This window comes from Hibiscus syriacus, unplaced genomic scaffold (genome assembly GCF_006381635.1).
Source record: "Hibiscus syriacus cultivar Baekdansim isolate YM2019G1 unplaced genomic scaffold, ASM638163v2 tig00112281_pilon, whole genome shotgun sequence".
NCBI lineage: Eukaryota > Viridiplantae > Streptophyta > Magnoliopsida > Malvales > Malvaceae > Hibiscus > Hibiscus syriacus.
In genome coordinates this window covers 432,974-505,062 of record NW_024063292.1, presented here as the reverse complement: position 1 = coordinate 505,062, position 72,089 = coordinate 432,974, and the positions used below count along the sequence as shown (strand labels likewise).

The 72,089-nt window shown below is 34.0% G+C and overlaps 1 protein-coding gene and 2 long non-coding RNA genes across 3 annotated transcripts; 2 read left to right on the top strand and 1 right to left on the bottom strand.

Moving 5' to 3' along the window:
* Window positions 1-7,199: 7,199 nt before the first annotated feature.
* LOC120177107 lies at window positions 7,200-7,637 on the bottom strand. Its single transcript, XR_005521376.1, has 3 exons — window positions 7,586-7,637; window positions 7,324-7,436; window positions 7,200-7,240 (listed from the first exon to the last, which is right to left on the bottom strand). It is a non-coding gene; the product is annotated as an uncharacterized LOC120177107 (long non-coding RNA).
* A 15,945-nt stretch (window positions 7,638-23,582) lies between these two features.
* Window positions 23,583-38,811, top strand: LOC120177111. Its single transcript, XR_005521378.1, has 3 exons — window positions 23,583-23,592; window positions 34,926-34,928; window positions 38,674-38,811. It is a non-coding gene; the product is annotated as an uncharacterized LOC120177111 (long non-coding RNA).
* Window positions 38,812-39,779: 968 nt separating this feature from the next.
* Window positions 39,780-40,355, top strand: LOC120177110. Its single transcript, XM_039183347.1, has one exon. It carries the CDS (start codon window positions 40,025-40,027, stop codon window positions 40,346-40,348), a length of 324 nt encoding a protein of 107 aa, XP_039039278.1. The 5' UTR covers window positions 39,780-40,024; the 3' UTR covers window positions 40,349-40,355.
* Window positions 40,356-72,089: the final 31,734 nt, after the last annotated feature.

Here is a 72,089-nt window from a genome sequence, read left to right as displayed (position 1 = left end):
TTACTTTCAACCAAAAGACAAAACAAAGACAAATACTATTTCACAGTGTTAAAGAATACCAGTTTAGCAGAATTGGCAGCAACCGAATAAATTACTAAGCAATCTAAGTGAAATGGCTAATCTAAGTGAAATTACGAGTAAATTATCATTAAGTTAAATATGGAAAATCTTAAACTTACCTCGTTGCGTAGAGTATGAACCTCATTCTGCAACGATACTATCATCTCAGTAGAGTGGCAACCTCACACGTAAGTTGACACCTCACACGCCATGCACCATCGTTATCGCGAGAGTACCGATCTCCTCACGCAGGCATTGACCTCATCACGTAACTCCCTTGACTCATCCCGTTGAGGTGGAGGTGGAGAACAGGGAGATAGGAGTCGTGGCACTTTGCCGGTCGCCTATCATGAGGTGATGGTGGAGAAGAGGCTCGATGATGTGACGGGATAGGTGATGGCTCTCGTTCTAGAGGTGTATAGTCGTCACGATCGGGTGATGGCTCTAGGTGAGGTGATGGCTCTCGAATTGGAGGAAGTGGATGCTGCTCATCATCCGTGCCATCAAAAAACTCTGACTAGCTTGCCACCAATCAGTGGCAAGCTCTTCCTCCGTGGGTGACAGTCTTGTAATGGAATGTTGGCCTCCTAAAATATAAAAACTCAAACAAAGTTAAACGTCTACTATTAATAACTTGTTTATATATTATATGAAAGTATTTGTGTTAACTTACATTATTTATTGTGGCATATGGTATTAAGTCTTCCCAATCCAACAGAGTTTTCCTCTTCCAGGAAATAGCCCTGGGAATATCATTTGACGTTTTTATTGCATATGTACGCATGCTGGGGAAAGCCTCGAATATCCAAATCTACAAACAATATAATAACAAAAATTAGTAATTGTTAAATAATTAATTATAATTTTAGAAACATATATAGAAATTCTTACCTTAAAGGCCCAAACAAAGCCTGACAAAGTGTATTTGGACCCATCGCCCCGCAAACTTTGCGGTCATCAAAGGCAGACGACAACTTAGTCCAGGTAGCTTTCCATATATACGAACCCCACGGAACAGATTCCATGCATTCAGGTCCTCTACCAATATTATTAGCTCCCGATGAATAGGTTGTCTGGCCTCTCTGCCTAAAAAGCCGGCATACACAAGTAGTAGAAGGCATACTCGGACAACATCGACGTCTTCCATCCGAGTGAAACCAGCTTTCTTATTAAATAATTTCTTCAGGTCGTCGACATGTAGGTTCGGCTTCTCCATTGACTCATCCGGAAAAACCCGGGATAACCATGATGGGCGGGCGATATGACGAGTGTACCGGCCTACATCATCGTGTCCGAATCGTAGACCAGTGATTAAGCAGAAACTCCTTCCGCCCAAAGCAAGTATACGCTGGTGGAAAATGAAACCATATCTCTTCCTCACCACGTTGTATACTGTCGGGTAGATTTGATGTCATGGTCTGAAGCCACAAATGGGTCAAATTAGCATCTCCACCCGGATGTACTCTCAGCCATGGCCCGAAGCAGGTTTCCTCAAACATTGTCTTTGAGCAGGTGAAAGCTTCTTTGCAATTGTAGTGGCCAGGCTGACTTATTTCTCAAGGTCAATTGAGCCGAAAAAAATTTCTACAAAACAATAAACATACCAAGTTAGATATACCAAAAACTACACTGTGAAGATATACCAAAACAATAAACATAAAAAGTAGTAGTTTATTCTTGAAACTAAAATTTGCAACACTGTTTTGTCTTTTGGTTGAAATGAAAATCGCAACGAGAGAATCGCAACGCGAGATGACAATCGCAACGAGAGAATAGCAACGCGAAAGGAAAATCGCAACGAGAGAATCGCAACGCGAAATGAAAATCGCAATGCGATTTTGGTTTCGCGTTGCGATTCTCTCGTTGCGATTTTCATTTCGCGTTGCGATTCTCTCGTTGCGACAGTCATCTCTCGTTGCGATTTTCATTTATCTCGTTGCGACTCTTCTGCAAATTGAAACTTGAATGGATTGCATTACTTCAACCAAAAGACAGAACAAAGACAAAGACAAATACTAACTTGAAAATCGCAACGAGAGAATAGCAACGCGAAATGAAAATCGCAACGACAGAATCGAACGCGAATGAAATCTAAGTGAAATGGTTAATCTATTATTGAAATGACCAGTAAACTTATCATCAGTTTCAATATGAAAAACCTACAATAATGCAAACATTTCAAAATAAAAATAATTAAAAAAACTAACCCTCGGAGGTTGATTTTCCATTTCTGAATATTGTGAGGGATTTCTGACCGTGAATGGTTGTGAGGGATTTCGCCGGAGATGGGGACGGAATCTTCGGAGAGGGGACGGATTTCTTCGCCGTAGAGAGTGAGAGATGGAGATGGGACTGAGTTGTGATTTTAGGTTTTAGGTTAGAGTTGCGATTACGGGATTTTGTCTTAATATTCTTTTTGTAATTTGAAAATAAAATACGCGAGCGATTATAATGGCGCTTTAAATATCGCGTTGCGATTTACGGATACGCGTTGCGATTTTATGTATTATCGTTGCGATTTACGGATACGCGTTGCGATACGGATACGCATTGCGATTTACCCATACGCGTTGCGATTACGGATACACGTTGCGATTTACGATACGCGTTGCGATTTATGTGTTCGCGTTGCGATTTTCATATTCGCGTTGCGATTATTGAAAATCGCAATGCGAATTTGTACTATCGCATCGCGATTTTCAAGAATCGCGTTGCGATTTTGGAAACTGATTTGCGATTCTGGGGATCGCGTTGCGATTTTTATTTCGCGTTGCGATTTTGTTGGTCATTTTGGCAAATCCAAAAAAAGTTGGTTAAAATCGTATATTATAACTTTTTTTTGGTCACTGAGGCGATTTTCTCTTTTTTATATCGATACTCATGTGAGCATCGATACCAAGGAAAGAGTATCGATACTCCCCAAAAGAAGTGTCGATACTTAGGCATTTTTAAAACATCGAAGCCAAATTTAGTATCAATACTCAGGGAAGTATCGATACTCAAGAAAGAGTATCGATACCAACCCTTTGTTATCAGCCTTTAATAAGTTAATAATATCAATACCTAGAGGCCAATACCTATACTGTAGAGCGTAGAATCGGTACCTACAAATAATTTTGGGTAAAAAACCTAAGGGTTTTAAGGGTTGGAATTGAGGGACCCAATAACACCATAACGTCATGAAATAAAACTATAAGTGAGAACAGAAATAAACTCAAAATAGTTAGAAACAAAAACAACTAGGATAACATAAAACTAGTCTTGTTTAATGCTCAAGACGTAGTTAAGACACTCGATTTACTTTAGCAGATACGATCGTACAGTTCAGATATCCCCGTTGATGCCAAGATACTTAAGACGTTAAGACACTCGATTTACTTTAGCAGATACGATCGTACAGTTCAGATATCCCCGTTGATGCCAAGATACTTAGCCGCCAGTTGGGCGCAGATGCCCCAAGACTCGATGAAGTAAGTTGGCCAGGTGTACATTTCCGATGCAACTCGGATCTCACCCTAAATACCTAAGGATATGTAGGAAGTTTAGAGGGGTGTGAGAGCTCTAAGATACAGAACCCTCAACCGCACCATGATACCTACCTCAACATATTAAATAAGTATTTCATGGCTTCATACCTATGCCTCTAGCATGCACATTTAGTGAAAGCAGAGCGTTATCTTCAGTAGATATTCCAGCATAGTCGAGGCACCAGAGTACGTCTTGATTTAGTTTAGAGGGTATGCACTATTGTAAACCCTTTGTATTCAGATGTAACTCTATTTCGATTTTAAACTCAGTGTATTTATTCTGAATTATTTGGGAGCTTCCCATATTTTTTAAACTTTGAATTATCACATTTTATTTTATTTTACATGGGATGGATTTTATATGTTATTTTACAATTGTTTTAAAGAAATATTTTGGGTTAGCCACTTTGTTGGTCCCTCGTGACATCATGATCCATTGATTTTGGGTCGGACTAGAATAGGGTATTACACATATTTCTTTAGATCTATGTTTGCATGATTGTTTTAGAAGATTTTGAGACTAGAAACGAGTTTAGGACTAAGAGACGGTTCGAATAGGGTATGGTTGGTGGTCGGAGTGGAGCTCGGAGTAGGTTTCCTGGTGGAAAGCCACAGAATCTGGATTGAGGCTCACCGGCGAGGGTTTTATTTATTTTACATGGGATGGATTTTATATGTTATTTTACAATTGTTTTAAAGAAATATTTTGGGTTAGCCACTTTGTTGGTCCCTCGTGACATCATGATCCATTGATTTTGGGTCGGACTAGAATAGGGTATTACACATATTTCTTTAGATCTATGTTTGCATGATTGTTTTAGAAGATTTTGAGACTAGAAACGAGTTTAGGACTAAGAGACGGTTCAAATAGGGTATGGTTGGTGGTCGGAGTGGAGCTCAGAGTAGGTTTCCTGGTGGAAAGCACAGAATCTGGATTGAGGCTCACCGGCAAGGGGATAGGTAGAGAGGATTTTAGAGGAGTTTTTTTGTAGGAAAAGTTATAAATGAAAAAAAAAAGGAAAAAAAAAGTATGGCTATTTAAAAGAGGGGCACGGGTGTAACTAGTTAATAGTTTAACTATTTCTGCAGTCTCTATTATTTTGATGTGTAATTCATTTTAGTCACTAAAAACCTCGAATTAGCCCCTGTAATTTTTTAATACAATTAAACTCTTGATTTTATGTTTATTATCTCTTATGATTAATTATTAATTCATTTTAAGTATATTATGAGTTTTTACGTTTATTTTTAGGAGTAATTATTAATTACAAGTTAATTGTAAATGACATTTGTCCACAAAGTTTTTTTAAAATTTTTACATGATTAATTAATTTGATAATTTGGACATGGTTAGTTTAAATAAATTGTTCTCAAATTGATTGTTGGCATGACAATGTTTGTAAGCGTGGTTACTTTTTATTGATTGGTTTATTCTATCTTATGATTTCATGTCGTGATTTTAATGCAAGTATGATAGCCCCATCCGCATCACTTAACCATATTCATAATAAATTAAAAGATAATACATGTTTAGTTTAAATTATCGAAGCGAGCTATCCTAATTTACCTTGGTGGTTAAATTCGGTAATTTAAAGTGAATGAGTACCCTCTAGTAAAATGAATAAAAAATCACTACAGCAAAATAAAGTTTTAGCGGCGTTTTTTAGTCTTATAGCGGCGTTTTTAAGCGCTGCTAAAAGTATTTGCGGCGATAGGAAAAACGCCGCAAGAAGCGCCGACAATACCAGCGTCGCTAAAGTTAGCGGCGTTTGAGAACAAAAAACGCCGCAATAGGTCAATATCTATTACGGCATTTTTTGAACAAACGCCGCAAAAGGTCGATATCTATAGCGGCGTTTTTGGAACAAACGCCGCAAAAAGTTATGATATATAGCGACGTTTCTAGAAAAAACGCCAAAATGTCAAATCTATAGTGGCGTTTTTGGATACAAACGCCGCAAAAGAGCAGACCTATACTGGCGTTTTTAGAACAAACGATGCAAAAGGTCAGACCTATAACGGCGTTTTTGAACACAAACGCCGCAAAAAGTCAGACCTATAGCGGCGTTTTTGGATATAAACGCCGCTAATTACCTTTCTTTAGCTAATATTAATTGATTTTGCATATTTCATTTCTGCTATACATCACCTAAATTTATATCTAGGTTTATCTAATTAACAACAACCATACATTTTAATTAAGACACAAAACATAAAGAAAAATACTTAACAACAAAATAAATTAAGGTTTTTTTTATGGAGAGAGAACCTTAAAAGACATTAAAGTACAAATGAGTTACAACTAAACCTCAAAGTGTAGATATACATGGATTTGTTGTTCGATACATCCTCAATTTCACTAGCGTCATCATCATAACCTCCAAATATGCCTTCTAAAGCTACTTTGTTTCCCACTTCATTGGAATTTGTCATATATCTTGACATATTATTTGAAAGTATCATTTGACAGTGAATGATCTCTCCTCAATAGATTAAAAACAAATGGGAAACGTTGTGCCAGTCTATTGAAGAAGCCGCTTTTGTTGAAGTTTGTTCTTCAAGATACTGCAATTACAATAATTAGATGAGACTAAGAAGAGAAGGAAACAACCAGCAGAACTTCCATTCATAACCTACATGTGAGTGATTGAGAACTGAAAAAGATGTTGCAACAAACAACAAAACAACAGGAACCATGAAAACTAAAATATATTCTACATAAGAATGTAAAAAATGTCATCATAAAGAAAAAATTTAATAATGTATTGGTTGCCATCTTACTTTTAGAAGTTAGAATTCTTACCCCAAGATAACAACTGTTGTGACTAGAAGGTTGGGCTCCAGCTTAGGATCATGAAATAGATATAAATGTCCTTTATGTACTGTAGTTTGACGGAATGTACGTAAAAAGGCTTGCAAATCGTCATCGCTGATAACATTAGAACTTGCAACACACATATAACTATGCCATCGAGTTCCTACGTCCAAAAATGAAATGGTCAAAACTTTAATGTGACACATGCAACAAATAAAAGGAGTAGGTTGCCCCATACAAAGTAAATCGGAAAAACATTTATGTTTGAAGTTTGAACCGACAAGGAAATAGGGTGAAGGAGCACTTAAACAACATAAAGTAAAAAGTCATGCATGCACATATATCTCAACATTTCAAATGAAACTTATGTCACATCTGCATTAAAATTTTCTTAATAATACCTTTACCCCTGCACCAATAAAAGGGCAGTCATGCATAGCTTGCGAAATTTAAGTTCTGATGCTGTAACCAGCTCCAAATCTAAGTTTTACATCTTTGTACTTCCCAATAATCTGAGCAAGTTTGTATTCTTAGATAAGTTAAGGAAATACAAAAGAGGGATAAGCAATGAAATCTTATAATTTTGGATCAAGAAAACATGCATGTCTAAGTCCCTCAAATTTCAACCGATGTCGAGAAAAAAAGTGTCAGTAGCAGATCCAAAGGATAATGAAAAAAGGTAGTTTAGGAACAGAATATAAATGGTTGAGTAATAATAAACTCATGGGTAGTAACTAGAACAAAATGCAATGTCAGGTCAACTCACATTTATAACTTCTGAAACTCCAAACACCTTAATATTATCACGAACTGCATCAATGAGTTTTCTTTGCATCTCCTGGAGAATTCCCAGAGCTTACCAATGATATAAGCATGGCATAAAATTCAGAGCCAACCCAACAAGGCAAAAGAAATGCTGACACTTATGACAACTGATATGGCATTTATGGCAAGTATAACAACATTATTGGCAGTTCTCAAAGTCTCATCTAGAGTTGCCAACTCATTTTTTAGCAAGGAGTCGGTGTCAATTTCTGCGAATAAGAAAACCTGTGAGAACTCCCGATATTATAATGGGAGGCTTTTAGAGATCAATATCATAAATGATATACATAGATTATTAATAAATTTTTTAAAAGAGATGATAAATACTCAACTAACAAAATCTTTATGTCATGCTTACCAATACAAAAATTTGTCATTTCTTGAAGTTTTCCCGTCAAATCCTTGACCTACAAATTGTGTTACAAAAACTGAGTTAAGAATCAGCTTGAATTGTTGTCATAGTTATAAGCCAATAACCTCAAATTTCAAACTTCCCCCTACCGGTACACCAAAAAAACGACTTGTTACAGGTGGCAGAGAAGTTAATGATTATGCACGAAGAATGTTAGGAAGGTAATTATCAATCTGTTGAGAAATTGAGGACTACAAATCCTCCACCAGTCGCTCATGTCAAACCGGTAATTTCTAGTTATTCAAACCCTTTTGCTTATGTGTTTTGTAGAATAAAATATACTACATGATACTGTCTCTATTGATTTTTGCTTCTGTTATTCTTGCTTATTTCCTAGGCTTTGATTCAATGATCAGTATAGCTGTGTTGGTATGTTGAAGGTAACATATTATATTCTACTCAAAATAGAAATAATTCATAGATAAAGAGTAGACTAACACCCCGTGTTTTCTAGATTTCAATCACAGAAAAATCAATTCTTTGTCGCAACCAAATTTACCAAATCCAATACGGAAAATCTTTGCATATTGATATGTATAGCTTTGAATTGACGTTTGAGCTACAAATTACAACTTCAAATTCTTAAACAAAGTAAACAATCAAATTATCCCTGATTATCAAATCAAAATTAATCATAATAATAAAAGAAAAATACCATTCTTTCTTCGATTTCAGTTAGTCGACGAATCACAATCCAAAACAGTGACATCAGTGTTCTACCTTCACTCCCATTTGATTTTTCAAACCTTTAAAAATACGCAGAACTTTCACATTTAGTAAACAAAATAAACCCCTAAGCTTGCAGAAATTAGGAAAAGAAAATACCTTGGAAAGATAGATTCAGAAATAACATAGAATTTCAAGGATTATATCTTTATATGAAAATAGAAAAGAGACTATAACCGACGCCTCCACCTTTTGAAAAATATTTCTGAAAAGCCCGAGTTTCAGGTTAAAAGAGAAGAAAAAAAATTGTATTCTATTTCCCTGAATAATAGCACATACATCCAGACAGCACATTTCAACCGAATCTAATTCCCTTAATCCAAGAACAAGCATTAGAATAAGCCAATTTAATCGAGAAATCACCAAAACAACCCTAAGAGCAGAAGAAAAACATGATTCTTTCGACTGAACAATGTAGATTTGATAGAAATTTTAAACATACACAGATAAGGATCCTTCGACATGATCAATCACACAAAAAAATCCTAGAAGGAATTACTGAAATAAAAAAATTGAAAAAGACAGAACGAAAAGGAAGAAATGAAAGAGGGGAATGAAAAGAATGGAGATATTTGGGTTGAATGTAAGGGGAAAATGGATCGAACAATGGAGGTCGAAGGATCAAAGGATGAGAGTGGATGCGAAGAGATAAAAGGGAGGGGAGATGTATTTCGATGCCCAGACTGAATCTATGGAATTAGAGTTTTGTTTCGATATGTTAAAGTAGTGTTCAGTAGCAGCGTTTTTTTACGTAAATGCCACTAGGTTATATGACAATTACGGCGTTTGGTATTAAAACGCCACTAAAGTACGAGTCTATAGCGGCGTTTGTATAAAAACGCCACTAAAGAACGAGTCTATAGTGGCATTTGGTATTAAAACGCCACAAAAGTACGTGTCTATAGCGGCGTTTGTGTAAAAACGCCACTAAAGTACGAATCTATAGCGGCGTTTGGTATTAAAACGCCACAAAAGTACGTGTCTATAGCGGCGTTTATGTAAAAATGCCACTAAAGTATGAGTCTATAGAGGCGTTTGGTATTAAAACGCCACAAAAGTACGTGTCTATAGCGGCGTTCATATAAAAACGCCACTAAAATACTAGTTTATAGTGGCGTTTGTATAAAAATGTCACTACATTTCGATTCTTTAGCGGCGTTTTTATACAAACGCCACTAAAATATAGTATTTTGCGGCGTTTGTTCAAAAACACCGCTATATGTAAACAATTACCGGCGTTTGCAGTAAAAACGGCGCTACATCCGCCGCTAAAAACCATTTTTGCTGTAGTGAATAATAACTTTTAAAATCAATCAAGAGGGGAGAAAAGGAAATGTTCTTATATTTATATTTATTAAAAATGAGTATATTGACCTTATTCGGAGGTTTAATTTCGATACTTATAAATATTTCTATATTTTCTTTTTATCTTAAAGGCCCGGTAATCTTCCGTTAATAAAATTATTGTTTATCGCACAACTTTAGATAAATAAATGCAATGATTATTGTCGCAACAGACCTTTCGGGGAAAAGTCGACTAGTTACAACGATGAGGTTTTTGAAATGAATTTTAAATGAAATGTTAGGAGTTGCCACCAATCATTTTTTATGGTGCGATTGGAATATCAAAACAATATTTTAGTTTTAATAAAACATTTTATATTATCAAAATACCAAATTTGGGTTTGCAAAGCCTAGAAAACAGGTTCGAGAATCGGTTACGCTAGGGAAGAGTTAGCTCCCCTACAACGCCTCGAAATTGGTACTAGTCGATTACCCTATGTCACGACCGTCTTCCGAGTGGGCCTAGAATTGGGCTTCAACTTAAAAAATGGATTAGAGTCACCATCGATCATTTTAAAAATATATTTAGGCTGATTGAACACCATCTTACCTGATCTGCGTTTTACCAGAAATGTGTCGGATTCGGGAGTCAGTTACAGTCAAAGAATGATTAATACCCTTGAACTGCCCTTTCGGTACCATTTAATTTGTCGGTTTTATTAATTGCGAAAATTCAAATTTAAATTTAAATACTCGAATCAAATTATTTACCTTTGATTAGTTAAAATTGTCCCTAAAAAAGTAAAAAATGTTAGATTAAAAAAATAAATACTAAATAAATTAAAGAGGCTATAACATGGCTCAATAATATAATAACTTGAAAATTTATGAACACCTACATATATATATCCACACATCAACATATTGCTCAAAAGAATACTAAAATACAAACTTATATTATACATGCGCGCAGTCTTCTGATATAGGCTATAATATGAAGCAAATGTAGTTCAAAAAAAATCTTTAACTAGAAGAAGTTGGAGCATCATACATTACTTGTTACTACAACAATTCTGATCTATGAGACGACATCAGAATGTAGAGTGGATGAGCAAGTGAATCAACATTTGAAGCCATGGCAAACGGAAAGTACGATGATGAGAATCAAAGCAATCAGGATTCCAAGATCTATCAGTTTTATCTTCATGTCCTGTAACCACATCCTTTTTTTCATCTGGGTTCCTTACTGCTGAAAATTTAGCGCCTGGGAGCGGAGATTTTCTGTTTAATGGAGAAGTTGTTCCAAGTCTTCAATCTACATGGTTGCAGCAGTTGGTTGAGCATTGAAACCTCTTTCCGTTGTTGCTCCTGGAGCCTGGGATGGTGCTGTCGCATTTGAAGCGCATCCGGTGTTTGAGTGAAGGAATCATGGCCGAAGCACCATGAAAAAATGAACATCAATCTTTGTGTTCCTTAGCATATCTTTCAGAGTAGCCACCAATTCTTGCAGCAAATCATTCCGCCTCTCCGTGGAAATGGCCATTCCCCCGTTTTTGCTTTCTCCCTAATTTATTTACGGCTGTATGCATGTGGTAGTGGTGGATCCAGGGTTGTTTTGACTTTACGTACTTGCCCTTCATCTTGCCAACAATTTTCTTAGGTTCTGGGGCAGCTGCCTCATTGGTAAGCTCGAAAGAACGTTTTTCCATTAGTTTCTCATCTGATTTTTACAAAACTTGTTGTAATCCAAAAGTATCTCGTAAAAGAGCAAATTCATTTTCATGAAACGTAGGAGCTTCCATCAATCCCTTGCCCAAGCATGCAGGCAAAGCCGAACACATGCATCATAGGCAATTATTGCATGCCAAGGTCCAAGAGCACTTGCATGAAATATTTGGATACGAGCTTCTTATGTTTGGAACGCTTTCGTGGCAGAAATCGAAGTAGGAGGCATTCAAGTTACTGGTGAAGGTGAATGGAAAGAGCTACCTGGTCTAATGATTTGTTTATTAGCACCATGAGTACGGGCATCTTGCTTTTTGGAGAGAGCACGGAGTAAGGAAAAAATGTAAATTTTTTAAGAATAAGTGAAGGAAAAAAAATGGAGGTTTGGGAAGTTTTGAGCAAAAAAAAAATGGCAGAGAGAAGAAAAATTACGGGGATAGTGGACTCCAACTGCAAGTAAAATTATACTACAAACTATGAACCATCTCCCTTTTCCCCGAGCATTCAGAGACTCCCCTTAAAGGTTTAGAAATAACGTAAATATATAGGAAACATTGGAAACTGGTTAAAGGAACGTGGATAAGTTGGATGAAAATTGGCCTCCACTTACCCCGGACTTGATGGCCCACTCCTGATATGTTGTTGTACCATCCACGTACGACCTCGTGTTACCACACATTCAAGATTGAGGCCTGTAAAATAATTATAATATATAAATTAATAATAATAATATAATATAAAATTTTTGTAGGCCCGGATAAAAACGGGTGTCTATAGCTGCCCCTCTTTGCATATTTTTATGTTAACAAGAATAGGGCAAAGATGAAAAAGAAAACAAGTTTTTGTCTGGTTCTCTTTGATTTGAGACTTGATAGTGTTTGTTGTGACACTAAGTTGATCCATTGAGCACAATATCCTTCTTCATGAAGTTGAAATCGTGGGTGACTTCTTCGTTGTAAAGTGGAGTTGAATTGTAAAATCCTGAGCACGATATCCTTCGTCGTGAAGTTAAAATCGTGGACCTCTTCAACGCGATAACCCTCGTTGTGATGTTGAAACCGAGCTCAAAGCATTGGGAAGTTGCTCATGGATTGTCTTCTAGCCCAATATACTTTGTTGTGAAGCTAAAATTTGACCTGAATAAAATAGGTTTTTCATTGCTATGTCATAGATGACTCATTCATCGTGAAGTTGGGTCAATCTTTTGGGTATGATATCCTTCTTTGTGAAGTTGAAATCGTAGGAAAATCGGAAACTGTCTTGTTACCATTCTTGACCTTGGTCTTTTTCTCGGCTTAAAGACATTGGTGTGAAAATTTTGACCGGAAAGTAGCTCCTTGAGGTGAATATGTCCTCGAGCTGAATGGTATCGAACTCGACAATGTTTTTTGGCAGATAACACTTCTCGCCTTTGAGTTATGATGTACTTGGCTGGGGAGTAAACCCCTGTTGCTTTAGATGACTTATTCGTCGTGAAATTAAGTCGATCTGTTGCGCACGATATAATTCGTTGTGAAGTTAAAATCGTGGATAGCTCATCCGTTGTGAAATTGAGCTCTGAATTGGATATCCTTCACTGTGAAGTTGAAATCCCATCTTGTAAATTGATTACTTCGAGTTTACTATCCTTCGCTGTGAAGTTGAAATTGACTCTAGCAAGAATCTGCAAAGTTATGTATATATGCAATGTCATGGATGCAATGCTCTTAGGTATGCCTAAAATGCATACACGAAACATGTTATTTTGGGCTCTGGAGAGAAAACTCGATCTCCGGTTGCCTGTTTTGATGACTCTTGAATATGATTCTTGATCTTAGATTCTCCAACATGCTTAAATCCGATGTACATAATATTGATATGTGAAGGGAATGGTTGTGTGAGCAGTCTTCATTCTATCTTTGACTCAGTTTGTCTTCATTTCCACCAGAGTGTACTCTTGGAAACCTCAACCTCAAGTATGGCTACCATGTGTTTGATATGCCCTCGAGTTGAATGGGATAGAACTCAAAGGTTTTTGTTGACAGATAAGCCTTGTCGCCTTGAGCTATGTTGTAAATTTGACTAAGAGATAGTTCTTTGTTGCTAAATCACATCCAACCTAGGTCTTCTTCTTGACTTAAAGACCTCGGTTTAAAATTTAACCGGAAGGTAGTTCCTCGCTGCTACCATACGGTTGATATATCTTCAAGCTTAATGAAATCGAACTCGACAGTTTTTGTTGATAGATATCCCTTCTCGCCTTGAGCTATGCTTTAAATTTGATATGCCCTTGAGCTGAATGTAATCGAACTCAAAGGTCTTGGTTGAAAGATAACCCTTCTCGCCTTGGCTATGATATAAATTTGGTGTGCCTTTGAGTTGAATGTAATTGAACTCGAAGGTCTTTGTTGACAGATAGCCCTTCTCGCTTTGAGTTATGATGTAAATTTGATGTGCCTTTGAGCTGAATGTAATAAAACTCAAAGGTCTTTGTTGACAGATAGCCCTTCTTTCCTTGAGCTATGTTGTAATAGGATGAGAGATAACCCCCTATTGTTGTCGATGGCTCATTTATTGTGAAACTAAGTCAGTCCACTTGGGCACGATATCCTTCGTCGTGAAGTTGAAATCATGGATGGCTCATTCGCTGTGAAATTGAGCTTTGAATTGGATATCCTTCGTTGTGAAGTTGAAATACAATCTCGAGTTGTATTGCTTCACCAAATTGGCTTTGAGTTGGATATCCTTCGTTGTGAAGTTGAAATCCAATAATGTGTAAGTTGTGTTGTTCCGAGTCCAATATCCTTCGTTGTGAATTTGAAATTGACTCCGAATGAAACTGAAAGTTGTTTGTTGACAGACAGTTTTTCTCAATTTAAGCTATGCTGTAAATTTCCTCTAAATGAATGATGGCCCCCTTTTACGGGTCTAAGCCGATCGTAAATCTCTAGAAGACTCCCATTCGCAGGAAAGTCCACTGATAAATTCTATTAGCCAGATATCATCAGTCGTGGAATTGAAATCTGGCTTGAAAACATTAACTGGAAATTAGCTACTCATTGTTGAGTTAAGCTGAACTGGATCCGTTCTGAATTGGTTCTCAAACTCGTCTAAATTTGATTCTTAGATCCGTTGGTCTTTCAACAAGTCAAATTGGTTGAGGAGTAGCTCCTCGCTGCTGAGTTAAACAACCACCATCAATTTCTGAAGGTGTTTTTGAATCGAGTATCTTTCTTCTTGAAGTTGAAACTTGACTTTAAAGCTGTAAAAAAATTATGTATGCGAACAAAATGATAAATGTGATGCTCTTAAGTATGTCTAAGATGTATGCAACATGAATTAGTTCTTGTTTTATCTCTTAGATAGAGCCTCATTCTTTGTCTGCTTGTTCCTGCATGTGGAGGAAATGCCTTCAAAAGATCTGATAATTCATATCAGGATGTTGATTCTCCAAAGATGCCCCAATATTCGATGTTGAATCTCCAAAAATGCCCCAATATTTAATGTTGAATCTTGAAAGATGCCCTCATTGTTCCTCATTTCTTGTTTCAGCATTGATTCTAAACATGAGCTTTGTGTCTGAGAGCCACATGTCATTTACCAAGATCCACTCTAGAGAGATTGTCTTGTTTGAAAAATGTTTTTCTTTCTCTTTTATTTTTAAAGTTATGAAAATATCAATTAAAAAAGGTTTCGAAAAAATGTTTAATCAAAAGTTTTGAAAACATTACCCCTTTCTCGGTTTTACAATTGAGACGAATCATAAAACTAGAGTTCATTGGATATCAAAGGATTAATTACATTGTTAATCGTTCAATAAATTATAGCTATTTGACAAGTGTCAAGATCAAATCTATCTTTGGGAAATGGTTAAGTAAGGAAAGGATAAAAAAGTCTCAGGTTATTGTGTTTGGTCAAAGTTTTGGTATTTTTGTTTATTTGATGCTCAATGGTTTGATGGGGTAGCTTGTATGCTCCTGTACTGGAAGTGTTCTCCAACTCCCAGCTTTCATGGTCATACTCGGATTGTGCGATGCCTTATTAAGGAATTTGTGTGATCACCTCTGCTGCATAATTTTTATATTCGAGCATCATTTTTCAGGTTTTCAACTCGAATCTTCATTTGGTTTCAAGGTGTAATCAGAATTTACGTCTTGAACCCCTTTTTTTATTTTTCTCTATCATACATTAAAGATTTTAGAAAACTTTTTGCAAATAAAGATTAATCCTTATGGGCGGGATGAAATCTGAAGATAGTGTATTCATCCATGATCTTCGAGTGAAGTGATTCTAGAATGATTGTTCTTGATCAATCTCATAATTTGAATCTCGATGCGTCATTTGAATCGAGAGAATCTTTACATATGCATCTTGTCTTTTTTTTCTTCACTTTCCTTTGTTTTTTTTCTTCACTTTTCCTTTGTTTTTGTTTCTCTTTTTTATTTTCTCTTTGTTTTCTCTTTATTTTTTTCTTTTTTGCTTCTTTTCTCTTTTTGTTCTGATTGGATCTTCGCACTTGGCATTTGGTTCACCTTTTGGTATCTCCTCTGGATTGATGTCTTCGCTCATGTGAGCAAATTTCTTCCACCTTACCCCCCAATGTGAAGGGTGATCATTGGTTAGGGTTGAATCAGAAGAAAAATACCATAGGCTCAAAAGAGGACAACAAGGTATATATATATATATATATATATATATATGCATATATAGATAAATGAAATAAAGTCATTCATCATCTCATACACAAAATTCCTCATAGAAAAGGTATCCCCAGGGGGATAGATTCACACGAAAATAATGTAATTAATGCATGATAGAATTATTTCGAATGAATTCTTATTTCTGCTTCTTGCTCCCAACATGTCTCAATGTTCAGGCTTCCTATGAGATGCCACAGTTATATCTTATAAGAAAGCTCATGTTCAAATGAACAACTCAGTGTCTTAGGTTTTATTGGTATAAACATGTCAATTTTGCGTCTAAAAAGACAATGGTGTGACTTTCTTGACCCAAAGAAAGGTATGGGTATGACTCTTTGTATATTGAAAAGATAAAGGCAATGTTCAAAAGTTTCAAAGGGAGGTAATGTCAAAATCTGGTCTTTTGGTAATAACCATGAGTTATTTTGGGTAAATAATCAAGGTATTTTTATTTTGGGGTTTTAGACAGGATAAGAGAGGTATAATCTTGTCATATGTCAAAAATCTATAATTTTGAAGAATTAAAAGAATCCTTAATTCATTTAATATTCAAAGAACTAAAGATTAATACTCGTTTAATCATTCCACCTTAAAAGATAGCATAAATTCAGTCGTTTAAAAGATTAAGCAAACATGAAAGATAAAAAACGTATTCAAACAAAACAATGCTCTCAATACAAATGTTAGATGTTATGCCCCCTTTCTCGATTTTACATAACCCTGAATCCATCAGGTTTTGGATCTTGCGATTCAGTGCCTTACAGTTCTCAGAGGAATGTCTGGAGCTTCCTATGTGGTAACTACACACAGCTTCAACATCGTAGCCCTTAGGATATGGGGACTCTTTTCTTAGATCATCCTAGGAGGCTCAATCCTACAACCTGCTAAACAAACTTTCACCGTACTGATTTCAGTTTTTTCTTTAATTGTTCAAATCTTGCTTCCATTTGGTGTCATGTGATTAGGACCAATTCATCGAATCCTCCATGACATAATTTCATGTTTATGAAAATGCTTAAAGATGAAATTAGATGCAAAATGCAAAAATGCATGAAATGTTCGAAGGATTGATCCGAAAACATGTATGTTATTATAAATAATCTTTATTGGGACAAAAGTGTTATTTCTTAAAAGACAAAAACATCCTAACAGGTTAACTAGTCTTCTTCCTTTGTCTGTCACCGGTTGAATACCCTGCCGAACCGCTCCGGCTTCTCTGGCTAAATCGTGCAAGTGTTGAGCTGCTCGAATGACTGTATTTCTAGCTTTCACCCTTTGTTGAACCTTTTCTCTAACAGAAATGCTATTGGAGCCCTCCATCGATAGGAACTATCTGAAGTTCACTTGCTTCTATCTTGAATTCGTCAACAATGGCCTTCAATTTCAGTTATCGTTTTGCCATCCTGCTCTTGTTGTCTTTGAAGGAACTCTCCAGGTCAGTAGCCTTTTTCTCGTCTTGACCTTGTGAATTTTGCCAACTCAAAAGGTTGACTTTTGATGTACTCGATGTAAATCCGGTCTGTTCTGAGTCCTTTACAATGCAACAGAGTGGCATATTTTTCGATTGCGGGTACCACACCTTCTTGGTTGAATTGTCTTGCAAATTGTCTCCTGACCATAACCGGACCTCTGTATTTTTCACCTCTTGTATTACAACCCCTTTGTCCATTAATGCAAATTATTTAGGTTTAACGAACACGTTTTAGGGGATCAACACCTCTTTTGAATGATGTAAATGATAAAAATAAGATGAAAGAAAACAAAAAATGAAAGGAAAAAGTTAGTGAGATAAGGATAATAATCAAACCAATAATGAAAATAAAAAATCATACCCCACATGCTTATTATTCGTACCGGACATGATCTTTATCCCACATGTTAATTTCAAACAAGTCATAACCACATAAATTTCTAGTTCACATGCTTTGAACAGAAAATAAAGCAGGAAATAATCTCAAAACAACCTAGGGTTTGAAATGAGATTTTGGGGTAGGCTCTAACTCCTTGTAGTCTCCCGGTTTAGGTTCTAAAGAAAGATACCCGAGTTCTACTTGTTGGTGCCCATTGGGCTTGCCAGACCCTTAATCCTAAGCTCATTATAAGCTTATGTGGACTAAGTTAAACTCGAGAGGATACATTCCCTTATGTCTGCACGCAGAATAAATTCACACGAAAACATAAGGTATATGAATCCCGAAGGTTACATACTAGGCCCGCACGGAGAATAAATTCTCATGAAGGCATCGCTTTCACCCCACTTAAAAAGGGTTCGGAGCTTGGGTATAGAGCCTTAGATGGAAAAAAGTTTAATAAGCTGAAATCATTGAAAGAAAACGTTAGTACAACTATTTATTTGAAAAAACAATCAAAGATAAATAATAAGAATCGAATAAATAAATTAAAATTTAAACTTGTTATTTTCTCTTAAAAAGACAATTGAAAATTAATTCTGGCCTGACTCACTTACCTGTCCCCAGTGGAGTCGCCAAGCTGTCGCGACCGTCTTTCGGGTGGGCCCGGAAATGGGATTCAACTTAAAAAAATGGATTAGAGTTGCCACCGATCATTTAAAAAAATATTTAGGCTGATCAGACACCATCTTACATGTTATGCGTTTTACCAGAAATGTGTCGGATTCGGGAGTCGGTTTAGTCAAGGAAGGATTAGAACCCTTGAACTGACCTTTCGGTACCATTTAGTTTGTCGGTTGTCTTAATTGCGAAAATTCAAATTTAAATTTAAATACTCGATTCAAATCATTTACCTTTGATTAGTTAAAATTGTCCCTAAAAAAGAAAGTAACAAATGTTAGATTAAAAAAATACTAAATAAATTAAAGAGGCTATAACATGGCTCAATCATATAATAACTTGAAAATTTATGAACACCTACATATATATCCACACATCAACATACTGCTCAAAAGAATACTAAAATACAAACTTATATTTATGGCTGTTTGCATGTGGTAGTAGTGGATCCAGGGTTGTTTTGACTTTACATACTTGCACCTTAGGTTCTGGGGCAGCTGCCTCATTGGTAAGCTCAGAAGAACGTTTTTCCATTAGTTCCTCATCTGATTGCAACAGAACTTGTTGTAATCCAAAAGTACCTCGTAAAAGAGCACATTCATTTTCAAGAAACATAGGAGCTTTCATGCAATCCCTTGCTCAAGCATGAAAGCAAAGCCGAACACATGCATCATAGTCAATTACTGCATGCCAAGGTCCAAGAGCACTTGCATGAAATATTGGGATGCGAGCTTCTTATGTTTGGAACGCTTTCGTGGTAAAAACCGAAGTAGGAGGCATTCAGGTTACTGGTGAAGGTGAATGGAAAGAGCTACCTGGTCTAATGATTTGTTTATTAGCACCATGAGTACGGGCATCTTGCTTTTTGGAGAGAGCACAGAGCGAGGAAAACATGTAAATTTTTGAAGAATAAGTGAAGGGAAAAAAATGGAGGTTTGGGAAGTTTTGAGCAAATAAAAATTGCAGAGAGAAGAAAATTTATGGGGATAGTGGACTCCAACTGCAAGTAAAATTATACTACAAACTAGGAACCATCTCCCTTTTTCCCGAGCATTCAGAGACCCCCTAAAGGTTTAGAATTAACGTAAATATATAGGAAACATTGGAAATTGGTTAAAGAAACGTGGATAAGTTGGATGAAAATTGGCCTCCACTTACCCCGGACTTGATGGCTCATTCCTGATATGTTGTTGTACCATCCACACGACCTCGGGTTGCCACACATTCAAAGATACCGAGGCCGGTAAAATAATTGTAATATATAAATTAATAAAATAATAATAATAATAATATAATATTTTTGTAAACCCAAAGAAAAAACGGTGTCTACACCTATATTTAAAATTTAAAAAATTTGAGTTCGAGGTTTTATTTAATTTAAAAATCATATGGATGTCAAATTTGGAAAAAAAAGATATTAATTTATTGAGTCCAATAATATTCACCTTAAAGCATTTAATCGAAAGCTCAATTATTGACCTCAACAAATGAACATTGCCTTAAAGGTTAAGAAATCATGACATGTGATTTTGAAAAAGGATGTCAATTTATTTCGGGAATTACCATGTCACCCTAGAGCATAACGCGGAGGATACACCATTAATTCCTTGATAAATGAACATTGCCTTGTTTTTTAAATCGAAGTGCAATCAGACAACCTGTTAAAGACCTAATTATACTATGTGAGATAATTAAGGCTTTCCTAACTTAAAGTGTCAAATTATGAAAATTAAAGAATCTATCGGACTAAACCTAATAATGAAATCTCTATTATTAATCATAATTTATTTTAATCAATTATTGAATTGAATAATCGATTTAAACAATTGGGCATTTAAATGTGAAATACCAAATCAAATTATTTCCTAAATTAAAGGACTAAGGTGAAGTTAGATCTATAATGGAGGCACTAATTATTAACTTGATCAATTATGTTTAGATAATATCTAATTAGAGATCTAAAAGACTAGATTGCAAAGAATCTAAAGTTAAGGATCTAATTATTAATCTTAATTAATTAACCAATTATGAATCGAACAATCAGTTGGATTGTTCAAACCGATTAAAAAACTATGTGCGAGAAGTATAAGTCTAAGGTTCAAACCTAAAGTTTAAGGCTCTAATTAGTGACCAGATTAAAAAGATTTAAAACTAAAGAATTTGTCCTAGATTTTATAAATTAAAAAAGAAATAAATTTAAATAAAATAAATTAAAAGTATCAACCTAAAAATAAAAAAAACATGCAAAATAATAAAAAATAAAATATACCAATAAAACCTAATAATAAAAATTCAATTAAAATACTAATTAATAAATTTACAAATTATAAAACAAATTTATTAAACCAAATTAATATTAAAGTGAATTAATAAAAAAAACCTAGGGACTAAATTGAAATATAGTAAAACAATTCATCAAAGTGACCAAATTCAAAATAAGAAAAAATTAACGGGAAAAATTCGAAATAAAATCACCTGAAGGAGCAGTGACTAATATGCAAAAACACTGCAAATATTGGAGGATCTAAAAGAAAATAACCCAAAAGATAATATGAAAACATAAAAACTAAAAATAGCAAAATGAGGACATTTAATTTGAAAATAAAAGAAATAAACAAAAATTAAGGACTAAACTGAAATAGAAGAAACATACGCATACGATGACCACGAGAGAGATTATACCCCTGACTCGAAAAACGAGCGCATAAGACTAAAATTGCGTCTTTCGGTCCGGCTATAAATACCCTTTTTTCAATTTATGCTTCTCTCTCTCTCCTCCCTTATAACCCTCTCATCTCTCTAAATTTCCCAGAATCCAATGGAGCACTACCGAGTTGACCGTCGTCTCTGGTGGTCGTTAAAATCCAATGTACACCAGGAAACTCATTTTGACGTCGGAAACGACGATCTAGACTCAGTTTCGTGAGAATCAACCCATAACTCTTCAGAACACACGAAAAACCTCCGACTTTCACTTCACCGATCTCCTCCATCAACCGTCGGATCGAGTCGGTTTTGAGATATGTTTCTCTCGGGGGTATGATTTGCCTTCTCACCTTTCGGATTAAACAAAGGATGTCCCCAACGCCGGTGGGAGGTTTCGGCCGAAATGTAAAGTTCCCTTTCCTCTTTTTTTTTTGTTTGATTCAGATATGCTTTGAGTTGAAAATCCTTGTTGATGGTTGATAATCGAAAATAGAAAAAAGTTTTATTGCTTGCTTTTCGATTACTGTAAAAAACTGGGAAAATCTGTTACGTACTGCTTCGAATTAAAAACGGGAAGAAGACCCCTTACAATCGGTTTTCGTTGGATTTATATAACCACAAATTACAGAAAAAAATCACAAAACAAAATCTAATCCTCATTTCTAAAATCTCTCTTTTTTTCCTTGCCTGGTGACGAGGCATGGAAACGGTTGAGGAAGGGGCCACTGCTCGCTCGGTATCTTCTAGAATGGGCTAGCGTGGAGCATGGACAGCTGGAGGCAGCAGTTGTTTGCTGGAGGGCCCTGCCGGAGAGGAACGTTGATGCTGGAGAAACATTCGGAAGCTGCTCACGTGGAGAAGAGCAAACCCACAGTCAAAACAATTATATTATGTGTTTTATGTTCATTTTTAGGAATAGTTATTAATTACTAGTTATTTTTAAATGACATTTTCCCCCAGAGTTTTTTAAAAATTTTGACATGATTAATTAATTTAATAATTTGGACATGGCTAGTTTAAATAAATTGTTCTGAAATTGATTGTTGGCATGACACTGTTTGTAAGCATGGTTACTTTTTATTGAATGGTTTATTCTATCCTAGGATTTCATGCCATGATTTTAATAAAAGTATGATATCTCATCTCCATCACTTAACCCACTTAACCCTATTCATAATAAATTAAAAAGTAATATACGTTTAATTTAAATTACCGAAGCGATTTATCCTAATTCATTTTGGGTAGTTCAATTTGATCATTTAAAGTTAACGGGTACCCTCCAGTGAAACAAATAAAAAATAATAACTTTTAAATCAATCAGGAGGGTAGAAAGGGAATAATTCTTATATTTGGAATTATCGAAAATGAGTCTCTCGACTTTATTCGGAGGTTTAGTTTTGATACTTATAAATATTCGAACATTATTTGTCTAACATAAAGGCCTAGTAATCTCCTATTAATAAAATTGTTGTTTGTTGCACAACTTTAGGTAAATAAATACAATGATTACAATACTTCTTGTTTCTTTCTAAATATGGGAAAATCACTCTACCTTATATTAGGTGGTGTTTCTTCTTGGTTTGAAACGTTAACATGTCGATTGTTTACTTTCAAATTTTTGAGAAGAAGATCAGTGATTCACCGCTTTGGTTGGAAATGGGAGGGATGTAATTATATCATATTGTAACACCCTAATCTGATCCGACCCGAAGTCTAGATGATTAGTATATCACACATAACCACTTAAGTGGCTAACTATTTTGTAAAGTGTTTGACCAATTTAACATTCAACCTTAATTTAAAATACCCAAAGTATAATATGTTTATAAGTTATAAGCATTTAAAAATATAGGGGGCACCCAACAATAGTCTCCAAAATCCATAAGTACAAAAATAGAGTTTATGACTCAAATATTAATTATCTAGGGTTTATGACAATACATGCCCGCTAAATACTCGAGATGTACTAGGATAGAAGATCAAGTCTGTAAATCCTGAAACTTGGCGATGAACTCCTCATATGACACCTAAGAACCTATGCATAGAAACACATTTCATACATTGAGCTCACAAGCTCAATGCACACAAATAACCCAACTATACTACATGCACCCTACATATGAGCATGCTACAAGTATTGTTATGAACAATTGGATACAATAACACAACAACTATAGTAAGCATCATGGTGTAGCTCGGGATCATTTAACTTCACGAAACTATCACACTTATTTGCTTACTAAAACAACTTAGACTAGAATTGGGTCACATAGCATCAACGTCTCCCTACAATTCCAGTTAAGTCCGAGTCACATAGCATCAGAAACTCACTCGGCTAGTCTACTCTTCTAGAGCGCTTGGGATTTTCCTGGATCACTTAGCATCGGCACAACATCCAACTAGCATTTAAAGTGCACTTGCACTAGATTGGCATATATCCAGATAATCCTTAACTCAACTATATCGACATCGACACAAGTAACTCTGGCGTCGTTAATGTTTCTCGAGCATCAAGCAAGGCATAAGTCTTATGGAATCTTACCTCATTAAGATTTCCCTCATTGAACCCCTTGGTTTCATCTTTCGATTCTAAGATAAGCTTATAGTCTAAACATTCACAATGATATCGACACTCCTCCTTGGGTATCGGTACTCCCCTCTTGTGGTATCGATACTTCCCCGAGTACCGACAGGAAATTTACATTCGATGTTTTGGAAAATATCTTAGTACTCCTTTGAGCACCGATACCAAAATTGTTTTCGATGTTTTTAAAAATACCTCAATATCTATACCCCCTATGGTGAGTATCGATACTCTACCCTCGGTATCAATACACCTATACTTACTGATACCAAAATTGCTTTCGATGTTTTTAATCAAGACCCTGAGTATTTATACCACTTGATAAGTATCGATACTCCTTGATGGAGTATCGATACTCTCCTCACAGCCCTTTTGAAAATTTAACCTTACACGACTGGCAATATTGGTATGTTCTTACAGTATCGATACCCTTTGCCTATAAAACTCTGTTTCACTCGTCTGAAATCCTCCATTTCGTTCCTAAAGTGTCCTCAAGGACCTAAAATAATATTTAAAGCTTATTTAGTGCTTAAGGGACATGAAAGGTCGCTACTTTACACATAAATAACAATAATTCATGTTTCCATGCATTAAACCCCTAAGTGCACAAAAATGACTAATACACTAAAACATGCATCAAAACTACACATGATGATCTACATGCAGTAGAGGGAGGTTAGGAATGTGTTGCCTTGCACATATAGATTGATGTAACAACTCAAGGCTCACCCAAGCACTTCTTTCTCCTTGCCCTTCACATTTGAGCTTTTACCCACCTCTTTTACTAACCACAAGCAAATGAAATGAATACTAACTTGCTTTTCAAAAGAGTAAAAATGTGATTCTAAACTCTTTGGAAAAAATTTGGAACACCCAGAGTCTTATAATGTAACACCCATTTCTTGCATATTTTTCCGTAAACGAGTCACATATGTCACATGACTTTTGAAACATTCTCGATACTTGAAAATCAGTAAAAGTTTTGTTTTCTTTAGATAAAACCATTTAATAATATAGATTATAAGACATTCTTCAATTATACATATATTAAACACATCTACTCTAATTATCAATACTAGTTTATTTTATCCATATTTAAAATCAATATAAGATGATCCAGTTAATCTATTACAAACCAATTTCCAAAATATTTAAATAGAGCTAATAGGACATTCATAAGTAATACCACTAAACTAAGTAAAAAATTTCATCATAGGATGTCTTACTGATATTACATTATATTCCTTGATGCTAGGAGTTGCACAATACTCTTTACTTCTATTCTCGGCTTTTACCTAAGCGTGAAACCAACACACGCTAAGTATTTACTTAGTGAGGCATAGTAATACAAAATAAATTATACTTAAATATAAGCATATCCCAAATTATCAAAATACAAATGAAAATTGTATAATTCATATCAATATAACAAATAGGCTTGGCGAACCAATCTTCAATCAAATAACATGATAACTATCTTTAGTATGCCCAGCATACCTGTCAATCAGTATTTTCTAATTTATCCTTTGTTTGCCCAATATATGTTGAATGAACATGCATGGTATATGAGTTGCACCTAAATGTCGTAATTAATACATAAATATATCATTACTATCAAAATACGAATTTATTTTTTCATAACATTATAAATTCGTTGAGGCACACACGTAGTGCCAATACGGCCGTTCATAAACATATTATGAATTATGTGGGTTGCACACTTAATGTTGATACGGTCGTTCATAAACATATTATGAATTTCGTGGGTTGCACACTTAGTGTCGATACGTTAATTCATAAACATATTATGAATTCACTGGGTTACACACTTAGTGCTGATACGTCGTTCATAAACATATTATGAATTCCCTGTTGCACACTTAGTGTCGATACGGTCGTTCATAAACATATAATGAATTATGTGGGTTACACTTAGTGCTGATACGGTCGTTCATAAACATATTATGAATTCCATGGGTTGCACACTTAGTGCTGATACGGTCGTTCATAAATATATTATGAATTCCGTGGGTTGCACACTTAGTGTCGATACGATCGTTCATAAACATATTATGAATTCTGTGGGTTGAACACTTAGTGTCGATACGATCGTTCATAAACATATTATGAATTATTTGGGTTGCACTCTTATTGCCGATACGGTCGTTAATAAATATTTTATGAATTCCGTGGGTTTCACACTTAGTGCCGATGTATACATAATACTGATATAAAAAGGCAACATATGCATTTAACAACATGCATCTATAACTTTTAATGTACATAATAAATGCACTCACCTAGTATGCCTCACTAGAATGTTGTAATGATGTCCGACTACTCACAACTTTATCCTTGCCATTTTTCTTGCTTGACTCTGGAGCTTGGTTACAATCTACACAAGCATTCATTATTACTCATACCATACAAATGTTAGTATATTATCTAATATTTATACTTTAATAATACTCAATAGTACTATTATATTCAATTTCTATTAAAATTCATCCTATCTACAACATTCCAGACTCAATAATATCGGTACCTCGAATATGATATCGATACTTCTATACTATGGTACCGATACTCCCTTGCATATCCAGTAGTACCTTCCTTTTAGATACCACAGCTCGATCCATTTTATTGTTTGTCCTATTTTCCCAAATTTAAACCTATAGTATTTGTACTATTCTTCCAGTACCGATACCCTTACCCATATTTTCCATTTTCAGCTCGATTTTTACCCAAATTTCGTTTAAATCTCTTACTTTTACCAGCAACAATACCATTAAACTCGTCATTACTTAGACCAACTTTCCTTCATTAATCTTCCTATAACATCCAAATTCTTTAAAGAACATTCCAAACCAATAAACACACTACTTTTTCCAACATGTTTTTAATCACATCCAGGGCTTTTAATCTCATATTTACTTATTTTACAAGTCAAATTTACTTGGAATCCTCAATAAAAACTCATATTTCATCATATCACTCAAAAACCCATTTTCTTCAATTTCAATTCATTCACTAATCACTTAGTTTTAAGGCACTTAGTTTTAATCATCCTTGAACTCTCCTTAAAACTTTATATCACTTAAGGTTTCAAAACCAGTCCATAAACTAAAGGAAAAACCACTTGAAGAAAACTTACCTTTGGCTATGGGGAGAGTATGGGTAACGGAGAAGAAGAAGGAGAAGAATAAAATAACTTAGCCTTTTAACTTTTCCCCTTTCTCTATTAAATCCCTAATAAAAATGAATTTTAAATAAATTTCCCTCTAAAGGACCAAAATGCCTTTTCATTCTTCCATTCTTACTAATTGGTCTTAATCAAATCATTTCTTATACTTTACCATTTATTCAATTTAATCCTCCAAATCTTAAACCATTTCAATAAATCACTGACCTGATATTTGGAGTATTACAATTCTCCCCCATAAGAAAATTCAGCCTCAAATTTAAAGAAGTACCTGATACGAAGAGGTGTGGAAAACTGCTTCCTCATGTCCTCCTCTCTCTCCCAAGTAGCTTCTTATACCTTATGGTTTTGCCAAAGTAATTTAACTAGAGAAATCTTCTTGTTATGTAGTTATTTGCTTTCTCGAGCCAAGATCCGCACTGATTCTTCCTCGTAAGTCAGATCTGGTCAGATCTCTATTTCTTCTGGTGTGATAATATGGGATGGATCTGATCGGTACCTTCTGAGAATCGACACGTGAAAAACATTGTTTGTCCATATCAGGAGGCAAAGCTAATTGATAAGCTACTGGTCCGACCTTTTCAAATCTCATAAGGTCCAATGAATCGGACTCAGCTTTCCTTTGCACCCAAACCGCAATACTTTCTTCCAAGGTAATACATTTAGAAATACTTTATCTCCCACTTGAAATTCAATTTCTTTTCTTTTCAATTCAACATAAGATTTTTTTCGATTAGAGGCTACCTTCAAATTATCTTGGAAAATTTTAACCTTCTCTTCCATTTCTTTCATCAAATCCGGGCCAACTAGGTCTCGATCTTTTAATTCAAACTAATCTAAAGGTGTTATGCACTTTTTCCTATACAAGGCTTCATACGGATCCATCTTAAAACTCAATTGGTAACTATTGTTATAAGAAAATTTTGCTAAAGGCAAGTACTTTCCCATGATCCTTTGAACTAAATCACACATGCCCTTAACATATCCTCCAATACCTAAATAGTTAATTCTGACTGCCCATCTGTTTGTGATGAAAAGCTATGTTGAAATTTAATCGAGTACCCAATGCCTCATGCAAGGACTTCCAGAATCTTAAAATAAACCTTGGGTCTCGATCAGAAACTATTGACATAGGCACTCCAAGCAGTCGAACTATCTCTTATAGGCATAACTCATCATTTATCCATCGAATAACATGTTCGTACCAATATGAAGTAAGTTGTCTTGGTAAATCTATCAAAATCACCCATAATAAGTCTTTCTTGCTAGGTGTCAAAGGTAGCCTTGTAATAAAGCCCACAGTGACTCGTTTCCCCCTTCCATTCATGAATCAAGATTGATTAAAACAATTCAAAAAATACTTGATGTTCAGGTTTTCCTCTATTGGTACGTCGGATACTTTGCCATAATTTTCGTGATGGCTCGTTTCAAAACAAGCCACCAAACCGACTCTTTAAATCTTGGTTCCTCTTGTTTCCACCTGAATGCATAGTCAACAGACTTAATGCCCCAAAAAGAATATCTTTCTTAAATTCTTCATCGTCGGGAATACAAAGTCTCCCATAATAATACGAACATCCATTGGATCTGGCCTCAAAAGTCCTCAATCTCTTCATTTTCTACTTATACCATTCTTATCATGAAATTTTCATCTTTCCTGTCGCAGGTTCAACTCTTTTTGAGTCCACAAGTATTTTAGGCTTTTGTAATTAGCATAACTATAGCACCGCTTACCATACAGATAATGGCATCAAATCTTTAAAGAAAACTCGACTGCTGCCAATTCTAAATCATGTGTAGGGTAATTCCTCTTGTGAGTCTTTAACTTTATCAAGGCATATGCCACAACTTTATCTATTTGCATAAGCACCCTTCCTAAGACGTTAGGAGATGTATCACTAAAAACCACATAATTTTTACCCAACTCAAGTTGTTTAAACACTGGTGCCTCTATTAAAATCCTCTTTAGCATTTCAAAATCTCTTCTGACTTGGAATACACCAAACTATCATCTATAAATACCACCAAAATTTCGTAAGGTCCAAACCAAGTCTAAAAAGCTATCTTTGATATATCCTCCTCTTTAAACTTTAATTGGTGGTATCCTGACCTAAGGTCTATCTTAAAGAACACTTTTGTGTCTTTTCGTTGATCAAACAGATCATAAATCATCGGAAGATGATACTTATTCTTTATCGTTACCTTATTTAACTGTCGATAATCTATGCAAACCACATATATTCATCTTTCTTTTCGCTAATAACACAAATACTCCCCAAGATGAAACACTCAGTCTGATGAAACCTTGATGAATCAATTATTTTAATTGAGCCTCTAATTTTCTTAACTCGCCTAAATCATTCGATACGAAATCATAAAAACATGCTCAATACCTTGATAACTATCAACCTTGGATTCCACCTCTAGATCTGGAGGTAACCCAGGTAATTTATCTGAAAAGACATCTATAAATTCCCGAGTTGTAGAAATATCATACAATTCTACTTTAATTATTTGAGTATCTATCACATTAGCCAAAAAAGCTATACATCTTTCTGACATCATTTTCTTCACAATCATTGTCGATATCACCTTGGGCGATGATTTTGTTTTCTCTCCAATAACTATAATTTCCATATTCTCTGCATCTTTATGAAATAATTGTTTCTTGAGACAAATAACCTATACCCAACATGATCTTAACTCATCAAATGATAATTCCATCAGATTCACCGAGAACATAGCCCCTGGAATCTTTATCGACTATTTACTACCTGTCCAACTCACACTTACACCATGACCCATAAGGTTTACCATTGTCATCTCACTCGAGATTAAGTTGAATATAATATTTTTATTTTAAAATTTCTTATTTCCTTCTTGAGGAAATTGGTGTAACTTTTCCGGATCCATTGAAAATATTCTCGAGCAATTAAAACATTTTCTATCTCAACTATGAAAGTCTAAATATCCACATCATTTAATAAGAAGACTCGACAACTTTGTAGCAATAACTTCATAGCAGTTAATGCTAAAAATTACACTAGTAAACAAATTTACTCTTTTTTCCTATCATTACGAACTTGACACTTTTCAAGTTCTCGAGAATTAGTCTAAATTCTAAATAATAATTCATTGTAGCATGGAATGGGTAGACAATCCATTTTCACAAATTACCTTCTAAACTTAACTCTATCAAGCCCATAAAACTTAACATTTATTCTCAAACAAACTCATAATCATTTTATTCACTAATAACACAGCTTTCTATAAACTTTTAGTGGACAACATATTTACCTCTTACTCACTTCCTCTTACTCAAATTTACAATGCTTTAAACACTTTAATGATTCACTTAAATATTTCTCAATTATTTAAGCTTACCTGAAGAAACCTCATAATCATAACTAGATTCAGAAATCTCCTATGGATCCTCATCAAATTCAACTTCTCTTGTAAACCGTTCAAACTTTTTAATGGACTCCTCAAATGCAGAAACATCGTTAAACGTTGGGGAATTCCTTCCACATAATGGAGGAAAATCCCTAGCAGTCTTTACCCTTCTAAGGTGTGATACTGAAGTCATGTCAGATTCTCTTGGGTCGATTTTGATCTCGACCTTCTTTTCCAACATTATCAACTTTCTTACATTTACCTTTAGTTTCCGACATATAAACACAATCAAAATCATCTTACATTAATAAATACTAACTTTACTCCCTTATAAGCATCATCATAGTATATATACAACTATCAGTGAACTTTTGACATCCTAGTGGCATGTATACATTATTAACAAAATTAATATTTGTTTCATGTCCAGAAATGGCTAAACCTATAGCTCTGATACCAATAAATATAACACCCATTTCCCGTATACATTTTCATACACGAGTCACAGATGTCACATGACTTTTGAAACATTCTCGATACTTGAAAATCAGTAAAAATTTTGTTTTCTTTAGATAAAACCATTTAATAATATAGATTATAAGACATTCTTTAATTATATATATATATTAAACACGTCTACTCTAATTATCAATACTAGTTCATGTTATCCATATTTAAAATCAATATAAGACGATCCATATAATCTATTACAAACCAATTTCCAAAATATTTAAATAGAGCTAATAGGACATTCATAAGTACATGCCACTAAACTAAGTAAAAAATTTCATCATAGGATGTCTTACTGATATTACAATATATTCCTTGATGCTTGGAGTTTCTCAGTACTCTTTACTTATAATCTCAACTTTTACCTATGTGTTAAACCAACATACGCTAAGTATTTACTTAGTGAGGCATAGTAATACAAAATGAATCATACTTAAATATAAACATATCCCAAATTATCAAAATACAAATGAAAATCGTATAATTCATATCAATACATCAAATATGCTTGGCGAACCAATCTTCAATCAAATAACATGATAACTATCTTTAGTATGCCCATCATAGTCCTCAATCAGTATTTTCTAATTTATCCTTTGTTTGTCCAATATATGTTGAATGAACATGCATGGTAAATGAGTTGCACCTAAATATCATTATTAAAATATAAGTATATCATAACTATCAAAATATGAATTATTTTTTTTCATAACATTATAAGTCGTTGGGGTGCACACGTAGTGTCGATACGGTCGTTCATAAACATATTATGAATTCTGTGGGTTTCACACTTAGTGCCGATAATGTCGTTCATAAACCTATTATGAATTCTGTGGGTTACACACTTAGTGCCAATAAGGTCGTTCATAAACATATTATGAATTCCGTGGGTTGAACACTTAGTGCCGATACGGTCGTTCATAAACATATTATGAATTTTGTGGGTTGCACACTTAGTACCGATACAGTCATTCATAAACATATTATGAATTTTGTGGGTTGCACACTTAGTGTGAATACGGCCGTTCATAAACATATTATGAATTTCGCGGGTTGCACACTTAGTGTCGATACAGTCGTTCATAAACATATTATGAATTCCGTAGGTTGCACACTTAAGGCTGATACGGTCGTTCATAAACATATTATGAATTCCGTGGGTTGCACACTTAGTGCCGATACGATCGTTCATAAACATATTATGAATTTTGTGGGTTGCACACTTAGTGCCGATACGATCATTCATAAACATATTATGAGTTCCGTGGGTTGCACACTTAGTGTCGATATTATACATAGTACTGATATAAAAAGGCAACATATGCATTTAACAATATGCATCTATAACTCTTAATGTACATAATAAATGCACTCACCTGGTATGCCTCACTAGAATGTTGTAATGATGTCCGACTACTCGACAACTTTATCCTTGCCCTTTTTCTTGCTTGACTCTGGAGCTTGGTTACAATCTACACAAGCATCCATTATTGCATATACCATACAAATGTTAGTATATTATTAACATTTATACTTTAATAATACTCAAAAACACTATTATATTAAATTTTTATAGAATTCATCCTATCTATAACATTTCAGGCTCAATAGTATCGGTACCCCTAGTATGATATCGGTACTTCTATACTATAATACCGATTCTCCCTTCAGTATTGATACCATTTCTGCATTCTGGAATCCATGGTATCGATATCTTTCTCTTAGTATCGATACTAATTGCATCAGTATCAATACTAATTACATCAATATCGATATAGTTCATCCTATTTTCCTAAATTTAAACCTATAGTATCAGTACTATTCTTCCAGTACCGATACCCTTACCTAGATTTTCCATTTTTTAGCTCAATTTTTACCTAAATTTCGTTTAAATCTCTTACTTTTACCTCCAACAATACCATTAAACTCATCATTACTTAGCCCAACTAACTTTCCTTCATTAATCTTCCTATAACATCCAAATTCTTTAAAAAAAACACTCCAAACCAAGAATCACACTACTTTTTCCAACATGTTTTTAATCACATGCAAGGCTTCTAATCTCTTATTGACTTCTTTGACAAGTAAAATTTACTTGTAATCCTCAATAAAAACTCATATTTCATCATATCACTCAAAAACCCATTTTCTTCAATTTCAATTAATTCACTAATCACTTAGTTGTAATCATCCTTGAACTCTCCTTAAAACACTATATCACTTAAGGTTTCAAAACTAGCCCATAAACTAAAGGAAAAACCACTTGAAGAAAACTTACCTTTGGTTATGGGGAGAGCACGGGTAACGGAAAAGAAGAAGAAGAAGAATAAAATAACTTAGGGGCTATTTGTTGACTTCAGAATGATTAAGCGGTAAATGATTCAAATATTGAATGATTCAGAGGCTCTGTATGAATTAGCTCTGAATGTGACATGTTGTTTGATAATGGATATGAATCATTCAGAATGTACTTCTGTGCTGAATCATTCATCATTGTTTTGTTGAATCAGTCAGCACTGAATCATTCAGATGTGAGAAACAGACAGTCTGAATGCTGAACGGTTCAGTATTCAGCGCTGAATGATTCCATTCAAAGCCAAACAAACAACCCCTTAGCCTTTTAACTTTTCCCCTTTCTCTATTAAATCCCTAATAAAAATGAATTTTAAATCCATTTCCCTCTAAAGGACCAAAATGCCCTTTCATTCTTCCATTTTTACTAATTGGTCTTAATTAAATCATTTCTTATACTTTACTATTTATTCAATTTAATCCTCTAAATTTTAAATCATTTCAATATAATCACTGACCCGATATTTGGGGTATTACATAGAATCCAAAACCCTCCTAAAACCCCCATATGGTCTCCATGACCAAACCTAGCACCTTTGGAACTTGCAAGAGTGGGGAAGAAGAGCTATAGGGAGGAGATTACTAATCTTGCCTTAGATTTTTAGAAATAATAGGAAGGATTCACAAAGCTATCACCTTTGAACTTGCAAGATTGGAAAAGAATAGCTTTTGAATGAAAGAATAAGCAATAAGAAATGAGATTATTCCTACGATGACATAAGCTTCATAAAGAGGGAATCAATCTTTAAAAGAATTTAGTGTCTAATTGCTCCTTTAGTTATCCCTATTCCTTGCACAATTCGAAACACGCATTTTATGAACCCAAACTATAACAAGCCAATTCCCAACCAAACACTTCTAATTGGTCTCTTAGCCTAAATTACAACCCATTTGGGTTTACCCAAAACTATTAACCCGAAAATTGGAGCATTACACATATATTAGGAGGTTAACTTTCTCTGGTCAAATGCATGAATAGTTAATCTTCTCACCTAAAATTTAGGTCAAATAACAATGTATTTATTTAACTAAAAGGGGATCATTAATTAAATTAAGTTTGAATTCACAAGTTCTATTACAAAGACAATAATTAACCAACTAGGTACCGGTTTTCGGACGTTGTGGGGGTACTAATACTTTCCCACACGTAATCAACTCTTGAATTCATTTTTCTGGAAAGTAGACCAAAACGTTATTTTAATAATTTTTAAAATTAAATTTTATTAAAATGAAAACATTTTTAGATGATCTAATCACATCCTAACAAAAAATGGTGGCGACTCTCTCAAACCACATTTTTTACTTTAAAAAGAAAACCCAATTTTAATCGAAATGTACCTCTAAAATTAATTATCGATTTTTCGGGACGTTACGATACTTTCAAACATCGACCAACAACCATAACTCTCCATTTAAATTAAAATGAATGAACAGTGGACGAGTCATCTTTCCACTATCTTATTCATATCTTGTAATTGATGCCATAGTCATGGGATTTTGAAAAGTCATGCTTTGGGCTTTAAAATTTAGGGGCTGTTTGTTTGTCTCTTAATGGAATCATTCAGCGTTGAATACTGAACCGTTCAGCATTCAGTGCGTTTGTTTCGCACCTTTGAATGATTCAGTGCTGACTGATTCAGCAAAGCAATGCTGAATGATTCAGCACAGAAGTACATTCTGAATCATTCAGAGTCGGTTATCAAACATCATGTCACATTTAGAGTCAAACCATTAGAGCCTCTGAATCATTCAGTATTTAAATCATTCACGCTTAATCATTGAAGTAAACAAACAGCCCCTTAGTCACAAAAGAGTATTTGGCAATTAGATTTACCCACAAAGCCATTTTTGTAACCGAAACCGAGTGATGCAAGAAAAAGATATATTATCTATCTTTCACGACAAAATAAAAGTGACCATCTTTTTCTAAAGCTAGTAGGCATAGTCGGAGGAACATACAAAAAAATTGCTTACTTTTCCTTGGGAACAAGGAGTCGAGATCAGATATGGGTAGGACATGTTCTCAGATCAGTTGTTATTCCTTGACCAGCGCAGCATTAGAGAGCACGTTTTCAATGCAATTTATAATATTTTTATCTTGTCTCACACTGTTGTTAAAGATTCATGTGCCTATGTTATAATTTAATCATCTTAACAAGACAAGACAAGGCCATCTTTGTCTGGTCGAAACAACAAAATCGCTGTTCATGCGCATCCCCCAATGCAATTTGTTTAAGTCTCCTAAAGGTAACAGTAATTCTTAGCACGTGATCGTTTCTTTTTCTAACTCCACTCAAATCTCAAGTGACTGCAAGTCTTTTCATCTAGAACATTTCTTTTAGGTTTAATATTTAATGTATTGTACATTGACTTATACAACCTCTGTACATTGTAGTAAGACCAGTTATTTGGACGAATCTGATTGGTTTTTATACAGGGTCAAATCATTTCAAGTATTAGATTTAGATTAGAATGAATAGATGGGTTTAAGACTGGTAGCAGAGTTGGGCCTGATTGTGGTAGGACAATTTCAGATCAATAGATGCTTCTTTGAGTGTTGCGGGTAGAAAGAATAAAGTGGGAGTAACCATAAGAAGAGTGTTAAGGGTATAATTAGTGTAGTTTTATTTTTGGTCAATTATTTTTTATATTTTTAAAAGAAATGAATTAAAATTTGATTATCATTTTATGATTTTGTCACTTCAAATCATAAACACTCAAAACATTATTTTTTATATTTAATATTAATATTATTTTAGTATCATTTTTATAAAAATATTATTTATTAATTATTTATTGATAATTTTTACTAATATAATAAATATATTTATTGTTATAATTATATTATTATAATATATAATTTTATTTTAACAATATATAATAAATTATTAATTAAATTAATATTATTTATTGATTTCATAAAAATAATATTATTGAAATATTGAATATTTAAAACACATTTCTTAAAATATAATATAATATTATTATTTTAATATAATAATTTTTAATATTTTAATAATATTATTAATTTAATAACTAATTAATATAATTAATAATTTATTATTCTTATTTTAATAAATAATTAATGTAATTTATAATAATTTTATTTTATAATAATATTAATATTTTTATTTATAAAATTATAGATATAATATTTTAATAATAATATTGACATAAATAATATTAAATAAATTATTCTAATATTTTAAAAATAATATTATTATTTTGTTAGTAAATAATATTATTTATTGTGTCTGATGTTTATAATAAAAAATTAAAAAATTTACCAACCGGTGGAAAATGAATTACACATTATATAAACACCGTAAAATATTTCTAAAAAATGATTTAAAAAAATGTAATTCATTTCACAAAATTTATTTTTTATAATTTATTTTTCGTGAAACAAAATAATCCTAAGCAAGCAAGCAAACTGCAAAATAACACCCCAGCCAAAATGAAGTTCATGCAGTAACCATGTGTGCCATGGTACCTGATCTTCATTAATTGTATTCTTGGTATTTGGCATTGTAGAAATGCCATAGTTTTTGGTTAACCATGCAATCTGGATCACACACGCAATGTTTGATGCTATTGAATTTTGGGTGGATCCCAATATACAATAATATATGGGTAAACTATGTGAATAGTCTTATTTGTTGTCGATCTGATCGACTTTGGTCACAAATTTTAAAAATAAGGATACATGTTTTCTAACATTATCGATACGTTTGATTTAATCTCTAACGTCACTGTGTCGTTCAATTTTAGTCCCTTAGTCATTAACTCTCGTTCGAGTTTAGTCCCTCAACTATGTCACATATTCGTTAAAGATTAACGGTGGAGGGACTTAAATTAGACGGACCGATAATATTAGAGACTATTTATCTTTAATTTTAAAATCAGTGACTAAAATTAGACAGACCTTAAACAAAAAAGACTATTCACATAATTTATTCATAATACATTTTGGGTGGAATATCAAAAATCAAAAACACATAATATAATATTAAAATTAACCCCTAACGCGTCTTTAAAATAGTCATTTTAGTTTATATTTTTTATTTTCTTTAATATTCTTGCCTTTAATATTTTATTTTAAAGTAAAAAAATCATATTTTGAAGTATTAACTATTTGTTTAATTAAAGATTTTCGTCTATAAAATGATCTTTTTTATCTTAAAATAAATTGTTGATGGATCAAAATGCTTTAAAAAATAATAAAGATTAAAGCGATACTAATCAAGGGTCAAAACTTTTTAAACATTATGGCTTAAATAATTGAGCAAAAATAGATTAATTAAGCGTAAATTATACGAATAATCTCTTCTGTTTAATGTCTTATCGACTTTAATCATCAATTTTAAAACTAAAGATAAATAATCTTTAATATTATCGATTTATGTAATTTTAATATCTTCGCGTTAAAACTTCCATTAACTCTTAAAAGAAATGTGACTTGGTAATTAATTTAAAAAAAAAAAAAAAAAAAATTACATGCATCCACGTTCTTCTACTACAGCTACTAAAATACTAGCAAACTTAAACAGTACGGCCTTATTAATACAACTCTCTCTCTCTCTCTCATCTGGCCATGGATGCACCCAAGATGTTGCTACCATGTCCATCACCACTGTCAACCTCCGTGTCTTCACTAAAACCCCATAGCTTCATTCTCACATATACAAGACCAATGGTGCAACCTCGTCTGAAAGTGCTAACCATGGCAAAGGAGACCAGTGAAAGCCGCAATGGAGTTGCAGAGAAAGTAGCAATTGTCGGTGGCCTGGTTGCCAATCCAGTAATTGCTTAGTCTCTCTACACACTCAAGACAACCGGGTGTGGTCCCCCCCGGAACATGGTGGCTCGATAGGTGCACTGGAAGGTGTTATTTACCTGGTTTTTGTTGGGATTGTGGGTTGGTCTTTATACACTAAATTTTAATAAGATCTACGTTTCAAAAGTGTACTATAGATTTTACTAGTCAGTTATGAAACAAAGGTCTACCTTTCCAAATATACGTCAGTTGTTCATCAAACAATGGTGGCTATATGATTTACCATGTCCTAGATTGGAGTGTCGTAAGCTCTAAGCGGAAGGAAACCTGCAATGTGAAGTTGAAACTTCTTAGCATGAATTTTTTTCACTCTTTTTAGGGCATTTTATGGAAATCTCCAAAAAAGAATCATCCATTTTAAGGCCATTCCAACCTTACAACCCAATGCTTTCAACTTAAAAATCTCTCCAGCTTAAAACGAAATGCACTACACTACACGTTGGGTGTTTTACAATAAAGGAAGAACGAGAAAGTTTTAGTCTTCCTGAGTTTAGATTTAGATAAGATATGAAGTATTACCATCAACTGAGGTAGCTTTTGGAGCAAAGAAGCTAAAATTGGACCGTTTATATGATACTCATATCGACCTTTTCAGTTTTTGAGGTTGAAAGAAGCAGTTGACAGTTTACAGTTGAAGACATTTTTCAAGTGAAAGCAGTCCTACCTACAATAAAAGAAACAGAGTATTTCAAGTAAAAACTGAAACTACTTTCAGTAGCTGTTCCAATATGAAGTTTATATTGGAAGAAAAAGTATCCCTTTTTCAATTTCGGTTTGCAGTTCGAAAAAGAGGTGAGACAAAGATGGAGCTTGAAGAAGTTATATTTCAGAAAATACTGGGAACTTTAAAAAAAAAAATTGCGGTTTGTAGTTTTTTCCCCACTCCTTTTAGCTTGAAGAAGAAGTTTGAGATTTTTTCATAAAATTTTATTTCACGTCACTTACCTGTGACTTATGTGGATATGTTTATTATTTTTTAATTGTCACGTAATATTTTTATTATAGAGTTGGTGAGAGTTAACGGATGAAGGATTAAAATTGAACGAATCGATAATATTAGAGACCGTGTACCTTTAATTTTTAAATTGATGACTAAAATCGATTAAATCAAAACAAAAAGTACTATTCATATAGTTTATCCATTAATCAAATAAAATAAAAAGAAAGAAAGAAAGAAACCCTCCAACGGTTAGTTTTGTTTTCAACGGTCGAAATGAGGATGTCGCCGGTTAAATCCTGGGCCGTATCAAATCATATCTCCATTAATAGTTATATAAATCCCTCTCTTTGCATTTGTAAACATCAATTAGCTTCCATTTACTATTTGCCTTTTCTTCTCTAACGTTTTGGGCATCGATCCTTCATATAAAAGGTTGTGATTTGCAATGGAGACCCCTTCATCCTCAAGGTCTCAGAACTTGGATGCTTTCAGCAACAGTATCCCTGTTTCCAGTGAGTTCTTTTCACTCTTCTTTTGATTGTAAATAGTATATCTTTCTCTGTCTTTAAAAATGAACTAAAAAAGACATGAAATCTTTGTCTTTTCTTGATGATTTGTTGTAGATGGAAAGAATGAAGAGTTTGCCTCGAAAACAAGAACAAGAAATGGGAAACAGATTCAAGAAAAGTCTGCTTTTAATGAATTAACAAATGATTCTTCACCCATTTTCGGGGTTGCGATGGAGACGCCATCATCTGGTGTAGGTAAGCAGAGGGGTAATGGAGTCAAGAACATGATGGTGACTCCTGGTTGTGGCGAGGCTTTGTTAAGGGGTCAAATCAAGACTTCGTTGCAAAAGATTGTAGAGGAAATGGGAATCATATTCAAGAAAGGTCTGCTTTTAATGAATTAACAAATGATTCTTTCACCCATTTTTGGGGTTGCGATGGAGATGCCATCATCTGGTGTAGGCAAGCAGAGGGGTAATGGAGTCAAGAACATGATGGTGACTCCTGGTTGTGGCGAGGCTTTGTTAAGGGGTCAAATCAAGACTTCGTTGCAAAAGGTTGTAGAAGAGGCTGAGCTCTCGAAAATCCCATTGGAGAGCCGCCCTTTTGTTCATCTTCAGTCCCCAATGTCACTCTTGGCTCCCACTCCTGCAAATACACCACTGGTTCCAAATCTTTCTGGGGATGGTGCATTGGGTTCATCAGTGATGGATCTTCTTCCCGTTGATTGAGAACAGTTGAATATATCTGAGGTCAGTTTTCTTCTTCTTCTTTTTTTTTTGACAAAGAACTTTTGTTTGCTCAAGTTTTAACTATACATTTGTCTGTAATACGGCAGATGGCGAGTGGTAGTTTTGATGGAATTAGTGTTGATTCCCAGAAGAGTGCAATAACACGATCTCTGCTGCTGGATTTTGCTGAGAAATCAAATACAGAAGAAAACAGTGCAACCAAAGAGAAGACAGATGACATTGACAACACATTTGAAGAAATGGGAGACGAGTACTATGAAGATTACATTGATGATGATGATGGATTGGTGGACGAGCTGTGTGAAGGGTTAAACAAGATGAACATGACAGTGATGTTTTCAGGGAAGCACACGAGATTTGTATAGAAGAAGAATGTGGAGGAGGGATTGAGGATTGTTCATCTCATATCATACGCTTTAAGGGATTGCCAACACCGAAAGGGAAGCACCTGCGCTGCCCTCTAGAGGATTGACTCAACTTTTTTTCTCATTCATATTTTTTGGTTGGCTGTCTTTCTTGACACCATCTGCATACTTCATTTTGTCATCTTCAAATTTTGTAGAGCAAAAACAGAGTGAACAATCACCAATGAAGTGATTCAATAAATATCTGTAAACAATTTCTACATTGATAAATTATCTTCTACACTATCGCATACCACACAAATGCTGGATGCATCAAAACCATGGATGCCATGTTCATCATACATATTGATTGCACCACAAAACCACCAATAAGCGTTTTGAGTAGGATGACCAAAAGAAACAGAAACTTTTACCTCCATACAAATACCGAGCTATTCCATTGATCTGGGCAACAACGCTCTCAACATCGGTAGTTAACCATGAAAGCAGCTCATCACAGAGAAACTTAGCTGATTGATACAAATAATGAATGAGATTTGTCTGTTGGTTTGATACAAATGCTAAGAAAACATACCTTGGGAGAGATTTTGGCCATTAGAGATACAATAAGGCCCTTCCACACCAAAATTGGAGAAGAATGCTTGCAAGTTCCTTGTCAGACCGAAAGGCACCGGTTCTCTAAACTCAGTAATTTCATTCGAATCATATGCAGGACGAAAATCTGTCTGGAATATCTTCCCTACCCTTTTCACAAATAAAATCTTATATGGAGACCTTCCCCCTATTTTTGTAGCATGAAATACATGAAACTCGACAGGGATAACTGGACTGCGAATTACTTTTTAGAAAGCACATATATGATTGCCACATAGCAGTAGCAGGGTCATGTACTGGAAAAGATGCCATACATTACAAGATTTTTTGATATATCATTATATGCTTGTAGGCGGAGATCTACCACAGCTTCAGGGGAGATTTGCCCCAACATGGCATGGTTTAATTGCTTCTTGAAGTAGGTAATTGGAAGATCTGCCTCTCGATCATTTCTTGCGGTGGTTTTCACATACCTCAAGGAATGTGATGTACATCAAATCAATCTCAACCATGCGAACCTGTCAAAATATAGATCATTCTTATTGAACATTTGGTTCATTACACGGAAGAGCTGCTGCTCATCACTTCTAGCTCTAGGAGTCAAAGATGTGTAGACACTCGTTTTTGTTCGGGTTTAAAAAATATTATTATTATTATTTAATTACAAATTTTGCAGGCTTAATTTGAAGACTGATTACAAGCAAGTCCCAGACAGCCCAACAACAATTAACCCAACTCAGCCCACTGCAAGAGAACCCATCAGCCTAATATGAAACCGGCTGACCCGAACCGACCCAGCTCTAGACCCAGACCCGCTAGGATTTCCCTTCTCTACCCCAACGCCACACCATCAGGGACAGTTTGATCTGGACCCATCTAACGGTCCAGATCAATGACCATTTAGGGTCTGAAACCCTAACCCTTATAGAATGTCGTCGCCTGAATGCTGATGCTTCCACCTTCGACCGTCTTAGAGTCGCCACCCTCATCAAAAGTGCCAGAAAGTCACACCAAAGTCAGAAAAGCCCATTAAAAAATTAAGAACAAATCATAAAAACACCTTCCCGAGGATATTTAGCCCTGTAGCATCATCAGATTAAAGGACAAAAAATCGATCACAAAGATCACACATGCATGGATATAAATAGAAAAAAAAGAAAATAGAAGGGGGAGATCAAAGAAACCATTCGGAAAAAGAAAAGGTGATTCGGGGTTTTAAAGAAAAAAAGAGAAAAACAAAAAGCATTCAGGAACTAGAAAAAATATATATATAACGAGAGAACAAAAGAAAAAAAACAAAAAGGATCAAAAGGAAAAAAACAAGGAAAAGTGAGAAGAATCACTTCATACCTTGTTCGGAAGAGCATCCCAAAGGTCGTCGGTTCTTTTGTTTTGAAAGGTAAACTTTGGATTTGAGGAGTTAGGGTTGCTTTTAGACTGAACGGAGTTGGGTTTCGAGTGGAGGGGGTTGAGAGGTGTCTTTTGAGGGTGGTTGGGTCTCTCCAACCACTGTGAACTGACGTGTACCACCGTGAGCGCCACCGGCAGTGGAGTTCTCCCTCTCTGATGAGAGAATGTTAAGAGAGTTTTAAAACTCTCTCTCTATATTCATTTTCCGAAGCGAAACAAATAAGGGAAGAATGAGAAAAACAAGCCCGTTTTTGGGCTTATATCCCCAACCAAAACGTTGTCGTTTAGGGAGGGGGCATTTTCGTGTTTTGTGTATGGGGTAAACCATGTTATAGGGCTTCGGGTTTTGTAATCTTTCTTTTAGTCACTGGTTGTAATTTATTTACTTCAGACTTTATTCTCTACATTTGTAAACTTTGTATTTGGGTCACTTGGCTGTCATTATATATATTTTGTAAATGTTAGACATTGTCCTCTATGTTTATGAAACTTACATTTTAGTCACTGTTCTGTATTTTGGGTTAATTCTTGAATTTTGTATGTATGTTTTACTATCATTATATTTTAGTCCTTAATAGTTCATGGGTTATTTTCACTTATAGTACCTGAATTGTGTAATAATTTCAATCTTAACTCTGGTTTGTTTGTTTATTATTGTTAGATCTTTAAAGTTACTGTTATTCCCGTTTTGGTCCTTTGAAGTACAAAATACTTTCATTTTGGGGTATTTTGGTCTGTAATATTCATTTGTTTTTTTTTTTTCAGTCCCTCATGTATGAATATATTTTACATAATATGCAGTCATATGTATGATATTAAATAAATATTATCTATGACTGTTGTATTTAAATATGTGTTGTTATATTTTTATAAAAAATTTATTTCACTGATGTTTCTTTATCTATTGAATATTATTCGAATAATTTCAAGAATCGATTTGTAGAATGAGCGTGGAAAGTATCAATTGGTCGAAGTGATGTGATCGGATACGACATTTTAACGAAATAGGAACTTGAAATAAATCGAAGTTATTTTTAAAGTGCTAATTAATTTGTTTTATTCAAACGATGCAAGGCATGTTTTTTAATTATGTATTTTATGTGATAATCAATAGTTTATTTATATTCGATTCAGGTTTTCTGATAACATTGGTGAGGGGAATGTTTTTTGTATAAAGGAGAAATAGACGAGATAGCCTTCCCATTGGAGGATGTGCAAATCTCGTGATTTCTTCTCGAATTAAGGAATATTCCCTAACAAATAATTCGAAACAAATTAGTTAAACTTTAATGAATGGATCATATTTTAATTTTATATTCGATTCATAATTTCCACCATTACGACAACGTGTAAGCGATTAAGTACCAGTTTTTGGACGTTGTGGGGGTGCTTATCCTTCCCTACACGTAATCGAATCTCGGACCCGTTAAATTGAAATTTTGATAAACGCATAACAACTTTTGTCTTAAAAATGATTTTTCTTAGAATTGTTTTAAAAGACGTCTTTAGGTATTCGATCTACGTAACTCAAAGGTCGATGACGAATCATATTCAATTTAATTCAAATTAATACAAAATCGACAAAATTTTGAAAATAAAGTCATACTTGTTTTTTTAAATATTATTTAATTGTTTTTTTTAAATGGTTATGACAGCTTGGCGACTCTGCTGGAGACTTTTTTAGAGAGTCAGGCTGTAAGTCGCTTACACATTATCGTTGTGGTGGAAATTATGAGTTCGAGTCTATAGTTAGCCTATGATCCATTTATTGAAATTTTTTAATTTCTGCATTTTTTTCAGCTTTGTCAATGTTTTATCAAGTTTTTTCTTGTTTCGTTTTCCTTTTGAGTCAAAGGTTTATATGCTCCTCCTCACACACATAACGTGCATTTGCATGACATAAGCTCTAGACCCGAGTTTTGTTCCAAATAAGTCGGGATGAATGCTTTACTCTTGTATGAATTTATTCTTCGTATGAGTTTTAGCAAATAACTCATGGAATACATACCTTATACCTTCGTAGGGATTTATTCCTCGTATGGGTATAAGGTAGTGAATTCCCTCAAATTGAACTCATTCCTTTTGAAACCTGTAATGGGTGAGGATTGAGGGTTTGACAGCCCAAGAGGCACCGACATTAAGGATAATTCGAGTACCATTTCCTCATAGAGCCAAAACTATGCATGTAGTGAACTGTAGAACGGTCACCCTAGGTATAGAAATATCGAACCTCTATACGTCAGTAGGTACCCAAAATAGGTGTACACAAAGGAGGAACGTTTCTGAACCTTTCCTTTTTGCTTTAAATTCTGTTGAATAAAAGCATGCGAACTAGATACCATGCGGTTAAGATTATTTTCTTGAATTAATCATTTTGGGTAGAAAGCATGTCCAAGTAGGAATGCTATTTAATGAAAGCTTGTTCAGGCATATATCATGTCGGGGTAGGTGTTATATTCATCTCTGAATAACATTTTTATCTGTATCAATTATCTTACATGTACTAACTTATTTCTTTTATTTTGTTTGTATCATTTTTCATCATTTTTGCATTGCATTGCATCATTATGACATAATGTGAAAGCGTTGATCCGTAAGGGGATATTCGAGAGACTTTCTTGAGGGATAAAAGAAGTTCAGAGTACAAGAATGAGACTTTCTTGAAGATTGTGCAACATTCAAGATTGAAATGATGATACAGTGATATGAGGAATAATCCGGTAGAAGAGTTTTATCTACTATCATTCCATCTCTAGTCATCAAGGAGCGACGTACTGACTTCAACACCGTCGGGGCATTAACAGAGTTAGGTTATAGATCATTTGAGGGGCATCATTTTCAAGGACGAAGATCCGAGACGAAGCGGTGATCCACTTTAGACTCAACACCTAAACGAAAGCATGTGTATAAAATGGATTGTCTTGTAATGTGAAGGCTTTTATTTCCTGTGAAAATTATTCTATGATATTCACCGTTGGGATCAACATTTTTGTATCTGCATTTGCATCATTGCATTTTGCATGGCATTCATTTAAGCATTTTTTACATGCATTAATCATATCTCGTGGGGGACTTTGAGGAAGTGCTTCTAACTATGAAAATGCATTCACACGGTAGTGAGAATGATTGCAAAATTTGAGAAAATAAAAAAAGAATTGGAAGAGAGTTTGCAAAGGATGCAAATAGAGTAGGAAGCTAAAATGTAACAGGCACAAAAAGCCACCATGGATCGTATCTTGTAAAACCAAAATGACTTGGTTGATAAAATTGTAGCCAAATTGACTGGGCTCAACCAAGAAAGAGGAAAATAGAAGATTTCCTCGACCAGAGAAGCCTCTGAATGTGTGATAGCACACGATAATTCACAAATACTTATTTCCCCCACAAGCTTCCAAGTCACCAAGTGGGCTTCTCCGCCATTAAAACTTAGGCAACCATGTTAAATCCTTGCGATAATCCTACTGATCACAATAGGTCAGATCCTAATGAGATGAAAAGAGCTAATAATGAGATCCCAGGGAACTTGAAAAAGTGGTGCAGAGAGACGTTGAAAGAAATGAGAGGAAAAAACTCTCATAATCAAATGGATGCAAGAGAACTAGTTTTAGTTCCTGACTTGGTGCTCCCGCACAAATTCAAAATGCCCTAGTTTGAAAAGTACAGTGGAACCATTTGCCCTAATGCCTATCTCACGATGTTTATCTGAAGGATGATTGGATACACCAACAATGATTAGATGTTGATCTACTGCTTCTAGGACAGTTTGATTGACTCACTTCTAGGTGGTATAATCAATTGAGTCATACTCAAATCTGCTCTTGGAAGGATTTGGCTCATGCCTTTTTGGACCCATACAAGCACATGATTGATATGACCCCTGATCGAACAGTGCTACAAAATATGGAGATAAAGAGTGATGAGAGCTTCCGACAATACTCACAACGATGTTGCATCTCAAGTGTATCCACCGATGACTAAAAAAGATATCATCACTCTATTCATTGATACATTAAAATCTCCATATATCAACTACATGATAGGAGCTGCCACCAAGAGTTTTTCTGACATCGTCATGTGTAGAGAAATGATTGAAAGAGCTGTCCAGAATGGCCAGATAAGAGGCATTAGTAGTACTGACAATGAGGAAAGAGCTGAGGTTAACATAGTAAGATCTTATCTAGCCAATCAAGGGACTAGACCTCATAATATCTTTCGTGAAAAGACTCGTATCAATCCAATCCCAATGACATATGAGGAATTGCTCTCAACGGTAGTTGAGAAGAACCTTGTGGCTCCAGTTCAATCCAAACCAAGAGAGGCCCTATATCTTGAAGGCCTTGATGTTAACGCCATATACAACTATCATATTAGGAGCTTAGGGCACACCACTGAGAATTGTGGGCATTGAAGCTTATGGTCCAAGATCTGATTGATTCAGGGGCATTGACCTTCAATGTGTAATGGGGCATTCGGATCAGGAGCAGGCTGAGGCATCCATCTGGAACTTTGTTGCACTCTCATTCAAAAGCATGTCATCTTGTTTGAACCTGTTTTTATTTTTATATGTGTGAATGTTTGTAAGTAACTTGGCATTCAAACATTTTAAATAAAATGTTTCATTCTGAGGAAATGAACAATGAGCAAATTTTAATCTTGAATTCTTTGAATATCAACTTAATTAAAAGCTCTTTAATAATTGAGGTTGTAAATCTTTGACAAATGACAAGATTGAACTCCTACAAAACAAGAATCTCGAATCTTACTTCAGGCGATAAACTAGAATATATACCATTCTCTTGAAGGAACCGAGCTAGTTTTCTCTTTGCATGCAGAGTCAATCAAGGGTTTGACATTCAGGTATGTGTTAGGAGCGGACAAAATGGGGCATCTGTCACATGAAATTGCAAAACTCATTGGTTCATTCTTTTGTTGATGACGTTCAATGATTATCATTATCTTCACAGATGGAATGGTCGAGTAGGTGAATCTAGTGTATGTCAGTTTCTTTGGAATTGAACTCTAATGATGAGATTTTTTGACCTTCAACAAACACTAAGATTATAACAGGTTCTTCTTGGTGAGCTTAAGAAATTAAATTCGTATATTCAGAATATAATTATATATGTACAATAAAGCTGAGATATTCCGCTAAAGAAATTGGTTATAGAGGAAACTCGAAAGCCCTAACTTTATGAATAGATTACATTTAAACCATGACATTGGTCAGGTACTTGGCAATTCAGTGTTTGCTCCACTGTGATTGTCAAGTTAAAGACTTTGTGATGACATGAATCATTCGGCTAACCAGATAAAAACAATTATAAAATATGTATGTACAATAAAACTGAATTCAGCTAGATAACAATGGTAAATTAAATCAAATTTACTAAATGAGGAGTTTCGGTGAATATGGACTAAGGGAGTTGAGGAACACCTGTTATAGTCAAACTCACACGAGCACTAAGAAATCTCATTTTTAGACCGATATTTCTGCACTACCTTGGTTAGAGGAGTCTACGAAGCTTGAACAAATGAAAGATTTCAGAGAACTAAAATAGAAGTGTTCTAAAAAAGCTAGCAATTGACTATGCTAGTTGCATCATTTTGTTCGTCTCTGATAAATGCCAAACTAAGAAAGAGGGGCATGTCCTAATTTTCACGATGACCGAGAAAAGAAAAAGGATGAATCAATGAGACAAACCCTAAAATATAAGTAGCTAACCTCAAAACCAACCTTTTGATCTTGATATTTGTCAAAGATTTGCAGCTATCAAAGATTAAAAGAGCAATTGATTCTTTTGATATTCAATGAACTCATGTTTTGTGATTTGCTTCAATTGTGAAACCGAAGATGGGGCATTATTTTAGTTCATTTGATAACAAAAATTCAAAAATTCTTTCTTCATTAAGTTCTTTCAAAGGAAGAAAAACATTTTCAAACAACATAATCTCTCTAGAAGCTATCTTGGATTTCAACAAATATCTCTCCAAAGCTCGTGATCAAAGCTAGGGAAAAGGAAGCAAACTTTTAGGGTAAAATTTTATGGGGCAAGGAAAACAAATTGTCTCAGGTCGAAGTTTGCAAGAGTACATCCTGGAAGAAAATGAAGACAACCGAATCATGGATAGAATGAAGACTGCTCACGCAACCATTCCCCTCATAGATCGAGAAATCAACACATACATACATGATATATGAAATTTGCATCTTTACATCATATATTCATATCATATGCATTAAAGACATTGTCCCCTCTCTTGAGGACAAACACAATAATTCATAAAATCAAACACATCAAATAAACTTCATCATGACACCCATAATCATCCAAGATAATCATCCATAAATGCCTCATTGATTTTTCAGGAAATAAAGGTTCGAAAATGACCATATGTCTTCAACCTGAAAGAACAATGCCATCCACAGATTTGACTTAATGAAGTCAACGATAAGATCTTCTAAAGGAATTTCCTCAACATATAGGAGTGGACAATCTATAATCCCTTGAGATCGTCACTCTAAAAAACAAACTCCATCTCGCTTTAGAAATTTTCCCACAAATTTTAAAATTTTTGGAACAAATTTTGTCTCGCTTGAGACAGTTTTCTCTAAAAATAGATTTTGATTCGCTTGAGACAATTTCTCTCGAAACCGATTCGTCTCGCTTGAGACATATTTTTCCCAAAACACAAAATTTGGAAATTGTTTCACTTGAAACAAAATTGATAAAACTTGGAGATTGTTTCTCTTGAAACAAGTTGTGTCTCCCTTGGGACAGTTTCTCTTGAAACAAAAAAAATCTTTGAGTCTGTTTCCCTTGAAACAAAGTTTTGTCTCTCTTGAGACAATTTATCTTGAAACGTAAAAAGATCTTTGAGTTTGTTTGCCTTGAAACAATTTGTGTCACTCTTGAGACAATTTCTTTTGAAACAAAAGTCTTTGAGTTTGTTTCCCTTGAAACAAAGTTTTGTCTCTCTTGACACGTTTCCCTTGAAACAAAAATCTTTAAGTCTATTTCCCTTGAAACAAAGTTTTTTCTCCCTTGAGACAATTTCTCTTGAAATAAATCCCTAAAGATGGACATCCGTCCTCATCGCGTAGGAACCGTATCATCCCCCGACTAGACCTCCTCATCACATAGAAGCCGTGTCACCCCTAGATAACCAGTCGTCCTCATCACATAGGAATCGTGTTACCATCCCTAAAGATGGCCTGTCATCCTCATCATGTAAGAACCGTGTCATCCACCGACTAGACTTCCTCATCATGTAGGAGCAGTGTCACCTCTAGATAACCAGCCGTCCTCATCGTGTAGGAACCGTGTTATCACCCTCCCTAAAAATGGCCTGTCATCCTCATCTCTAGTAGGAACCGTGTCATCCACCGACCAGATCTCCTCATCACGTAGGAGTTGTGTCACCCTTAGACTACCATAACTCTTTATCACGTATGAGCAGTGTCGTCCCCAACAACAAACACTATCAAATTTCAAAACCAAAAAAGAGAACCACACAAAAACTCATTGTCTTATCGTATTTGCCCTATTCTTGTTAACACAAGAATGTGCAAAGAGGGGAAGTTATAGACAACCATTTTTGTCCGGGTCTAAAAATATATTATTATTATTATTAAAATTTAATTACAAATTTTACAGGCTTAATTTGAAGCCTGATTATAAGCAAGCCCCAGATAGCCGAACAAAAATTGACCCAACCCAGTCCACTACAAGAGAACCCAGCAACCCAATATGAAACTGGCCGACCCGAACCGGCCCAGCTCCAGACCCAGACCCAGACCCACTAGGGTTTCCCTTCTCTACCCCAGCGACGTACTATCAAGGACCGTCTGATCTGGACCCATCCAATTGTCTAGACCAATGGCTATTTAGGGTTTGAAACTATAACCCTTGTAGATTACTGTCGCTTGAACACTGATGTCGCCACCTCCGATCGTCTCAGAGCTGCCACCCTCATCAACAGTGACAAAAAGTCACACCAAAGTCAAAAAATCCCATTAAAAAATTAAGAACAAGTCATAAAAACACTTTCCCGATGATATTTAGTCCTGTAGCACATCAGATCAAAGGACAAAAAATCCATCACAAAGATCACACATACATGGAAATAAAAAAGAAAGAGAAAATAGAAGGGGGAGATCAGAGAAACCATTCGGAAAAAGAAAAGGAGATTCGATATTTCAAAGAAAAAAAGAGAGAAAAACAAAAAGTATTTGGGAACGAGAAAAAGATATATATAACGAGAGAACAAAAGAAAAAAAACAAAAAGGATCAAAAAGGGAAAAAACTAGGAAAATTGAGAAGATAGAAGAATCACTTCATACCTTGTTCGGATGAGCATCCCAAAGGTCGCGGGTTCCTTTTGTTTCGAAAGGTAAACTTTAGATTTGAGGAGTTAAGGTTACTTTTAGACTGAACGGAGTTGTGTTTCGAGTAGAGGGGGTTGAGAGGTGTCTTTTGAGGGTGGTTGGGTCTCTGACCACCGTGTGCCGCCGTGAGCGCCACCAACGGTAGAGTTCTCCCTCTCTCCGATGAGAGAATGTTGAGAGAGTTTTAAAACTCTCTTTCTTTATTTTCCTAAGCGAAACAAATGAGGGAAGAATGAGAAAAACAAGCTCGTTTTTGGGCTTACATCTCCCAACCAAAACGTTGTCGTTTAGGGAGGGGTCATTTTCATGTTTTGTGCATGGGGTAAACCATGTTATGGGGCTTCGGGTTTTGTAATCTTCTTTTTTAGTCACTGGTTGTAATTTATTTACTTCAGACTTTATTCCCTACATTTGTAAACTTTGTATTTGGGTCACTTGGCTGTCATTATATATATATATTGTGAATGTTAGACATTGTCCTCAATGTTTATGAAACTTACATTTTAGTCACTGTTATGTATTTTGGGTAAAATCCTGAATTTTGTCTCTATGTTTTACTTTTATTATATTTTAGTCCTTAATAGTTTATGGGTTATTTTCACTTCCAGTACCTGTATTGTGTACTAATTTCAATCTTGACTCTGGTTTATTTGTTTATTATTGTTAGATCTTTAAAGTTATTGTTATTCCCATTTTGATCCTTTGAAGTACCAAATACTTCCATTTTGACCATGGTATTTTGGTTTGTAATATTCATTTGTTTTTATTTCACTCCCTCATGTATGAATATATTTTACAAAATATGCAGTTATATGTATGATATTAAATAAATATTATCCATGATTGTTGTATTTAAATATGTGTTGTTATATTTTATTAATATTTATTTCACTCATGTTTCTTTATCTATTGAATATTATTCGAATAATTTCAAGAATCGATTTGTAGAATGAGCGTGGAAAGTATCACTTGGATGAAGTGATGCGATCCGATATAACATTTTAACGAAATTGGAACGTGAAATAAATCAAAGTTATTTTTAAAGTGCTAATTAATTTGTTTTTATTCAAACGACACAAGACATGTTTTTTAATAATGTATTTTAAGAAATTATCGATAATTTATTTATATTCGATTCGGGTTTTCTGATAACATTGGTGAGGGGGAATATTTTTTGTATAAAGGAGAAATAAACGTGATAACCTTCCCATTGGAGGATGTGCAAATTTCGTGATTTCTTCTCGAATTAAGGAATGTTCCCTAACAAATAAATTGAAACAAATTAGTTAAATTTTAATGAATGGATCATATTTTAATTTTATATTCGATTCATAATTTCCACCATTACGACAACCTGTAAGCGATTAAGTACCAATTTTTGGGCGTTGTGGGGGTGTTTATCCATCCCCAAGCGTAATCGACTCCCAGACCCGTTAAATCGAATTTTTGATAAACGCATACCATTTTTTTCTCAAAAAATGATTTTTCTTAAAATTATTTTAAAATGCGTTTTTAGGTATTCGATTTACCTAACTCAAAGGTTGATGGCAACTCCTATTCAATTTAATTCAAATTAATATAAAACCGACAAAATTTTTAAAATAAAGTCATAATTATTTTTTTAAATAATATTTAATTATTTTTCAAAATATGGTTATGACAGGCTGGATAATGAAACGCCGTTGAGAACCATCAGAGGAATCAGGGTCAAGCGACGAGAGTTGCTTTCATGCCTTGCAACAATTTGTATATCAGCTCCAACGCGATCTAATTTTACATGATGATCAGATGTTGTTAGTTGATGTGTTTAGGGCTGCTTTTATTTTCATTGCTCAAGTTTAGGAAAAAGTTATTAATGAATTGTTGTTTAAATTTAGGAATGTTGTTAGTGGGTTGTTAATTTTCTTTTATTAAATTCTGAATGTTGTTGAATAAAAATTACAATATTCACTTTTCTTCATCTATTGAGTTTTGTTTCTTCTTAAAATACCAATTGTAGACGGGAGTTTTCAACCGGCTACACAAATCAATCAACCAAGACAACCACCCTAATCCCATAAAACCCGGAGCCCCATACTCGATTTTCTCACTGCCAACCTCACCAGCCGAGCAATACTCCTCTGCCAAACCCCATATCCCTTTGCCAGCAACTCTCACCAACCGACTATACACCTCTGTCGGCAACTATCACCAAACATCTCCCAAACACTCCACCATCCATTTAGATAACATCCAACCAAAGAGAAAAGGGGCAAAGGAGATATTAAAAAAAAAAAGAAAAAAACAACAACCAATATAAAAGAAATCATTAGCAAAAAACGTAAAAAAAACAAAAAAGAAAGATCATCCCATAACCAAACTAGAAAGTGAGGGAAACCGGCAAGACACAAGAGAGGGAGAGACTCGTCTTTGTTCAATCTTCACTGGGAAGAAGAGAGGTCGTCGGAAACAAGGTGTCGAAACTTCCTCTCTAGATCTGATTCGGCCTAGTCCAAGTTTGAAGGAATTAGTGTCAGAATCACGCTCATGAGGGGAAGGACTTCCTTTTCAACTGCATTTTTCTTATTTTTGACGTCGATTAACAGTGGTCGTCGTCGGTTAACGACGTCAGCGAGGGTTCATTGAAACCCCAGAAAATAGGGAACTTTCAGAGAGTTTTTTATTCCCTTTTCTTTTTAGTGTAAATGGCTACTGATGGAAAAAGGGTTTTCATAACCTTAAGCTTAAGGTTATATGTATGTTTTTGAAATGTTGTCGTTTAGGGGAAAGGTAGTGTGTCCCGTTTCTTAGTGGGTAATCTGTGCGAGAGGCCCTTGTAATTTTGTAATGTTTTCATTTTAGTCACTAAATAAAAATGTGAAATTTCTGGTTCTGAGCCTCATGTTTGTGTTGCTTCATATTTCAGTCCTCTGGGTTTACTTTTCTTTGAAAATTATGTAATATAGATTTTAATCCTCAAAGCTTGTACTGTGTTTATTTTGGTCACTATTTTTTGGTTCATCATTTTAGTTAGGGGTGTTCACGGGTAATTTGGTTAACCGATCGAACCAAATTACTTAAATTTCATTAATCAATTTTTTTTCTTTAACTGTTAATCGAACCAATTTTTTTTTCAAAAAAATTTAACCGAATCGAACTAAGTTCGGTTAATTGGTCGGTTAACAGAATTAAACGAGATTTATAAATAATATATAATATACTAAATATTTAATAATTTCAGTTAATTCGGTTAAATTGGTTAATTAACTGATTTTGAACCAAATTAACCAAAACCGAAGTTTGAAGAAAAACCATTAACCAATAATCAACCAAACCCAAAATTAACTAACTGAAATTTTGATTTGGTCGATTAATTCGGTTTTAACCGAATTATGAACACCCTTAATTTTAGTTTCTGTGGGTTATTTACATGTTGGACCTGGTATTTCTCTTTTTCTTTTGATTTAACTCTAGTTTATGTTTCTTATGTTATTATTTAACTCCTGTATTTATTATTTAGTCATTTTAATCCCTTTGACATTATTGATGCCTTTTAATTTTACCTTTGTGTTTCGGATTTATTTTAATTTCGTCTATATCATTATTTGTTTGGCTTTTTTTTTATTAAACCATGTTTTTATTTATGTTTGTTTGCGTTTCATCGATCAGATCCCTAGTTTAGTTTTAATTCTGTGTTTGGCAACCATGTTTTGGCTAAGGCGGTAAATACCGTGCATATAATTTATATATGTAGCATAGGATGTATTATATATATATATTATTTGGTCTTAATGAGCATTTATTAAATTAGTTTTAGTATTTGTTCAATTATATTTCTTTTTAATATATATTATAGATTATATTTACCCACATGTATTAAGTTTGATTTATATCATCATATTTCTCTTGTAAAGGTTACATGTATTTTATGTGTCTGATTAGTGAATATTGCATTAATCAATTCTAAATAAAGGTAATACCTTTCGTACAGTTAATCTATGGAAATATTTTATACCTACAGTGTCTTTCTGAGGGTTATTCGAACGAAAGGTATCATTCCATTTTCCATACTTTTTAATAATAAAAATTATTTTCATAAAAAATTTAAGTTATATATATTTTTGGGGAATATCTCGAACGAACAACGATCCATGAGAAAATCTCTAAAACAACGAGCGAGGGAACTTCTCATCACAATTTTTTTATCTTAATAAATATAAATATTGTGTGTGTAATTTATTTATTTATTTATCTTATTTGTCATATTGTATTTGATATTTCATCAACCATGTACATATCATTTATTATTGATGCATTCATGAATTATGCATTTGTTTTTCTCGTTTTCTAAAACAATTAAAGGCAATGTTGTTTTGCGTCGTAAGTTAATGAAATTGCGTCCAACATGGCTGGATTTTAATTTCCATTAATTTACTTAGTAAAGGGGACATCCTATTTAAAATAAAACCGGGTGAATTAAATACTTTTCATTGAGTCGACTATTCTTTAAATAAATTCACTTATTTTTTAAAATTTATCGAAATAGAAATATCGTAATTTAAATTTTAGATTTGAATATATTAAGTTTCACTACTTAGATAATGTATAACTGAGAGGTACCAATTTTGGGCTTCGTGGGAGTGTTTGCCATTCCCCACGCGTAATTGACTCTCAAATCCTTAAAAATGAATTTTTTGTAATACAAATATCACTTCGTATTTTAAATTATTTTTTAAATTCGTTAAAAGACATTTTTTAGGTATTCGACATATCTAATCCAAAGGTCGATGGCGACCCTTAATCAAATTAATTCAAAAATTCAACTTCCCCCAATATAAGTTGTAAACATAAATTTATGTTTTTCTTAGAAAATATAACTTGTTTAAGAAACGTTACGACACCAACGATTGACAACAAAGCTTTTTTTTCTTGAGGGACATGTGTTAGTTATTGCTATAGCATGGAAGCTGAGAGTAAATTTTCTTTGATTGCGCCGCTTACATTTCATGTAGATAATTATCCAGTTTGGGCCGTATGCATAGAGACTTACCTGTAGTTTGTAGATCTTTGGGAAGTTTTGGAATAAGACTATAAGATTCCTACATTGCTGACCAACCCCGCCATAATAGATCAAAGTAAAAAAGAAAAAAATCGAGGAAAACAAAGGCAAAAGAATGTTTATTTGCTACAACATCACCAACTATTTTCACCAGAATTATGTCTCAAAAGCCATCAAAGAAGATATGAGATTACCTCAAGGACAAATACGATAGAGATAAAAAAAATTCGCGGGATGCAAGTATTGAATCTTGTACGTAAATTTGAGTTGCAGAAGATGAAGGAGACCGAAACAGTCAAAGAGTATTCTGACAGGCTTATTAGCATAGCCAATAAGGTCAAATTGTTAGGTACGTCTTTAGCAGATTCAAGTTATAACACCCCAAATTATGAGTTAGTAATTTCGAGTTTACCTGAAAGGTAAGTGGACCTCATAGAATTAATAATTCATTTCATTGGGCTTAATTAGGTTAAAATTGGGCCCAATTAGCCATAAAAGGAGACTTCTGAATAGTAAAAAGATGAGAAATGACCAAAAGTATAATTGCCCCATTTTAGAGGATGAGAGCTTTTATATCTCTTATTTCATCTTATTCATTTCATTCTCGTTTCTTCTTTCTTTCTTCTTAAGCTCCATAAATCAAATTAAGTTCTTTGATCCATTTTCTAATTCTTTTAAACTCCATTTTTGTCCTAGATCCATCCAATAACTTTGGTTTGATGATTCAAGCCTTGGATTCTTTCTAACTAAAGAAAAGGTGGGGGTTTTATCCAAATCACAAAGGAAGGGAGTGTGGCTAAGAAATGAGCTTCATTTTGGGATTTAAACTTCAATGTAGTGTATTTCTAATCCTTTGGAAAGTTAAGGCTTTCATAAATGTAATGAATTTCTAAGATTTGTGTAGTTGAGCATTTTAGGTTTTAACCTTAATTCATGCCATAAATGGCGAATTTGATTTAAAGAATGTGTTTTTATAACACTTTAAGACCCTAAATAACTTTTTATAGCTTTAACATATGATTAAGAGCCAAACTATGACCTTTAGAGTGATTTTGGGTGTTTTCCCAAGCCTAAATAAGATATTTATGGGTTCAAGTATTGATACTGGGATGAACATTATCGATACTAGATGAATTGGGGAAAAATATAGGGATTTCAAGCAGAAAGTATCGATACTACTGGGAAAGTATCGATACTGCCTATACAATATCAATACTCAAGGTAACAATATCGATACTAAGCTTCATCTTCAGCAACAGAAGTCATTTTTGGTAACGATACTCATAGGGCTGTAGATACTTAATCCCATGGTATCAATACTACAAGTAGAGTATCATACTACCCACTTTAAATGATTAGTTTCAACCCGATTAAGGTTTGTAAGAGCTAAGGTTGGTCCATAATGGTAAAACTTAGTCCGTGGGGGACGTAAATCGCCAAAGGGGCCTATAGACACTCGTAGGAGTGGGTTACAACCAGAGTAACCATAATAGACATAACACATCCAATTATATTCAGTTGAACACGTAGTGGATGTCTAAGAATGAAGGATCGTTTCCAAGAGTGTACCGGTAAGTAGTATAAGCAAATAATCATACTATGAAATAACATAATCGCATACTACAAGAATGACAAAGAATGGTGGTTGTACAGTTGTCATTGTAATTTGAGGGTGAATTGAGAGAAAGTGTGATAAGAGTGAATAGAGTATCACTACATAGTAACATACCCAAATCAAGTATTAGGCTAGCTAGTATCACAACCAGCAAACAACAAACTCAGTAATCATCGTGAAGTCATGAAACTTATAAAGACTTCTCTAGAGACAGAGAATGACTAAAATTCCCTTAAATAGTGAACAACCAGATTAGAGCATATATCAGTAGTAACATAATAATAAACTCTCGTATAATGTTCTGGATGAGAGAATGAGCGAGATAGCAGAAAACGAGAACAATAATAGCTTAAATATCTAAAGAGATAAGAATCATAAAACTAGCCTTTGTTTGACACTCGGGAAACAGTCAGGATAACAAAGTTACTTTAGCAGTATGACGATTGTCTTATTTGTTAGAATCTCTAAGTATATACCAGTCAGTGACAAGGCACTTCAGATGCCAGTTGTGTAATACTTTGAAAATTTAGATAATGACCAAAATGTAAATTTTGAAAGTTTGATGGTCAAAGTAGAAAATTTGGGTTAAGGAATTAAGTGGTAATTTTCTCAAAAAGAATGTTATTCCATAAATGGATTTATTAAGTGATGAAATTATACATTTGGTAAAGTTTGGTGATCAAAGTATAAACTTTGAAAAGTTCAAGGACCAAAATGTAATTTTTGAAAAATTACAAATGGGTCACGGAAATAAGAAAAAAAATATTATTTTCACATTTTTAAAATGTTGGAAAATAATATTTTATGTTTAATTTCATGTTTAAGTTGAACTGTTTGATTAAAGTGACTGAATTGTAAATTTTGGAAATTTCAAGGGTAAAACGGTAAAGTGGAAAACTTATTTGTTCATCTTTGAATATTGAAAGATGACAAGGCTGATATTTATGTGATTTTGATATGATAAGGATATGTATCTTGGTTAATGGTGATTATAAAGTTTTATTAAGGGTAAATTGGTTTTTCCAAGGTAATGATTAAATAATTTTTTCTTAAAGATGATAAGCATGATATCAATCAAACATATCATGCCAAAGTGTTCTTCTCTTCTCCATGGACGTGAGAAAGATTTCAAGGTAAGAAAATATTTCATTTTCAATTTTTGAGCTAATTCCTTTGGAATTGGAGTTATGTTGTAAGATAGGAAAGTGATCTATGTGAAAAACACTATCATTTGGTATCAATATTGCTTTCTAATCTTGTTGAATTTCAAAGATCCCAAATATAAGGGTTTATGTTCCTGATAGGATTCATGAAATTGATGATAAATCTTGATGATTTATATGTTGTAGATTCATATTCAAGTATTCTACAAGCTTTACAAAATTTGGTGACTATTTCGTAATTTTTAAAAAGTTGGAGATCAATTCGTAAATTCTGGAAAATTGAGAGGTTGTTGTATAAGTGTTGTATAATTGATGTACTATGATGGAAATTGTTGATTTGTAATTTAAATGAATGTATGTGATAAATGGTGAAAGACCATTTTATATAATTGGAAAAGTTGGTGTAAATGTTAAAAAGGAATTATTAAGTGTTTAAATACTTGGTAGAAAATGAGTTCCAAGTATATTATGGAATTGTTATGGGATGTGTTTATGTTAGTACAATACTAACATAAGAATTGATATGAATTGGTGATTTAATACAGATTGTGATTGATTTGTGATCAAAGCAAGTCAAATAGAAAAGGAATTATTATGGACAATTAGTGAGGATCATATTGTGGACTATATAAAGTGTTAAGGTGAGTGCAATACATGCATGAAATTATACATGGATGTTTTATACATTATCAGGAAGACTTGCGATAAGTCGACCTTATTTATCAACATGCTATTTTATCATATTTTTATAAATTGATATGATATTGATATGTCAGAGTATGAAATTATAATGCATTGATTATGGAAAATGTGATATTTTACCATGAATGTTATTTTGGGTATGAAATGCCCAATGTTAAATATTGATAATATACAGTGCCATGGATGTATCAAATAAAATAGACTGTATGCCCAAGTAAGTCATTGAGGGACAGGGTATAGTTGGCATACGATAGAGTCCAGCAGCAGGCTGCATACGGGATCACTACAGGATACCTAGTATATATGGTGGGTACGACCTTATGTCATACGGGACTCTAATTAAGGATACCTAGTACAGATGGTGGACACGACCTTATGTGTCATACGAGATAGCACTACGGTGCTTATAGTTGACTCGTGTACCCAGGGTCCTCGGGGTTTTATACTGGGCTATTGTCTACGGTTTATGGTTTATTAGTTAATAAATGGTAAGTTATAAAAATAAGCTTACGAGTTTATGGAATGAATGGCAAGTATATTGAAAAGATATATTTTTTATATTCAGTTATAATATTTTGATCATGGTAAATATTTGATATGCTATTAGCATGGTTTTATGGCATTTGATTTGAAATTGAAATTCATGCATGAATGATATTGCACTGTTTATTGTTATAATTGTCTCACTAAGTATATACTTAGCCTGTGTGATTTTCACGCGTAGGTAAAAAGCCAGTAGTGGAATAAGGAGTACAAAGCAACATAAAGCATCAAGAAGTATATTTTTATATCAGTAAGACATCCTAAGATGTAATGTAGACTTAAATAATGGCATGTAATTATTATGTTTTATTTGCTTTGTTGAACAAATGCAATTTTATAAATTTATATGTATTTTCGGAAGTACTGTAGCTTACTGTAGCAGTTACTGTAGCAGTGAATAGTAAACGTTTTAAGCAAAATTTTCTATAATGCATTTGGGGTATCGATACCCCTACAGGGTACCGATTCCCCACTGTTCATCGTCACTGTGCACTATTACTATTCACGTTACTGTTCACGGTTCAAGGGTACTGTTCCTATTTAAAAAAATCTTTTGAATTAAATTGGTTACAACGAAACATGATTTATATGATATGAAATTTTATTTATAATATCATTTACCATTTTAAGAAAATAAATTGCAAATTGTTTTTGAATTGGAAAAAGGTTTTAAAAACGGATAACATTTATAATCTGTATAGGTATAATTATACGGGTTTGGGTGTTACAAGCTGGGTGTAGATGCCCTAAGACTCGACAGAGTAAGTTAACGAGGTTACGTTTCCGATGTAGATGTAGGCTTCACCCCATATACCCAAGGGTATCTTACATAAGCTAGAGTGTGCTTTGAGATATAGAACCCTCAGTCACACCATGATGTCTACCTCAGTTTGTGTGTTACATAGTAGTGTCAATGTTACATTCAAATAATGTACAACAAGTCAGTGTTGCATTTAGATAATGCACAACAGAGTCAGTGTTTTATTCATATAATGTACAGGAGTGATAATATCACATTTAGATAGTACGCAACAATTATAGTCATTAGGGTTAGAGACTCTTTAGAGATGTACTCATGGTGAAGCCCTTAATAGAGGTTTAAAGGAAGTGCGAGACTTCTACTTCAGTGATAGAACAGTTAAGCCTTAAGTAGGTAGTACTTGATCTAGACTATGTATGTACCTACTACTTAATACAATGTTTATAACATGCTATTTTTATGGAACTCATAATGTTGCTCTAGATTAGCGATTATACTATCGGACTTGTAAGCTCAACGTTCGGATGTTTTTCATTAGTAGGTCAGTAGCTTGAGTAGTTCATAGAGCACCGTCATAGTAAGACTTCCAGCATTTCCTTCATAGTATTGTATCGTAGCTTTAGTAGGCATGTATTCATAGAACCTTACTCACATATTCAGATTTATAACTCTGAGTTGTAATATTTTGATTTAAACTATGTGTCATGGAGCTCTAATTTTTAAATGTTTTATAACAGTTATTTATGTTTAATCTTGATACTATTGTGTGTTTTAAAATTTGAATAAGCATGTTTTAAAAATCAAGGGTTGTTTCGGTAGCCTAATGTGACACTTTAGGCCCATTCAGGTTTAGGGTGTTACATTTAGTGGTATTAGAGCGTCAGATTGAGTTGGTCCTAGGACCTAGTGGTCAGTTTTAGTAAGGTGTCAGTGAATACATGCCCCTAGGTACTGAAAGTACTCATATAAGTCAGGAATCCCGATGGTGCTTTCTTCCTTAATCTATGTTGTAGAATTTAAGAAGACAGTTAATTTCGAGCATAATCTCGAAGGATAGATGAAAAGAAGAACCTCTCATCCTGATAGAGTCAGTATGGAGTTATTCCAAGAGAATAGAATTTGAGATATCAGGGTGCGTTAGTGCCGATAGAATCCCTAGTAGAGAGACTAAGGAGATATCAAACAATCGACTTCTGTCGTTCAAGTGATGATGATCCGATTTCAATCGATCAGTGGTTAGGAGGGACTGATAGAACTTTAAGCCAGCTTCACCTACGCAAAGGGTAAGTTAGAGTGCATTGCCACTTTGCTCAAGGGTGATGCTATCGACTGGTGGGAGACTGTAGATGGCTCTAAAACCAGAGGTGCCTATGTAGGATTTGTTCTTAAAAACATTTAGAGGCAAGTATATCTGTGAGGCACACATAGATGGGTTAATGATGTAGTTCTCTTAGCTAGTTTAGGGAGATGTTTTGGTGTATGAGTACGAGAGGGATTTTCTTCGATTGAGTCTTTATGCTCCAGATTTAATTATGATAGAGTCTTTAAGGCGCAAGAGGTTACTTGAAGGACTTCATATGGATATCAGTGTGCAGTTAGCAGCATACTTGCTTAGAGTGTTTTCATGTAGAGCATGAGGATGAGTCAGGCACCCTGAGTTAGAGACTTGTGTACAACAGATCTATCGTAGTTAGTAGACAAGGAAGTCAAAAATTTTAGTGATTAGATGAGACTGACTGATAACTCTCCAAAAGAGTTATCATTTAGAAGTCTTTTTACCTAGATTGAGCTTGAACTTTATCATTATTAAGAGCATTTTAAGATCATTTTTAACATACTTTTATATTATTTTTATCATGAGACTAAGTTGTGGATGTTGGCTTAATTTTTATGTTTTATGCTGGAATTGGGTACGCTGATGTTGAGGCATTGATTGAAGCTGCAAGTGATTTTGTACTATGATGTTGATCTAGATTGCTGAGCAGGTTTTAGAGCATCCAATGACATCAGATGAAGAATAAAACCTTCTAGAACATACAGTTGGAAGAAGGCAGCTGTAAGAGATATATCACCTGAAATGTGGAGAAAAAGCCATTGGTTGTCAACCTATAAATAGGAGTGATTCATTCACCATTTAATCATCTAATTTCTTCATCTCCTATATTTTTCTACCTATTTGATCCTTGATGGACACCTAATCCATTTGTCGGGGAGTGCACGAGCAGCATTGGAGTAGCTTTGCAGCAATGGTGATTGATTTGGGTTCAACCTTGCTTTTGTGTTATTGACTTGAGAAGGAAAAACTTTATAGTTTTTCTTTAAACACATAATCATATTGATATTCTAAATAAATTAATTTACGTAAAATAGGTCACTTTGGCAACATTTTATTTCAATGAATTCACTAAAATACCATAAATAGCCAAAATATGAATTTATTTATTCATGAATAATTTCCTTAATAACTAACGGTTAAAAGTGAAATTTACTCAAACCAAATTAATATATATTTTAAATTAAATATATATTCATAATAGAACAAACTGCAGAAAAAAATTAAACAAATTGAATTTTCACGCGCAAATTTCAATTCAATTACTGGAGCAGAGCATAATTATGAAACATACTAAATGCATGGAATCAATTATCTAAAATCACTGAAACAAATCATGAATTGAATTGAATAATTAATTGAAATCACCGAAATTAATCAATTATGAGAAATCAACAAACATAAATTAGGGAAATTCAATTAGTTAATACGCATCAATCATGTAAATTAAAGAAAACAAATCTTGTTAAAGATTGAAATCCTAATCGCACAGTATCACAAAGTGAATGTGATTTTATCACACATTTTTAATCAAGATTTTAGTCTCAAAATTATAAACCCTAGAATTAATATATTCTCAACGATTCAACATGATGATGCTCTATACCATTCGTTAGAATCAAACCATAAATAAATATGAAAACCTAACTAGGACCTAATCATGCTAAATCATCAAGAATAAAATAAATATTATATTTATGGAAGCGTATCTGAATCCATTGTTGAAAATTACCTAGAAAGTTGAGATCTTGAAGATTGTTTTCAAGTTGTGACCTTCTAAGAAAATAAAATTCCTTTAGTATTAAGTCTCTGATGGGATAAGAAAAATATGAGATATCTATTTCTTGGGAACCATAACCCCTTTATATAGCTTATTGAATAAGTTATTACCTATACTTATAACTCTGTCCCTCATCAATTTATAATATAATTTTAATAGTATCTACACTTTTATTTCCATGATACTTCTAATACATTATGACTTTATAACATAATTGGTCACTTAATTTATCCATATTTTATGATAAAAATATACATTATAAATATGTTCCCATAATTATGGATTTTAATCCAACAATGTTTAATTTTACTATTTTTATTTGGTATCGAACATAAGGTGTTCGGTTAAATGCTTGAATGATGATTTTTTAAAACTATATTTTATGAACAACTTTCTTAATAGATGTTTTATCAGAGATAATTGCATTTTATTGTATGTTAATCTTAGTTGTTTTTAGAGATAAAAGTAATTGAGATTGCATGCTATCTTTTTCCCAGTATTGGTGTTTTACGAGAGTAAACAATTCCGTATAGAGATATCGAAAACCGATGTTATGCTTTGTTAACCTTTAATCTATGAATTTAAGGAGAGTTAAAATTCATTAGGTTAAGTGTTAATCATTGCATGACTCATAATAAATAATGCTACTACATAATGATTTTGCTAGCAACCAAAGTAAAATAACATCATAGGTCCATTTGTCTAATTGCTCCATTGTTTGCTGCAACATTCCCTTGCTTTTATCATCTTGATATCTTTACTTTCTATCTACTTTTAATCACCAAATCAATATCGTTATGCACATAGACTTTTTTGTAATAAGTTTTGCACCCTGTGGGATTCGACCACTTGTAACTTTTATGTTAAGACTTTATTAATTGGACGATAGTATGTGCTTGCACTTTTTCTATAGTATTTACTTTGCATCAAGTTTTTGGCGTCATTGCCGAGGAGCATCGATTTTACATTAGAGTTTGTTTTATTATTTATTTGTTTCTTTTCTTTTGTATGCAATTTTTCATTTTATTAGTTTTTACTATTTTATGTACCATAGATAAACAAGGTAGATCCTTTTGATCCGAAAATAGAACGAATATTCCATTATCGTTGAAGAGAAGCAAGCACACATGACTGGACAAGGAAGAGGTAACAACGCTCTACCACCGCTACAACATGACAATGATGATGAATTGTTGATTGACAATAGAGTAGAGCAACATCAACTCTACAACATGGATGAACGTAATGGCCTATTCGAGAGCATGTGGTGCCAACACTCGATGATCTATATCCTGACATTGTGCGACCAGTAATTCATGCTACCAATTTTGAGTTGAAATCAGTCATGTTTTAGATGTTGCAGTCCATGGGGCAATATAGCATGGAAGTTTGTGATTCATTTGTTCAACAAGGAGTTCCTGAAGAAGCACTAAAGCTGAAGATGTTCACTTATTCGCTGAGAGACAAAGATAGAGCTTGGTTTACATCGTTGCCACCTGGTGCTATAGCATCTTGGAACGAGCTAGCACAAAATTTGATTGCGATTCAATCCACCAAATATAAATGCAAATATGCTAAATGACTTGACATCTTTCAAGCAACTAGAAAATGAAAGTTTATACGAGGCTTGGAGCGTTTTAAGGATTTGTTGCGCAAATGTTCAATGCATGGATTCCCACATTGAACACAAATGAAAGTGTTTTATAATGGGTTGAACATGCACACTAGAATGATGGTTGATGCTTCAGCAAATGGAGCATTGTTGGACAAGACATATTATGAAGCATATGATATTCTAGAAAGAATATCAAACAATGATTATCAATACCCTAATACATGGAACATATTTGGCAGACACAATGTTGCAGCAGTGGATTCGGATGTTTTCAATTCTATGGCCTCCCAAATATTAGGTTTGACGAATATGGTTAAAAAGCTACAAAAGCTAGGAGAATTTATGAGGTAAAAGCTACATCTAGTATTTCTTTTGTTTATTGTGGAGATAATCACAACTATGAAGAGTGCCCTTAAAACCTCGAGTTCATCTTCTATGTGAGGAATTTTAATAGGAATGATAATTCCAATGGTAACACTTATAATGCCAACTTTCGGAACCATCCCAATCTGTCTTGGAGGAGAAAAAATGTTGCCAATCCACAACAACAACATTACATTCAACCGCAATAGTATAATTAACAGCAAGGGATGCCATAGCCTCAGTTATAACATTAGGTTACACAGTCACAACAAAGACAAAATTATCAAAGATAATCTTCAATATAAACCACCAATCTTTCATCTCTTGAAGATTTAATGAAGAAGTACACGGCGAGTCAATCGACATCATTAAGGGCTTTAGAGAGTCAAGTAGGTCAAATGATGAATGCCTTGAGCAATAGATATCAAAGGAACACTGCCCAACGATACTGAAAAATCTAAAACAGTAATGAAAAGCTCAATGTGAGCATTACAAGGCCATTACTACTCGAATTGGTATCCATATTGAGAAACCTGTTGAAGATCCTAAGAGGACTGCTGATGAAGGAGTTACAAAGTGCGACAAGGGAAAGAACATGGAAGTTGATCTTAAAACACCTACTGTTAGTGTCACAGTAAGAGAAGTAGGACAGTGTAATAATTCCACACCAATGCCCGCAGCAATGTCTACCACACTATCAGATGCCTCTCCAGGCCCAATGCCACAACAACCACAAACAACATTTCCAGTTCAATGCCACAACAATCACAAGCAAGGATGCATCCACAATTTCCTTAACGCTTAAAAAGAAAAAGGAGGAGCAATAATTTAAGGCATTCGTGATGTAGTTCGACAATTGACAATCAACATTCTGTTGATTGAGGCATTAGAAACAAAATCCAAACTACATCAAGTTATGCGTGAATTTCTTTCCAAAAAGAGAAGGCTTGGAGAATTCGAGTGTCATGACGACGTTTTCACTCAGCGAGAATTGGTGAGTGTCGCGTATTTGACGAAAATAAAACATTTGGAAAAGGTTAAAGTCACCATCGACTTTTGGGATTAGGCAAGCTGATACCCAAGAAATCGTCCTTTTAAATAATTTAATAAGTTTTTTTTAAAAAAAAGACGCGAGTGGTCTGCGTTTTAAGATATTTTGGATCTGGGAGTCGATTACGTTCGGGGAATGATTAACACCCGTAGCGCCTGGAATTGGTATCATCAATTTATGTTGTACATATTAATAGAAATATAAGAATTTGAATTTATAACTCTTTATTCTCAAAATATTTAAAAGGAATTTTAGAAGAAATATTATTATTATTATATTATTATCTATTTCTAATTAAAGAAAGTAACTCTCTAGTTATGTTAAGAGAATTATTTCTATATTTTAATCAGAATATTAGCAGATTATTTGGTTTCTAAGAAATAAAAACCCCTAAAAATTTCTATTATATTTCTAACTAATGAAGAAAATAACTCCCTAGTTGTGTTAAGGGAATTATTTTATATTGTAATTAGAAATGATATTGGTATTTTCGACATTTTTTAGAAACTTAGGGAATATATGACACAATTATCTATTTATAATTAACGAAGAAAGTAACTCCCTAGTTGTGTTTAGAGATAATTTCTTATGATTTAATTAAAATATTTTAAAAGAATGTCATTTAAAAGATTTTTTTGTTAAAAAGAAAGCAAATAATAAAGACCTAAAAACCTAAGGATTAAACTATTAATCGGGTTATTGAGGAAGGATGAGTTGATAGTTATTCATTAATAAAGAGACCTAATTTAATTTTAAGAAATCACTTAAAAAAATATTTATTTGTTTACTAATATTAAAATTGAACGTTCATTTATTTTATGAGCGCTATTTTCAATATTAGAAAATAAAAGAATATTTTTAATTAATCATATTTAATAATTAAACACATTTAATAAAAAATTAAAACAAATATAATTAAAGTCGGGACCGAATTGCATTAATTGAAAATTCGAGGAAACATTTAATATACAGAAAGTGATCAAATGGAAAGAAATAAATAAGATCCATATATAAAAACTTTGAAATATTAAATGACCCGTGGCTTAAATATCCGAAACTGTATAGGAAAACAAAAAATCCCTAGGTTCACTCTTGAATTTCATTGTGTCTTCACTCCTTTTTTTGCACGGTCGCTCCCTCTTCCCTCATTTTATTTCTTCTCTTTTCTATTTTGAAACGCAAAAGTACTTTAAAACTTCTAGCGATTTCCGATCAAAACAAGCAAAACATAAAGATTCTTCATTCGTTCATGTTCGAAATCTCATTTAAATCCTTTAAAAACAATGCTTCCAAACTTTAACCCGTCAAAAAACAATGCTCCTCCATTCCATTAAATCCGGCCACCGTAACCACCACAAACGACAGTGATACCAAACCTTCCATTATTCTTTTTCGAAATCCAAACAAATCTTAAGGATACGAAATGCGAAACAAGAAAGAAAGGATACCTTCGTTTGATGATAAAAGAATGATGATAATCGGAGAACACAATGGTGGCAACAAGACGACGACAGCGAACAATGATAAACAACAGCAAGATAAGCTTACTCCCCCTTTCCTTCACGCCTTTTCTAATCAGAACGTAGTTACTGCCCCTCCTAACTCGTTGATGATCAAATGAATACTTGTGATTTCATGAATATGCTTACTGGTTCCCCCATTACTCTTGTAAAACACTGATATTTATACCTATTATGGAAGCTTTACTCTGTGATTTCCCACTTGAAGTTCGTTGTAACTGATTCTGTTGAAACTAACCTTCTCTGGAGCCTTTATTTTTTTAAAACTGATTTTTGATGTTTTTTTTTTGACATTTTTGGTATTTTCCGGTGATGCATGTGCAAAATGGAGACGTTCCGGAAATTGGTGAAAACAAAAGGCAGCCCATGGATCTCACGCGCCGGTGACTATAGGGGCGCACCAGTCACGCGCTGGTAACGACTGCCACGAGCCCGCCATACGCCGAATTTGTAGTGTTGCACTTATCGAGGGATGTAGTGTTATGTCTACAATTATAGTACAACCTAAGCTAAAAGATCTAAAAAGTTTCACTATTTCTTGCATTATTGGTGATAAATTTGTAGGTAAAGCTTTATGTGACTTGGGTGTTAGCATTAATCTAATGCCATTTTCAATTTTTAGGAAATTTAGAAGTGGAGAAGTAAGAGTTACCATCGTCACTTTGCAACTTGATGATCGATCCACCGTGCATCCTAGTGGCATTGTGGAGAATATGTTGGTTCGAGTAGACAAGTTCAGTTTTTCCACCGATTTCATCATTTTGGATTACGAAGCTGAAAAAGATGTTCCCATCATACTTGGCCTCCCATTCTTTTCTACCGGCCAAGCTTTAATCGATGTGGGAAAAGGGGAACTTACTATGCATTTGAATGATGAACACATTACTTTTAGTGTTTTACATAATGTTTCATATATTGATAATATTGTTGAATGTTTTTCAATTGATGTGTTTGCACAGAAGCATTGGAATGAATGCCACATCATCCATGACGCTATCAACACTATAGCAATAATTGAAGAGATAATTGAGGACGATGGAGCTGAGGGAAATTACATGCAATATTTTGAATCATTAGAATTCCCTAATTGTCTATTCATGCTTTTAAACCCTCAATTAAAGAGCTTCCCGAGTAGGAATTGAAGCCTTTGTTAGATCATTTAAAGTATACTTATCTACGGATGATGATACTTTACCAGTTATTATTGTTGCAAAGCTTGAAGCATCACATAAAACTAATTTGATTGTTGTTCTGAAGAATCACAAGTGAACAATTGTTTGGAGCATCGCAGAAATTAAAGAAATTAGTCAAACATTATGTATACACAAAATTTTGTTGGAAGATCATAACAACAGTTCAGTCGAGCAGCGAAGGAGATTAAATTCGATCATAAAAAATGTTATTCGAAAGGAGATGATAAAGTGGTTAGATGCTGGAGTCATATACCCAATCTTTGACAGTATTTGGCTTAGCCCGGTACAGTGCGTCCCAAAGAAAGGAAACATTATTATGGTGATAAATTACAAGAATGAGTTAGTGACAACAAGGTCCACTACTGGTTGGAGAATCTATGGATTATAGAAAACTCAACAAGAAAGGAAAGATCACTTCCCATTTCTGTTTATAGATCAAATGCTAGATTGTCTAGCAGATAAAGTTTTCTATTTCTTAGACGGGTATAGCGGATACAACCAAATGCTATAGCCTTAGAAGATCAGGAGCAAACTACTTTCACCTATCGTTATGGTACATTTTCTTTCTAAAGAATGTCGTTTGGTTTGTGCAATGCTCTAGTAACATTTCAATGATGTATGATATTCATATTCTTCGATATGATTGAAGATTACTTGGGTATTGTATCTCTCGCCGTGTAATTGAAGTAGATAATGCCAAATTAGAGATTATTGAGAAGCTTCCACCTTCTACCAATGTTAAATCAGTTAGAAGTTTCTTAAGACATGCTAGCTTTTATTGAAGAATTATCAAGGACTTTTCCCAGATTGCTAGACCATTATGCTCGTTGCTGGAGTAAAATAGGAAATTTGTGAAGTGCTGAAATCATTTGAAACAATCAAGAAAAAATTGGTCACTACTCTTATAGTTGTAGCATCATATTGGAATTGCTCATTTAAGCTTATGTGCGATGCTAGTGATCAAGTTGTTGAAGCAGTGTTGGGACAGAGATGAGAAAAAATCTTCCATGATATTCATTATGTTAGTCAAACTTAGAATACTGCCCATATCAATTACACCACAACAAAAAAATAAATGATTGATGTGTGTTTGCTTTTAAAAATTCTACTTTTACTTGGTTGGAACCAAGGTAATTGTTTACACTGACCATTCGACTTTGAAACATTTGTTTGCAAATAAGGATACTAAACCAAGGTTAATGAAATGAGTGTTGCTACTTCAAGAATTTGATATTGAATTTAGGGACAAGAAGCATCCAAGAATCAAGTGGCTGATCATTTGCCATGGTTGGAAGCTAGCAATGAGGATGGAAAAATGCTAGTAATTCTGGATATCTTTATCGATGAGCGATTATTTGCGGTAGAAGTCTTAGCCTTTTACATGGACTTTGTCAACTATTTGGTAAATGGATTGCTGCCACCTGATCTCAACTACTAAGGATGAAAAAAAGTTTTGAGAGATGTTCGTGCATACCATTGGGAGGAGCCTTATCTTTCTAAACAATGCAATAATCAAATTTTGAGAAGACGTGTCGCTGAATGTGAGAAGCAAAGCATTTTGCATACTGCCACAACGCTCCCTATAGAGGGCATTTTAGAGGAATATGAATTGTAGAAAAGGTTATGCAATATAGCTATTATTGGCCATTAATGTTCAAAGATTCAAATGATTTTACCAAACATTGCAATCGATGCCAGTGAACAAGCATCATTTCTCGTCGCAATGAAATACCAATGCAACTTATTTTAAATATTGAACTCTTTGATGTATGGGGGCTAGATTTCATGGGACCATATCATTCTTCATGTGGAAACCTTTTATCTTGGTAATTGTTGACTACATTTCTAAATGGGTGGAAGCTGTGGCATTGGCCACTAGCAATGCTAAGGAAGTTGTAAGGTTTCTTCACAAAAACATTTTCACTCATTTTGGAACACCTTTAACATTTATCAGTAATGAAGAATCTCAGTTCATTGGTACACATGTTGCTAGAGCATTGAATTGGCATGGGGTGAAGCATCAGATTGCTACAACATGTCATCTACAAACTAACGATAAAAATGAAGTTTCTAAACCGTGAAATAAAGTAAATCCTCGAAAAGTTTATTAATCGTTCACGAAAGGATTGGTCACTACGTCGTGAGGATGCATTATGGGCTTATAGGACAACATATAAGATACCACTAGGCATGTCTCCTTATCACCTAGTGTATAGAAAAGCTTGCCATTTACCTGTAGAGTTGGAGCATAAAACCATGTGCGATTTAAAGCAGTTAAACTTTAATTTG

Excerpts from the sequence above, each read along its gene's own strand:
- LOC120177110 (XM_039183347.1), top strand. The coding sequence starts at position 40,025 with ATGATTCTTTCACCCATTTTTGGGGTTGCGATGGAGATGCCATCATCT.